This window comes from Chionomys nivalis, chromosome 14 (assembly GCF_950005125.1).
Source record: "Chionomys nivalis chromosome 14, mChiNiv1.1, whole genome shotgun sequence".
Taxonomy (NCBI): domain Eukaryota; kingdom Metazoa; phylum Chordata; class Mammalia; order Rodentia; family Cricetidae; genus Chionomys; species Chionomys nivalis.
The window spans coordinates 49,847,772-49,919,510 of record NC_080099.1 but is presented as its reverse complement, the minus strand read 5'-3'; the positions used below and the strand labels follow the sequence as shown (position 1 = coordinate 49,919,510).

Genomic DNA, 71,739 nt, shown 5'->3' with positions numbered 1-71,739 from the left:
CTTCTTGCTGGAAGTGAATCCAGACAAACTTAAATGTTTGGTTTTGAAACAGGTTCTCACTAAGTTGCCCAGAATCTGCCTTGAACTCACTCTGTAGCCCCGGCTAGCTTTGAACTTGCAACACTCCTGTCTTAGCATCCCACAAACTGACTGGGGTTACAGGCCTGTACCACCAGGTCCAGCCTGAGACATCCTATTTCAGAGACTTTGAGAAGAAACTGTGATAGTCAACATTGATTATCAACTTGACTGGATCTAGAGTTACTTAGGAGACAAACGTCTGGACCTGTGAAGGAGTTCTAAAGTAGGTTAGCTGAGGTGGGCATCACAGCCTTGCTGCACAGAACCATTCTGTGGGGTGCGACCTCTGAGGTGGGCATCACAGCCTCACTGTGGGCAGAACTATTCTACGGGGTGGAACCTCTACATCCTCACTGTGGGCAGAACCGTTCTGTGGGGTGGGACCTCTACACCCTCACTGTGGGCAGAACCATTCTGTGGGGTGGGGCCTCTGAGGTGGGCATCACAGCCTCACTGTGGGCAGAACCATTCTGTGGGGTGGGGCCTCTACACCCTCACTGTGGGCAGAACCATTCTGTGGGGTGGGGCTTCAGACTTCCTAAAAGGGAAAGGCAAACTGGGCACCAGCTTCCTGGCCCAGGATGCAGAGCATGAGGGCTCTCTCAGGCTCTGAAGCTATTGACTTCCAACTGTGAGGGCGACTCCATACTCCTTCTGGGATTTAAAAATAAACTTACCCCTGAGTTCAAGGCCAGTCTTGTCTCCAGAGTGAAAAGCAAGCAATAAAATCCCTCCTAGACATGAACCGTCTCAAGACGGTCTAAGTGATCCGACATGGCCAGTCAAGTTGACAGTAGTAACCATCCCGCTCTTCTCTGAAAGCCTCTAAAACATGTCAAGTGTTCTATCCAGTGTTTCATCTCGGCAATAAGGAAAGTAACGAGTACACTGACTAAGGTGCCTTACCTAGTGGTGACAAGTCACAATGTCTCCAGTCATGATTGCCAAGTGTCTCTGGAGGGACAGAGGCACACCTAGTTGGGAACCATGGATGGGTCATAGGAGCCATAAAGGCTAGGATAAGAAAGAGGCCAGCAGGGTCAGGCAAACGTCTTCTTGGAATGTGAACCCTGCCCATGGCTGCCTTAGGAGGCAGGAAGGTTCATCGAGGAGGGAAGACTCAGGAAATGGTCAGTAGAGGACTTTGAAGTCCTTATGCACAGTGCTTATCTTTCCAGACCAGCAGCCCTGATCCAGCTCTTCTAGAACAGATGGGCATAAGAACCAAAGTCCTGGTGAATCAGATAGCCTCCTCGCTCTCAGCCTAGGGTGAAAGGGCCCCCGGCTAATGATGGTTTATGATCACAAAGCCTCTGAGGTGCTCTCAGAGGGTCATCCAAGGCAACAGGGTGTGGGGGAGAGGTACTCAGTGTAAACTTTCTTCTCTATACAGAGCCCCAAGACCCCTCTATCTCCACCTTCCCAGCACTGGGACCCAATGCTCATGCATGGCTCTTATACGGTGGTGCTGGGGATCTGAACTTGGGCTCTCATACGTATGCAGAGAGCACTTATCAAAGCCACGCCCCCAGCTTCCGCTCTTACTGCTCTAAAGAGCCTGAAAGGCTTGCGAGGGAAAAACAAAGTTTGGCTGTGTGAAATCTCAGTGCTTGAGGCAAATGCTGTTGCTGTGTTCCTGGCTTGTTGTTAAGAGATATTTGATTACACATATCTAACTAATTTATTTGTCAATATAGTCATCACTGGTGCTGGGGATGGAACTCAAGACTTTGTACATGTTAGGTAAGCACTTTCAATGAGTTGCCACTAAGCCCTGAGATAGATTTCCTACCCCTCCCAGGAGCACTTGCTGTGTACGAAGACCAGCTTCCCTTTTCTCCTGGTCTACTGTTGTAATCCTCTTCCCAGCCTCATGCATGCCGAGGAGCTGACATAGAGCACATGTAGGTATCATACTTCTGTGTGTTCTCTTTTCCATAGCTAAATTCATAAAGGAAAGAATCTGCTCTTGCCTGCCAGTTCCGGAGCCTGCGAACTTCAAGGGCGTGTCGACGGCATTTGGCAGGAGCGTCATAGAATGGTGAAAATGGAAAGGAAAAGCAAGCACGGGGAGAGATGAGTCACAATTCATGAGGGTCACATTGTGTGTGTGTGTGTGTGGGGGTGTGTGTGCACGTGTGTGCTTATGTGTGGTGTTGGCCCATGCTCGTGGGGAGACAGATGCAGAGGCCGGAAGAGAACATCAGGGGTCCTGCTCTATCACGCTCCACCTTATTCCCGAGACCTGGAGCTAGGCTGAGAACCAGCAAGCTCCAACCATCCTTCTGTCTCCCCCAGCTTCCAGCACTGGGGTTTCCCCTCCACACCCAGTTTTTTATGTGGGGCTGTAATCCAAACTGCTCCTCATGCTCACACAGTGTTCTTACCCACAGAGACGTCTATCTAGCACCTGGACATGCCTTTTAAAAAAAAAGATCAAGATCATGAACAATTTACATTTATCTGCTGATAGTGTTAGTCAAGCACAGCAGAAACTAAGAGTCTGTCTGTCGGGTGGAGCCATAGCTTGCCATCCAAGAGGAGTAACTTGAGACTTATCCTCAGACTGAGTCCCCAGTCCCAGGCCGACAGCTAGTAGATGGGACTGTCCCACTGGCCCCTGAGAGGCGAGGAATTGTTTCTTGTTCTCATGTGTCTGCTTTATGTTTCAAAGCCTCCCTTTGTTGGCGTGCTCATCAATGCTATGGTCTGCATTCTGATGGAAGACATGCTGGAAGAAAAGGGCACCCACTTCATTGGTGAGGGCAAAGGTGGAAGTCTTCAGACCAGCAGGGAGCACAGACTGAGGGATGTGTCCTCACTTGGCCTTGCTTTGTTAACAATTCTTTTATAGACCTAATTGTCTCTAAAGGCCCCACCTCTCAACTCTGCCACAGTGGCAATCAAAATTCAACATTACTTGCAGAGGAGACAAACCAGACTGAAGTCACAGAAACTTCATTTGAAACCTGTGCCAACCTGCAGCCTCCCTTCCTTGCTCTGTTAGCATACAGAAGTAGAACCAAATTCCTCATCGTGAACAGCAAAGCCATTGGAAAGAAATGGAATCCCCTGACTGATTATAGCAGTGGTTTTCAACATGTGGGTCACAACCCCTTTGGGAGCAGAACAACACTTTCGCAGGGTCCCATAGCGGATGTTCTGCATATCAGATATTTACATTACTATTCATGACAGTAGCAAATTAAAGTTATGAAGTAGCAAGAAAATAACTTTATAACACTGTCTTCACCGTAACATGAAGAACTATATTAAAGGGTCACAGCATTAGGAGGGTGGAGAAGAACTGGATTATAGAAAGTCCAATGCCACTTCCGCCCTGTTAGTGAAGCCAAAGTTATTGACAAGAACAAGAACTAAACTTTCGATGCCGAGTCACTGAAACTCGCGGTTTTGGTGTACACAGCAATGTGACTAGAACAGGCAGCTCACCTGCCATGCACAGTCGGCAGAGGGCTTGCCTGGCATGCATGAAGCCCTGGGTTCAGGACCCAGCACTGGATAAACAAGAAGGTGCATACTTTTAATTCTAGCACCTGGAAGGTTATCAAAAGTTCAAGGTCATCTTTAGCTCCATAACAAATTAAAGCTCTCCTAGGATACAAACAAACAATTTCCTTATTAAAACATTTGGTCTCTAGCATTTCAGTATAGCAAAGAAAAACAGACTAATACAGGAATCATGGATTAGGTTCTTTTGTATCTTCATTGAACCTAATTAAATAATGTTGACAATATATGTTATGTACTAGGAATCACTATTAATATGATCTTAATCATCATAGCAGCTGTTAGATAAATATTATTGCTATTCCTAACTTATGGTTGAAGAAGTTAATGCACAGAGAACTAAACTTAATACTTTTATTTTTTAATTGAATTTATATATTTGTTGAGAAAGGCGTGTAACAGAATGTGGAGGTCAGAGGATAACTTGCAGGAGTAACTTCTCTTTTTCTACTGTATGAGTCCCTGGGATTAAATTCAGGTTGTCAGCCGTGGAGGCAAGGACCTTTACCATCTCACTTGCCCTTCCATCTTAGGTTTCTAACAGTCTCTTTTACTGAACTTATAGCTCAATGTTTCAACTACAGTTTCTGGCCAGTGATTTCTGTACTTCTGTACAGTGAAATCTGTACGATTTTCATGTTCATGTGTTAAGCTTTCTTTGAATGCCTGGAATAAAGCCAACTTGGTTATGGTGTGTGTTTTTTTTTAAATGTGATTTTTTAATTTGGTTTGCAAACATTTTGTTGAGAATTTTTGCATCAGTATTCATCAAGGGAATCGTTCCACATTTGCTTTCCTTCTTTCCTTGTGTGTTCATCCAGTTCTGGAATAAGGGTTATGCTGTCTTTGTGAAATTAATTTGCAATGGCCCTTTCCTTTCAGTTGGAGGAAAACTGGTATTGATTTTTATGGTTTTTTGGAGACAGGGTTTCTCTGTGTAGTCCTGGCTGTCCCTGAACTTGCTCTGTAGACCAAGTTGGCCTCAAACTCAGAAATCCACCTGCTAATGCCTCCCAAGTGCTGGATTAAAGGTATGGACCACCACACTAGGCTGTTCATCTTTAAATATTGGTAAAATTAAGCTGTAGATCCATCCTGTCCTGGGCTTTATTGTATTAAGTGTAGGACTCCTTATTACTGCCTTAATTTCACTGTTTGTTATAGATCTGTTTATGTTATTTATATTCTCTTGACTTAATTTTGGTAGGTCATATGTATCTAGAAATTTGTTAATTTTGTAGATTTTAAATATATCAGAATATGCACTGTTTAAAGTATTTCTTAGTGACCCTCTGGATTTCAGCTGCCTCTATTATAATGCCCTCTTCCATCTCAAATTTTGGGTCTTCTCTTTCTTTTGGTTAGTTTGGCTAAGAGTTCGCTAATTTTGCTATAATATAGGATTTGCCAGGAAAATTGGATCATGTGATTACAGAAGCTGATGAGGGGTCAGAGCAATGGTTCATCAGTTAAGGATGCTGGTTGCTCTTGCAGAGGACCCAGATTCGATTCCCAGCAGCCACGTGACAGCTAACAACCACCTGTAACTTCGGTTCTAAGGGATCTGATGCCATCTTCTGACTTCCACAGGCACCAGGCAAGCAGACATGCATTCAGGCAAAACACTTATACATAAAATTAAAAATAAGTCGTGATTTTTTTAAAGAAGCTTATGGAAGTTGAGCTACATCTCAACCCATCTGCCAACTAGAGACCCTGGGATGCTTCTAAGTTGGTTCAGCCAACAGCCAGAGGCCTCAAACTCCTGGGAAACTTGAGGATTCATGATGCAAATCTCAGAGTCCAAGGTGAGACAGCTTGGGGGTCTGGTGTTCAAAGCAGCAGAAAATTTCTGTCCCAGATTTCACAAAACAGATCAGTTCACCTTCATTTATTCTTTCTGGATCTCTAACCAGTTGGATGGAGCTGACCTACATGGATGACAGATACTTTCCTCCTAGACCACTCCAGCTCACACAATAATGTTCTCCAGAAGGAAACTCAAATATGCCCTATCAGGGTACTAGGGGCTCCTAAATCAAGTGTAAAATTTTCTGAAATTGAGTGTGCATGGGTTGGGGCAGAGGTTCGCGTTAGGTCTATAGTGTCCTAAACCTGTTTCTACACTGACATTCTCCCGTGGAAACGGCTGCAAAAGCTCCTCCTCACTGGCATTGGTAGCTTCAGTGTGTAGTGGCACCTGAGAAAGAGCGCGCAGACCAAGTGTTAGGAAGGAGGGGTTTTGTCTGTTTCTGCTCATATAGGGCCACCTAGTGGTTCAGTACAAGAGTCGGGGTCAGAATTAAAGATCGAAATTCCCCGGATTTAGAATAATTCAACTAAGAGGACTTGAACTTTCTACTTGAACACATACCCCTTATTTGTCATGTGGGGAAACTGAGGCTGACAGAACGCTGATGGCTTGTTCCAGCTCACCAAGCAATACACTCCCAGAGTGAGGCACAAAACTGGGCTCTATGTCCGCAGTTGGTAGCTCTGCCCAGCTAATCCTTAAATTTTGGAGACTGTGGCTCTCTGACATATTTAGCAGGTCACAATGTCCCTTGAGACTGTTGAAAAAAAATCTTATATTCATTCAAGAGATCCACTCTCTCCGTGTTATCAGCTAAGGGAGATGGAGTTCTGGACCGCTACGAACAGCCAGCCAATGGACTCCATTCTTAGTGCTCTTGGAAGTTTTATATAGTGTAGGTCCTTTTCCTGCTCCATCAGCCCAATTATGATGTTTGCTTCTTCAGTTCTTGCTTTAGAATGTTCTGGGATTTTAATGATGACTACTTGTTTAGACAAATGTATAGATAGCATCTAGCAGTTCTAAGATCTGCTAACTATTTTGCATAGGTTGGCTGGAGGAGGTTAGACATTCTTTTTGTTTCTATGTTGCTCTTATTACATAATGACTATCAGTGTAAATATGAGCTGCTTTGTTTTCTGCTGATGGCATTCCCTGCTTAAAGCTCAGCCTTTTGAGCAGATTTAACTCTTGATTATATCAAGGATTGGGTGTGACTGTGTACCCTTCCTGAAACTGTCCTTGTTCATTTCATAAGAACCAGCAGCAGCCAGCCTGATGGCTCACACCTTTAATCCCTGCTCTTGGGAGATAAAGGCAGATGGATCTCTAAGAATTTGAGACTAGCCTGGTCTACATAGTGAATTCCAGGCCAACAAGGGCTACATATTGAGACTTCCTTAATACAAATAAGCAAAAGAACTATCAATAAACAGTTATTTTTGCATTTTCTTTAGTTTTTTTTAAAAAATTAATTTTGTGTATGGATGTATTATATGTACATGTCTGTGGGGTGTGTGCACATGCATGTACAGGTATGCACATTTAGAAGCCAGACAACTTCACCAGGCTCCATCTCAGCAATTCTCAACCTGTGGGTCGCTGTGCCATTAGGGTGTAACAAACCCTTTCACAAAGACCATTGGAAAACACAGAAAACACATCATGATTCATAACAGCAAAATTACAGTTACAAAGTAGCAGTGAAATAATTATATGGTTGGGGTCCACCACAACATAAGGAACTGTTTTAAAGGGTCGCAGCATCAGGAAGGCTGAGAGCCACTACTCCACCTCCTTTCCTTGAGACAGGGCCTCTCACTGAACTTAGAACTAGGTTGACAACCAACAAGGCCCAGTGATCCCTCAGTCTTCATCCCCCCCAAATGCTGGGGTTACAGTCATGCACGCAACCAAATCCAGCTGTTTTATATGGGCACTAGGGATCAGAACTCAGGTCTGATACTGGTATAGCAAGTACTCTTACCTGCTGAGTCATATCTCCAGGCCCCAATTCTGTGTTTTCAATGGATGTTTCCCACTGGCCACTTTTAGGAGAAGAGAGTGTGTCTACTGAGCCCATCTATGGAGGCTCTTGTGAGCCCACAAAGAGATTCCATTTTAAAATCCTTTCCAGGCACCAATGAAGGAACTTCCTTTCCTCTACATATGTGACAATCGAGTTCTTTTAAACAGGCATGCTGGACAAATGTTCTGATATTGCCATGCCTGACACCCCGAGTTCAGCTGTGAGAAGACAGATCAGTCACTGTCCCAACCCCACAATGCCAGTTAGGATTTCCTCTTCAGAAGGGATGATAAGGACAGGAAGTAGAAATTGACTAGGCAGGTTACGGTAAAAAGACAGGAGAGAAGTATAGCCAGTTTCCTTTTTGACTAAAAGCCAGAAATATCCTTGGAACTCTTAACGGTTTCATCCTTACCGAAGGCCAGGGATGTCAGAGGTCTTCTGGCAGCCCTGATATCTGATTTGGTTCTGAAGTGATTCTAGGGTAGAGGCTTTCAACCTGTGGGTCGTGACCCCAAAAGATCATTGGAAAACACAAATATTTATTTACATGACAGTTTATAACAGGAGCAAAATTACAGTTGTGAAGTAGCAATAAAAATAATTTTATGCTTGGGGGCGGGTATAACCACAACATGAGGAACTGTATTAAAGGGTTGCAGCATTAGGAAGGTTGAGAACCCCTGTTCTAGGGTCTTTGGGAGGTGGACAGTTAAAGTAGCAATGAAAGCTTGTTTAGACAAAATAAGTAGAGCCGTGTAACTATGACAGTCTAAGGAGAGACACTGTGCCCTTCCTCTCAGCTGTCAGTCTTTTAAACAGAACACTAAAGCAATGAGCCCCAAGTGTTTTGTTCTGGGAAGGGGGAAACTAGGAAGCTCTGGTGACAGCCCTAGACGAGAAGAGGGTATGTGAGCATGTGTGTTTTTATTACTCATGTGCAGGTGCGTGCAGAGGCCAGAAGAGGGCACTGTATCCCCAGATCTGGAGTTTCAGGCAGATGTATGCGGCTCACAGGAGTAGTGGGGACCAAACTCTGATCCTCTGAAAGAGCAAACAAGAGCTCTTAGTGACTGAATCATCTATCCAGTCCCTCCCTCCCTTTTATTTTAAGAAAGTCTCTCACGTAGCCCAAGCTTGCTTCAAACAGGCTACATAGCCAAGGAAGACACTGAGCTTCTGATCCTCCTGCTTCTGTTTGCTGAGTAATGGTACGTACAGGCGTGTGCCACTGCAGCCTGTGTGGTTAATATTGTCAACTTGACAGTCTTTAGAACCATCTAAGATTCTAAGATTCTATGAGAATGTCTATAAGGTAGTATCTGGATTAGATTAGTGTCTAGGCATGTCTATAAAGGAGTGTCTGGATTGGGTTAGCATGTGGGCATATCTATAAGGAAGTGTCTAGGTTGGGTTGGCCTCTGGGCATGTTTATAAAGGAGTATCTGGATTGGGTAGCATCTGAGCATGTCTGTAAGGGAATATCTGGATTTGGTTGGTGTCTAGGCATGTCTATAAGGGAGTATCTGGATTGGGTTAGCATCTGGGCATGTTTATAAGGGAGTATCTGGATTGGGTTAGTGTCTGGGCATGTCTATAAGGAAGTGTCTGGATTGGGTTGACCTCTGGGCATGTTTATAAGGAAGTGTCTGGATTGGGTTGACCTCTGGGCATGTTTATAAGGAAGTATCTGGATTGGGTTAGCGCCTGAGCATCTCTGTGAAGGATTATCCAGATTAGGTTAACTGTAGTGGGAAGACCCACCCTACTTGCCTGACCAAATAAAAAAGAGAAAGGGGCAAGTCTAGCATTCATCACTCTGCTTCTTGCTTCAAACCCTTACCACATTAGAGGACCCCAAGATATGAGCTAAAATAAGCTGATTTTTCTTAAATCACTTTATTAGGTTTGTTTATTTGAAATTAAAATATAATTACATCATTTTCTCCCTTCCTTTTCTTCCCTCCATCCTCTTCTATCCCCTACTCTCTTGCTCTCAAAATCATGGCCTCTTATTCTTTGTGGTTGTTACACATATAAACACATAAATATATAAATACAAACTGCTCAGTTCATTTAGTGTTCCTCATGCATATGATTGAAAGGCTGACCATATGCTATAGGATAACATACTAGAGAAGACTTATTGAAGATGAATGCTATAAAGTAATCCCACCCTATCTCAGAATTGAGTATAATAAAGGGTTCTTTATTCAGGTGTAGATTTGCAGATCACAGTCCTCTGCACGAACAGGCAACAGGAACTGAATCCAGTAGTGGAAAGAGATCACACGCATGCACAACCCCTCATACACAAGCTTTATGGCTGCGTTTATAGTATAAGAGACCAGAGCCGGGCGGTGGTGGCGCACGCCTTTAATCCCAGCACTCGGGAGGCAGAGGCAGGCAGATCTCTGTGAGTTCGAGGCCAGCCTGGTCTACAAGAGCTAGTTCCAGGACAGGAACCAAAAAACTACAGAGAAACTCTGTCTCAAAAAATTCAAAAAAAAAAAAAAAAAAAAAAAGAAACCATACCCAAGTGGTCTGGTAACTTAAAGGCTATTTGCTGAAGGAGTTCCCACAGCACCTCTCCCTTTTGTCTAAGAGAGTTCTAAGCCTAATACAAAACTATATTAGAAATGTCTTGGCCAAGTCACGAAAGGAAAGTAACTATGACTATCTAGTCTTCAACCCTATCAAAGACCTGAGAAGAAAAATAATATTACATGAGTAAACAGGAAGTGCAATAAAGCAGCTTCCAACATGTGCAATAAATGACAGAGACAACTGGTTACCTAGGCAATCACCCAAAGTCTCATTTGCAATGTTGGAGCAACCAACTTTGGATAAGGCCTAAAGTAACTAACAGACCATTTTCAGGGGCAGAAACGGTTTCACAACTGTCTAACCCTGTTTTGGCAAGATTTGACAGGCTTTATTCTTGTATCCTGCTTGTCCTGTCCAGACACTGTGCATTTTGTCAGTGGTTGAGGCATAGGCAGTTCCTTGCCAGTTTTGCCAAGCAGAAAACAAGCTCCAAGTGGAGTGTTTTTGGTGCTCAACATTCTCTCAGGAATAAACTGGTGCTGCCAGAAGCAATTGTGTCTCATGTCAACAGAGCCCTGAGTTATTTAAATACCATATTCTACAGTTCTTTGAAGTGGTTGAAGATTACCTATCTATGTGGAATGCAATCTCTATGTATCTAAAAATCCTGATTAGTCTAACTATGACAAACATGGATAACTATTGACCTATTGTAGTAAGAGCTGCGGGATGCGTTCCTGACACCCGGCTCCCAGCCACCAGCTAGCTTTACCCAAAATAATTACATGGAAACTGTATTCTTTTAAACACCGCCTGGCCCATTATATCTAGCCTCTTCTTGGCTAACTCTCACATCTCGACTAACCCATTTCTAATAATCTATGTAGCACCATGAGGCAGTAGCTTACCAGGAAGGATTCTAGCCTACGTCCATCTTTTTTTTTTTTTTTCGAGACAGGGTTTCTCTGTAGCTTTGGAGCCTGTCTCAGAACTAACTATTGTAGACCAGGCTGGCCTCGAACTCCCAGAGATCCGCCTGCCTCTGCCTCCTGAGTGCTGGGATTAAAAGCATGCGCCACCACTGCCCGGCTGCCTACGTCCATCTTGAGCCAAAGTTTCATCACGTCTGACCCAGAGAGAAGCGGCATGGTGATTGCCTCACTTCCTCCCAGCATTCTGTTCTGTCTACTCCACCCACCTAAGGGCTGGCCTGTCAAATGGGCCAAGGCAGTTTCTTTATTAACCAATGAAAGTAGCTCCTCCATCAGACCTATAATTCTTAGTATCTATATAGCTTAAAGACTAAGACTTCATATTAGAATCTTTAAACAACTGTGCAGCAAATGAGGACAATGACCTCAAAATATAAACAATGTATAAGTATCTTGATCAGTGCTAGAAATTTATAGTGCAGTATGATAAATATATCCTAAAATTGTATCAATATACAAAATGTCTTAAGCAGAGGTAAAAGCATGCATGCATACAATATGACAAAATACTTTGCCTAGGTGTACAAATATTGTAAACAGAAGTAGGAGCATATTCAATATAATTTGAATTTGTATCACTATATAAGAATCTATACCAACGTAAATTGCTTATAAATGATAGCTCATAAGTATTCGCTCTATTACACAGTATTATTAGTGTGAATAAGCTCACACTAATCTACCTATTATCCCATCCAGTTTTCTTTTTTTATCAAAGTCCCTGAGCTACATAATTTCCATCCCAAACTCCAACCCTATAACAGTTATAATCAACCCCTAATTGATGTCCCTAACCCTGAGGACAAACTTTGCTGGCAGAGGGGACGTTGTCTTCTAGAATTACTTCCAGCTGTCGTGGGGGCAAGGTTCTTTCTATGGGATCCTGTAAAAGTAAAATGATGGTTAAGCTTTAAGATTACTGTCTGGTATAATTGCAAAAAGTCTCTGAGTAGACAATAGGTAAAAAATATAGACATCTCTGTCCCCATTCATACTTGGATCTACAAGGAGTCTTGATCCCTTTCTCTAATGATAAAATTCCTACTCAGAAAACTCAAGCCAGTCAAATACTAACCTACCCCCTTGAATATCAATGCTCCTCTCCTTCAAATGCTTGTCCTCGTAAATAGTAGCCATTAAATGCTCTCTAAAATTCAGCCTGACCTAGGAAAATACTGTTGGATCTGCCTGAGAGCAAGACAAGTTACATACTTGGGACCAGACTTAGTTAAAATCCCTTTAACCAAGGATTCCACATTCAAGCCCTGCCTCCATGTCTGGTCTGTACAAATTGTGGCTACGGCTATTTTGTGGGCCATCATAACTCCACCAGGCTAATTTCCAACTCAAAAGTCCCTAATGGCACCTATTTTGAATGTCCCAATGACCTCTTCTCTTGCTAGCTATCGATTACCCCAGGTGCCAAACTGTATATTTAATCTCAGTTCTTATAACCATCTCTTGGGCTAACAAAAACCAACAGCCCACCCCTATCTGAATCAAATGGGCTGACATATTCCACTCCTAGGGTCATTGGACTCCAACAAGTACGGCATAGCCAATTTCCTCAACGAATCAAGGTTGATCTGACACTGGCACAGGACAGTACAGAAAAATGCCAGACTCAGTTGGACTCCCTGGCAGTCATGGTATTACAAAATAGATGGGGATTAAATCTCATTACCACAGAGAAGAGAGGGATCTGTGCTATGTTAGGGGTGGAATGTTGCTTATTCACGGATTTATCAGGTGGCTAAGAAAGCCTGGCAGCTCAAAAAAAAAAAAAAAAAAAAAGGATCACGAACTAGAGACTTCCTATCAGACTTGTGGAACATCAACAACTCTTTTTATTGGACCCCTTCTCATGATAGATCTAACCTCCAATCTATCTCCTGTGTTTTGAAATTCCTCTCTAATTTGTTGCAGCAAAGAATACACGTCATTATTTCCTCAACTACCACTCAACTCTTCCTGACTGAGGACTCCTAAAAGATCACTCAGAGTCCTCAGAGTCCTGGAACCAAATGAGTTTGAGTAGTTACTTGCTTTTTTTTTTTTGGTTTTTCGAGACAGGGATTCTCTGTGGCTTTGGAGCCTGTCCTGGAACTAGCTCTGTAGACCAGGCTGGTCTCGAACTCACAGAGATTCGCCTGCCTCTGCCTCCCGAGTGCTGGGATTAAAGGCGTGCGCCACCATCGCCCGGCTAGCTACTTGCTTCTTTAACAAGGTTTTAATTCCCCCTCCCTTCCCTCCCCTCCCTCTCCCTCCCTCCCCTCCCTCTCCCTCCCTCCCTCCCTCCCTCCCTCCGTGTGTGTGTGTGTGTGTGTGTGTGTGTGTGTGTGTGTGTGTGTGTGTAGGGGCTCGAGACAGGGTTTCTCTGAGTAACCCTGGCTGTCATGGAACTCACTGTCTACACCAGGTTGGCCCGAACTCAGAGATCCTGCCTGCCTCTGCCATGCTGGGATTAAAGATGTGTGCCCACCGCCCGGCTATCAAGGAGCTCTTGAGACAAAGATCTATACTTGATGACCAAATAGTTTTTCAGTTGCACTCTAGTTATTTTGTAAAGAAAGGAAATAAGATGTTTCATAAGTACCAATCACTTTATTTCATGACTTTCTTTTATCCATTTTTTAACTTTCTCGGCAAAGGGAATTCAACCTGAGATTCCGCACAGGAAAGACGCTTTGGAGAACGCCATACAACAGTTCATCAGCGCTCTCTAACCTTAGAACTACAAGTCCCAGAGAACAACGCGCTACTTTCTCTCAGAATTTAGGGCGGGAATTGGAACTGGCCGAATGTTAAAATGCAATTTTAACGGGTTCTCATTTTTCGCAGAAACTCAAATGTTCCTCAAAGCAAGCTCGAACACAGAGGTAAGCGAGTAACATCACTCCTACTGTTGACAGACCAAATCCGGCCCGAGGTCGATATTTATCTGAAGCCGAACTTCCCGCTCCCACTCAATTCTCCCAGCAGTCTCCTTCCCGACGCTGCCATGGCGTCAGAGAACCATAGCACCTTCTGATTGGCCGACGGAAGGGTGACGGCGCCTGCGCACTGCGTTTCTCTGGGGGTCGTGGGCAGGCGCCATTTTGGCCCCAGAGGTGCTTCTGGGAAGTTGCGCGCGGGCCTCCACTTTGCCGGCCTGTGAGGTACGGCCCTTTCGGGTAGCTGGCGTGTCGGGGTCGGGGCGTCTGCGCCGGCCGCGGCCGACTTCTCCGGACCCTCGGACGAGGCCGAGGCGCGGCGCCGCCGAGGGAGGTCACTCGGCCAGGAAGGACGTGACGGGGGCGGCGCGTGTCGCGGACACTCCCCGCCGAGAGCCCGCCCGCCATGGACTCGGAGTACTACAGCGGGGACCAGTCAGGTGGGTCGGGACGGGTGGACCGGGCTGCGGCTCGGCCTCGGGCCCCAGCACGGAGGGGAGAGGCCCCGGGCTAGACGGTACCCGGTAGACTGTACCCCGGGGGTACCGGCGGGGCGGGAGCTGCGACCTCGGAGAGGTCTGCCCGGCTCCCCAAGGGGTTTTCCTCAGGTTGTCACCCCTGCCTGCGAGGGAAGAGGGCTGCCCTTTTAAGGGAATTGCCAGTTGAACTGTTCCAGGATCCTTAAAAAAAACTGGTCGTTGGTGGCGACAGGGAACCTTCTAGACTCTTCACCAGTTAGGGCTAGTTTAACTTCTCCTGTAATGCGGGCTTCCCGGGAAGAACGCGCAGGAGCTTTAAGTTTACAGACGTATTTTAAAACAAGGGACGAGTCCCGGGTACTTAGAGTGAATTCGTGCCTTCTGCACGAAGTCGGCTCCACTATGCTAGGCACATTAGATGTAAAGATGAACGAGGCGAGGGCCTGGATGGGCAAATCAGCTGTGTGCTGATTTCTTTTGGACTTTCTGTATCAAAAGTACTGCAATAGATAGTTAAGCATTAAGTACTGTAGTAGGTGGTTAAGCTTAATGCTGTCTTCTGTTCTGACTTCAGTTGCTAATGACTGAACTTGGGAGGCAGAGGCAGGCGGATCTCTGTGAGTTCGAGGCCAACCTCGTCTATCCCAGGACAGGCTCTGGGATTAAAGACGTGTACCATGCTCAGCTATAAACTTTGCTCTTCAGGTGAATAGAATATCTCATTAGTATCAGAGTCACCTATTTTTGTATTGCTACTTTGACTTTCTTGTAGGTGACTGTTTCATTTAATTTTTATTTACTTTTTTTTTGTTGTTTTGTTTTTCGAGACAGGAGTTCTCTGTGTAGCTTTGGTGCCTGTCCTGGAACTTGCTCTGCAGACCACCAGGCTGGCCTCGAATTCAGAGTTTGGTCTGTCTCTGCCTCCCCGGTGCTGGGATTAAAAGTGTACGCTACCACCACCTGACTACTTATTTATTTCTTAAATTGCTAATCGAGTCATGTCTTTCAATGTACCTAAATACCTCTCAAGCATAATTTTATTTTGTATTTTTAAGGTATTGATAGGTTAGGGGACGGTTCATGGTAAGTGCCATGGAAAGATAGACAATAAAAAAATTGAAACTATTTAGATGACTTTGACTTGGCATTTAGTGTTTTTTCTAGGCTTCATCTTTATGAAATATTTTTATTGCTATATGTGCCACACTACATGGTAATAGTTGTTGGTATTTATATGTTTTCTATTTTTTTTTTTTTCAGAACATTTGCTTCATTAGCTATGCTTCTTCAATGGTAGTAACTTTTGGCTCTTATATTCGGTTTGTTCATCTTAACTGTAGGTGGTCATTTTTAACTGTACTTGTAAACATTATTACAGATATCACCCATCTTACACCCTAAGTGGGGTTTTGTTTTGTTTTAAGCAGATGATGGTGGTGCTACCCCAGTGCAGGACGAGCGGGATTCGGGGTCAGATGGTGAGGAGGATGTGAATGGGCAGCACTCCGGATCCGACACTGGAAGTGGAGAACAGCATTCAGAGGTACAGTGTCTGTGGGGAGGCTTCCTGACATTTCTGTGGCACTTACTTTATTTAGGATTTTTAGAGATTGCCATAGGCTTTCATCCCTGAAAGTTAAAGGGTGTAAATTAGTGGATTGTTTTAAGGTGAGCAGAGATGGTCTGGTCACTGATGCTCACAGGGAAAAGTTCTGTTGGGTCAGATTTCAAATCTAGGCAGTTTTCAGCTGTGCCTGTTTATTTAGAGTATGATCTATTAGGCAGTAAGCATTTGCAGTCAAAAACAATTAGGGGAGATATAATTTCTTAAAGTTTATGTCAAGAATTAGACTTGTCATTCTGTTGTAGTTATTATTTATTTTAACTCTTTACTCTTTAGGGGCCTGCTACCCAGCTCCCAAATAAATACACAGAGATTTATTTTACTTATAAATAAATACCCAGGCTTAGTTTGGCTTAATTCTACCCAGCTTTTGTTAACTTAAATTATTCCACCTACCTTTTGCCTCTGGGCTTTTCTCTTTTTCTATTTGTATATCTTTTCTTCTTACTCCGTGACTGGCCCCTAGCATCCTCTCTCTTTCTTTTTCTCCCATTCTCTTTGCCTGGCAGCCTAGCCTATCCTTCTCTTCACTATTGGCCATTCAGCTCTTTATTAGATGGTTTAGGCAGACAAAGTAACACAGCTTCACAGAGTTAAACAAATGCAACATAAAAGAATGTAGCACATCTTTGCAATCATTAAACAAATATTCCACACCATAAACAAATGTAACACATCTTCAGCTAATATTTCACAACAATCTGTGGCAAGGCCTAGTATTATAACTCAAATATAATGTTTTGCTGTCTTTGTTTTGTTATTGTGTTGCTTGGGATTAAAGCCAGAGCTTTGGATCTGCTAGGAAAGTAAACACTCTACCATTGAGCTACCTTTTATTTTTTATTATGTTTATTTAGGAGTGTGGGCTGGGCATGCCACGATGTGGTGGACTGAAGACATCTTGCAGGAATTAGTTCTCTCCCGCCAAGTGGCATCTGAGGATTGAATTTAGGTTGTCAGCTTTAGTGACAAATGAATGCCTTTATCATGGAGCCCTCTTTTTATTTTTAAGGCAGAATATTCCTAAATTGCTGAGGCTAGTCTTGAACTTTTGATTCTTCTGCTTTAGCAGCTTCCCAGGTACCTGGGATTACAGGCACGAACAACTGTACTTACAACAAATGTAGTTTTAAAAGATGCTTTAGTAACCAAATAGTAGTGAATTTTGTATACATTTTAACATTGTCCTAAATATTTTTGAAGCTGCTTAGTAAACCACCTGGTCATATAGCATCTCTTAGTATTAACAACATAAAATTGTAACTTTCCAATAAATCAGCCTTTCTTTGGTAGATATACATAGAAACAAATAGAAATGGTAAAGGTAGATGAATTTTCTAAGAATTTTATGACTGGCATTTTTATTACATAAACATAAAGTTTTGTCTATTTTTAAGTTGTAGATGTGTCTTCGAAATTGTATTGACTCTCATTACAGTCATGCCATTTTTCAGTTTACATGTTCACATCATGAATACTCAGCACTGAGCATGCTGTGTATCATGCTTTTTTAAAAAGTGCTTTGGACATGCACATGACTAAAAGTCAAAATCCCATTATTGGGTTTATTTTCCAGTAGAAAGAGACTTTAAACTATGAGTGTAATTTTAATGATTTCATAATATGGATATAACAGTACAGTCATCCCTTTGTCCATGGAAATTGATTACAGGACTCTTTCCCTTATCCTTGCCATCTGAAACCCCAAGGATGCTCACATTATATATTATAAATGACACAAGGGATGGGGTGTAGCTCAGTGATGATGTTTGTTCTTGGCATGCATGAAACCTTGGGTTGGAGTTTCAACACTAAAAGATAACATATTTAAAATGGCAAGCCAGGCATGGTGGCTCATGCCTGCAGTTCTAGCACTTTGGAAACAAGTAGGAGGATTGCTGCAAGTTTGAAGGCTAGTCAGTTCCCTGTCTCAAAAAAAAAAAAAAAAAAAAAAACTTTTTTTAAGGTGTAGTTTTTGTGTAATAGGCACTTTGTTCTCTATACTTTCAGTCATTCCATACCTAGTTCAGTTAGAATGCTATGTTCAGGAAATAATGACAAATAAAGGCCCACTCTGGACCTAGCTACATAGTGCACATCCACAAGGTACTGTTAGTTTCTTCACATGTTTTCAGTGTGCACTCTGGTTTGTTGAGTGTATATTTGGTGATTTCCTAACTTTTGATATTTAGACTGTCAAAGCTTCTTTTTTATTTCACCACACCAGGCTACTGAACTTCTTTGCTACCCCTTGATTATACTGTTTTGAATAATGCATTGTGACATATATTGCTTTATAAAATAATCCCACAAAATTCTGGCTCTTTGGAAAAGAATAGTTTCCTTAAAACAGAGTGGTCCCAGACTACTCCTAGCTGACTCTTTTTGTTATTGTGTATGTTTGCTGTGTGTTTTGCTTACATGTGTGCCTGTGTACCAGCTGCATTTATGGTACCTGCAGAGCCAGAAGAGTGTATCAGATCCCTTGGTATTGGAGTTGAGTGAGTCAAACCCAGATCCTCTGGTAGAGCAGCCAGTCCCCTTATCTGCTGTGCCATCTCTCTAGCTCCTCTTCCTAGCCATGGTCCCTGGTGCTGTCTAGCAAACTAACTGACCTATATTGTAGCCTGTGCCTGAAATCTTCTGCCACAATTTTCTCAAATCTGATTGTATATGAAGTCTATTTCTTTGGGAAGTGATCAGGAATGATTTAGTTTAATTCCATGTTTTCTCCAGTACTCTGGAACTAGTGATGGGAAAATGGTGAGCTTTTCCCTGGCTGACATCACAGCTATAGAAGCTGAGCTCTCAGCAAGAGCCAGTAGCAACTCATTGTCATATTCTTACAAGCCGGGGGGGGGGAGGTGTGTGTGTGACAAGAGCCCCTGTACTTTCTAAATGTTGTGCCCAAGGTATGGCCTTTGATTGAGGATGGAATGGCACCTTTCCATTTAAAACTGATCTCTGCAAACATTTGACAGGAAATAAAGTGCCTCTCCCCATTCAGTGTTGGGCCTAAAACTTTCTTTTCAAGTTTGATAGCTAAGGAGTGCATATTAGTAGCAGCAGTTATCAGTTATCAGCAGTCAGAGGGATTTACTTAGTGGTAACCACATTGTTTTGACCACACCATGTGGTCACACAGGTTTCTGTGAAAATAACCTGTTTCCATCTCCACCCTAAAATTTACTTTTTGCCTGGTTGAGAGAAGCCTGGAAATTTCTGGTCGTTGAGCCTCCACTCCCATTTTGAGGTGTGAATGAGGATGCAGGGTAGTTACTGCTGTTTGAAACTCTTGCATCTTGTAGATCCAGTCTTAAATGTTTCTCTGAAAAAACTAGGATACTTTCAAATTGTGTGCTCACTAGGAAATTTTAGTGAACTTTGTTTTTGAAACAGTCTCACTATATTGCTAGCCTGGGACTTGCTCTGTAGACCCGGCTGTTTTCAAACCATTGAGATCCATCTGCCTCTTCCCAGATGCTAGGATTAAAGGTTTGTGCCATCACCCAGCTTAAAGATTTATTTTTTTAATTTTATGTGTATAACTTCTATGTCTTTGTATCATAGGTATGCAGTGCCCTTGGAGGCCAGAAGAGTCTCCTGGAATTGGAATTACAGACAGTTGTATGCCACCATGTGGGTGCTAGAAATTGAGCCCACGTCCTCTGGAAGAGCAGTAAGTGCTCTTAACCACTGACTCCTCTTGTGTGGAATTTTATGCAAGTACAAAATGTAAAAATGGGTATCTAGAGAGATGGCTCAGTGATTTAGAGCACTTGTTCTTATAGAGGACACAGTTTCTATTCCCAGGACCCACATAGTGACTCACAGCTGCCTATAACTCCAATTCCAGGGGATCTGATGCCCTCTTCTGGCTCTGCAGGTACCAGGCACACATGTATGGTACATACATACATGCACACACATAGAGGTATAACACTCATGCATATAAATGAAATAAACTTAAAATTTTTTATTGGAGAATAGGTAGAGTCTCATTTTTGGTAATGTAGAAATAGAAGATGCTGCTGGGCGGTGGTGGCACACGCCTTTAATCCCAGCACTTGGGAGGCAGAGGCAGGTGGATCTCTGTGAGTTTGAGACCAGCCTGGTCTACAAGAGCTAGTTCCAGGACAGGCTCCAAAACCACAGAGAAACCCTGTCTTGAAAAACCAAAAAAAAAAAAAAAAAAAAAAAAAGAAAGAAAGAAATAGAAGATGCTGTGTGTGGGGGGGTAATATGAAAGAGGAATGACTAATTCTGTCAGAAGGTTGTGTTTGTGCTGTGTCCTGAAAGATTTTATAATTAATTACAACTAGCAAGGTTCTGTTATTAGCAGCTTTTCATGCATTTAATGTTCAGAGCAGCTCTTTAAAGTATAATTACTGTTTCTAACTAACACTTTGTAGACAGAGGCTTTGAGCACTAAGAATGTCTCCTCAGGTCACACAATGTACAGTGGCAGGCTGTGGCTTCTCAGGCTATTGTGTGACTCTAAAGTTTGTGTTTTTAACTTTCACATTGCAGTGCACAAACTCTGTTCTTTCCAGAGAGAAAGATGGAAAAGGCTTCATGAGAGGAGTAATTTTGCCAAGTGGTGAAGTTTTATGGCTGCCAAGTTTTTTATTTGTTTTGCTTTGTTTTTCCAGACAGGATTTTTCTGTGTAGCCTTGGCTGTCCTAGAACTCTCTCTGTAGACCAAGCTGGCCCTGAACTCAGAGATCTGCCTGTCTCTGCCTCCCAAGGGCTGAGATTAAAGGTGTGCGCCACCACTGCTGGCTGGTTAAAAACTGAATTTTTAAAACATTACAATTGTCTCTGGGAGTTTATATTAGAATTGATAGAATTGTGATATTTAATACTCTCCTTTCCCTCCCCTTCCCTCATACTACAAATCATTGCATTACAACTGTTTTTTTTTCACTTAAAGAATGTCAGTTAAGGTTGAGAGATGGCTCAGCAATGAAAGGCTAAGGCTCATAACCGAAACGTCATTTATTATGTGCTGTAACCTTAGTCTGTAAGAGCATGGTTGATACTTGAATGTTGAAATGAACAATGTGTTTATGATAGATAACCAATAGTTCTTTATAACTGCAGTGTGAATGATTGCAGAGAAAGCTTGAGATCAGACATTTCTAAAGCTTCCCAAGATCCTCAGAGTGCTCAGTTTTCTTGAAAGCTCTAAGTGGGAACTTTTTGCTTGTTAAAAAGATGACATTTGGTCTGGGGGTGTAGTTCAGTTGATAGAGTGCTTGCCTGCAATGTTATAAGCTCCTGAGTACAAATCCCTAGTGTTGTATAAACTAGCCTTGAATGTGTGGCTATCCTTTGCCCCTTAGTTCTGGGATTTCAAGTATGTTCCACTGTGGCTGGTTTTGACTTTTATTTTGAAAGAGTTTTTTTGGAAGAAAGGAAGGTTGGTAGGTATTTCAAGTTACGTTGTATTAGTTTAATTAGGTTGGTCTTACTCTCCCAGAATCTAGCCTGTGTTCCCTAGTTGATACATGCTTACCTGTGACTATCTAACCATCTATTTTCTTTCTCTTTTTTTTTTGTTTTGATAGCTCAAGAATTTCCTATAATGTATTTTGATCATATTCATGTTCCTTCCACAATTCCTTCCAGATTCTCCCTACCTCCTTACCCAGTTTCATGTTTTCTGTCTCAAATCCATTGAGTCCAGTTTTTGTATTGGCCAATTACTCCTGGAGTGTGGTCGACATACCAGATGTCCAATAATGGAAAGATGTTCTGTCTTCGAAGAGCTATCAAATGTCATTAGCTCCTCAGTGGAACTTATACCTACTTCCCCTCCTCCATGTCTGGATCAAGCTTCTGTAGGTCTTGGACATGCCCTCCCAATGGTTGTGAGTTCATATGTGCTTCTGTCCTGTTGTGTTTGGAAAAGTTTCCTTGAAGTCGTCCACCATCTCTGGCTCTTTTATCCCCTCTTCTACTTAGATCCCTAAGCCTTGAGGGGAGAGGTGTGATACAGATGTCCCATTTAGGGCTGAGCACTCCAGAATCTTTTATTCTCTATCCATTGACCTCTGTGTTAATTTTCATTTATTTTTTAAAAATTTTTTAAAAAATATTTATTTATTATGTATGCAATATTCTGTCTGTGTGTATGACTGCAGGCCAGAAGAGGGCACCAGACCTCATTACAGATGGTTGTGAGCCACCATGTGGTTGCTGGGAATTGAACTCAGGACTTTGGAAGAGCAGGCAATGCTCTTAACCACTGAGCCATCTCTCCAGCCCCCTAATTTTCATCTATTATTAGAAGGGTTGAGTAATGTGGTCTGATGTTTGGGTTTAGCAGTAGATCATTAGGAATCATTTTATTGTTGTGTTCATTTATCAGAATAATAGTAGGTTTTCCTAACCTTGGTCTGTAATAGGTCTACTTAGCCACAGGCTCTTGCTCTTATTGACCGTGTCAGTATGTATTCTATCTCATGGAGCAGGCCTTAAATTTAGAAAAGTAGTTAGTTACTCCCATGGCATTTGTGCCACTACTGCACTGGTGGGCATATCTTGCCAGGCAGGTCATTATTGTAACAGGCTTCACAGCTGAGTGAGACGGATGCTTGCCTTTGTACTCTAGTGTTGCTGTGAAAGCTAGCCAGTAGGGATGAAGCAACCAGTTGAGTATCATGCAGATTTTTCCATGTTCTATGGTTCAGATATGTAGCTCTTTAGCAATAGGGTCAAGCATTGACAATAACTTACAGTGTTTGGGGGGGGGCGTGTCTCTAGGATTCTATTAGTCAACAGCTCAAAACAAAAATCCTGTTGGTACTGGGTTTTTTATTTGGTAGAGTGCGGTATCTAGTTAGGGTATCGTCGCACTGTTATATACTAGTTCCATTTAAACTCTTTTATGTGTGTGTATCTTTTAGGAAGTGCCACAGTAGTAGGTTTCCATATGACTTTTCAGAATGCCTTTAGTATTAGTTATCCCTCCCTGTATTCCTTTACTATTCCTTCTCATCCCCTGCCCCTTTAATCTTTTCCTCTCCTTTTTCTTTTTTTCTTTTTTCTTTTTTTTTTGACACAGGGTCTCCTACTTTATAGTTCAAGCTGGCCTCAGGCTCTCTTCCTCGTGCCTCAGCCTCCTGAGTACTGACATAGGTGTACATCACATCCTCTGTTTAAGTGGAAGCCTGTTTTCTTGGCCTGAAAAGTACTTGTTAAGAAGAGAAAGTGAACCAGCTGGAAACATAATGCTGGCCTTTTTGTTTGTTTGTTTGTTTCGAGACAGGGTTTCTCTGTAGCTTTGGAGCCTGTCCTGGAACTAGCTCTTGTAGACCAGGCTGGCCTCCAGCTCACAAAGATCCACCTGCCTCTGCCTCCTGAGTGCTGGGATTAGAGGCATGTGCCACCACTGCCTGACTATAATGCTGACTTTTAATAGGTGCTTTGAGAATAGGAACTACTTTTGTGTTGGTTGAGATTTTCATGGGTGAATATATGCTGTTTGACATTTGAATAATTAAAGTTTTTATAGTGAAGTTTTTTTTCCCTTAAATAATGCCAATTTTATAGAACTCAGGATTATACCTTTGTGAAAAACTTGGTTATATGTTTTTATTATTTCTTTGGGTAACTAGAATTGTATGAGGAATTAAGGGTCTGTTTTTAAACATAGCTCTGCATGTAGGAATATGCTTTACAGGTTTGATTATACTTGTCTTTGGGGGCCAGACTGTGACATTCCATTTCACAGACTGTCCTTAGTTTAAAGTGATGTTTCTTTATTGGTATAGGATGAAAAATCTTCTTATAAGTATACACATATTCCTACATTTAAAAAAATTATTGGAATTTTTTAAACCTTACATTACCTTTTTTGACATTGCTAATTTTTTCTTATGTTTTCAGAATGAAACTAGCGATCGAGAAGATGGCTTGAACAAGACACTTAATGGAACAGACTCTGAGAACGATGAGCCCTCCAATCTTAATGCCAGTGATTCTGAAAGTGAGGAACTTCACAGGGCAAAGGACAGTGACTCTGAATATGAGGGGCATGCAGAGTCTCCTGCCAGTGATTCTGAAAATGAAGACGTCAACCAGCATGGGAGCGACTCTGAAAATGAAGAGCTTCTTAATGGACATGCAAGTGACTCAGAAAAGGAAGAGGTTAGAAAGCATGCTGCCAGTGACTCTGAAGCTGAGGACACTCTACAGCCTCAGGTCAGTGAGTCGGACAGCGAAGATCCCCCAAGGCCCCAGGCCAGTGACTCAGAAAATGAGGAGCCTCCCAAACCTCGTATAAGTGACTCGGAAAGCGAGGAGCTCCCCAAACCTCGGATCAGTGACTCGGAAAGTGAGGAGCCCCCAAGGCCACAGGCCAGTGACTCGGAAAGTGAGGAGCTCCCCAAACCCCGAGTCAGCGACTCGGAAAGTGAGGAGCCTCCAAGGCCACAGGCCAGTGACTCAGAAAGTGAAGAGCTCCCCAAACCCCGAGTCAGCGACTCAGAAAGTGAGGAGCCTCAGAAAGGACCTGCTAGTGATTCGGAAGCCGAGGATGCCTCCAGACCCAAACACAAGCCAGAGTCAGACGACAGTGATGCAGAGAATAAGAGGGAAGATTCGGAAATGCAGAATGAGTCAGAGGGCCATGCAGACAGAAAAAGACTCCACAGCTCTGACAGTGAGGAGGAGGAAGAACCGAAAAGGCAGAAACTGGATAGTGATGAAGATGAAGAAAAGGAGGGGGATGAGGAGAAAGTAGCAAAGCGGAAGGCTACTGTGCTTTCTGATAGTGACGATGAAGAAAAAGCATGTAAGGAAGTTTATTAGACTGTAGCTTTTCTTACTATCTGTATTTATAACTGAAATAGTGGATCCTTTTCTGCTATATTTTAGTGTACATTGTGATGTTAATTTCATTATAGCCTTTTCACATAGAAATACATAGTATTTTTAATCATACTTAACCTCATTATCCTGTCATATCCCACTCACACTACTCCCCTCATATCTTCTTATTTTTTATGGATATTTTTTGTTTTTGCCTTGTTTTTGTAACCAAATGAGTTTAATTAGAAGCCATGTACCTTACTTTGGCTCTACCACTGAAGAAAAAAATTCCTCCTTGGCTGGGGTCTTCTGTGACTGCTAGTTCACATTTCACTGGGACAGGAACTGAGCCTTAGAAGTCCTTCTTTGTTAGCTGTTACACAGTGTTGAATGCCTACATCCAGCAGGGTTTGGAGGGATTCTGTTTAGAGACTAACTCTGCGAGGTGTTAGTCTTTGCTGCCTCAGACTCCATTTTCACAGCTAATACTTTTTACTTAATATCTTTTTGTGCAACTTGTCTTTTTAGACAAAGCAATACATTCCTTTGTAGTAACATTTGTTGCAGGAGAAAATACTGTACATACGGTCATAATTTGATTCATTGAGTTTTTGTTTCCAACACCTCCACAACCTAAAATCTCAATGTTCTTGCTTTTTCTTCTGTATTGCTTTTTCCATTCAGATTTCTCGTCTGTTTTGTAGACTTTTACCCATGTGTGTTGCTGACTCTGTTCTCTGAGAGTGGATTAAATTTATTATGCTTTGTATCCTTTCAGATTATTGATCATTTTTATGAAAAAGGTTTTGGAATTTTTATTTGTCATTTTAACTGCTTCAGTACCTTTTGATTTTGTTAGTTGAGTCATGTGGCCTTGCTTTTTCACATTTCTTGTATTTTGTGTGGTGATTTACGTACTTACTGGTTTGGATATCTTCTCTTCATTGGGGCGGGAATCATTTTACTGAGCAGTCTGATCTCCAAGGCTCAGTCCCGTCTTAGTAAGTGAGGAGACAGACTGCTGTAGCAGTGACATCATCAAACCACACAAGATCTAGAAAGAGGCTTAAATTTAGCCCTTGCACCTAATACAGCAGTGGGCAGAAGACAGGAAATGACATAACTACTGTGGAGTGATCTGTGAAGTTAGAAATTACCCAGGGCAAGTGTGGAAATGATCAGTGGGGAAAGGAAGGCAAGGAAGGAGAGGAAAAGAGAAATAAGGCATAACAGAGGAAAGCTGATGACGTTTTATAGAGGAAGACAAAAGAACAAGAAATTAGAGAAAAATTTAAAAGAAAACTAACACTTTAGTAATAAAAACCTTTAAAAACAAAATTAGATAAATGTAAGAATGGGAATTTTAAAGATTTCTTTTTAAGCCAATAAGGTAAAACCAAAATACTGCTAATGATGGGATGGGTTAAAAGAAAACTAACACTTTAGTAATAAAAACCTTTAAAAACAAAATTAGATAAAATGTAAGAATGGGAATTTTAAAGATTTTTTTTTTTAAGTCAATAAGGTAAAACCAAAATACTGCTAATGATGGGATGGGGAAAGACAGACAAAGGTCAAACAGAAAAATATGAAACTAAGGAAAAGAAAAAATTTTGTTCAAGAATGGTAATAAAAATACATAAGCAAATTAAATGAAGATGTAAAGGGGGACAACCAGAATTAAAAATTCAGTACAGTAAAAAAAAAAAATCCTGCATAACTATGCAGGAGAAAAAAATTACATGAAAAAAGTTTCTGTATGGATGTAGTTTCTTTATGGTTCCTTAAAAATTAAAGATTGCCACTTCTGTGCACAAGAGAGGGTCAGTTGAATTTAGTTTATGCTGTGTGTGTTCTGAGATTGTCTATGTGTCTTGTGTCTACCAGAGTTGTCTTCAGTTTTTCATTTTGGTGTATCAGAGTCTCTAACTGGCCTGATCTTTGCATACCATATATGTTTTGTGGACTGGGTAGATTCTTGTAATCTTACCAGACTCATCAGACTGACTGTTTTAGCTTGGAGTGGGGAAGGTAGTGTGGAAAGCAACTGCAACACTGAATTTTTTTTCCTTGTTTCTTTTTTTGTGTGTGTTTTTGAGACAGGATTTCTCTGTGTAGCCTTGGCTGTCCTAGAATTCTGTATATCAGGTTAGCCTTGAACACAGAACTCAGATCCACCTGCCTCTGCCTCCCTAGTTCTGGGATTAAAGGCACACTCCACCACTGCCAGGCCAACTTCTTATTTTTAAGGCCTCCTGAGTACTGGTCACACTGCTGGACAGATGCAGCTGTTTCTATCAAGTACACCCTGAAATTTTAGAGTTCTTGGACTCTAGCACAGGGAACAACAGATAGATGATTCCAGACTTTGATCTATTCACTGTCCTCTGGCTCAGAGCTATCATACTCTGGGGTACTTCTCAGTGATGAGATCTGTTCCCTTTCCCTGTCTTTCTTTGTGCACTTCCTAGCCTGATGCAGCTTTCTGCTGTCTGCACATTGGTCCACTATGATCTAGTTCTTCTTCCTCTTCACCACTGCCTCTCTGGGCCTTCCCTCATGCAAGGGTGGTGGCAAGCCAAACAGCAAGTCCCAGACCTATGGATGTTCCTGATTTCAAGCCCTTGGGGGTAGCTCAGTAACAGTAGATTCTCTCTCAAGATTATGCCTGGCTATTGCCCTGTGATTATTCATGGGTTTCCCTTCCTTTGGAAGAATCATTGTCTTAAACCCCAAAAGATTTGGGGGCTCATGAGAGCTGTAGACTGTCCTGAGGGTATGACTACCTGACTTCCATCTAGCTTACTTCATCTAACACGGGTTTGACTGGCTGCTTTGTATTCTTTGTCTTTGTTCTTGTTCCTTCCAGACTCGTGTCGTGTCTTAGGAAAAAGATTTCCCAAGCTTTTCCTTTTCTCTTGTTGAGGTACAGTCAGCTTTTTCTTATTTTTTTACAGAAGCAGCCTCAGGTCCACCATCTTACCCAGAAGTCTGATGCTACAATAAGGAACATGGGGGATACACAGTTTAGGTTAAAGGCTGCATAGCCCAGAAAGGATGCCCATTCTGCCAAGCAGACTATTAATTTTCTGTGGCCCTGCAAACGGAAAGGTGGCCACTGATACTTGCTTACATTGGTGATATCTTTATCATGTAGCCATTCCTTCCTAGGTAAAGCAGCAGAAAGTGTGTAAAATGACTATCAGTGTACCTATTTGTATGTTTCTGATGCTGAGAATAGAACCTCGGGACCTTGTGCTTGCTTAGGCAAGTACTCTACTACTGAGTTACACCAGTTGTTTGGGAACTTTCTTCTTTTTCTAATTCATGCGTTAGCTATTTGATTTTTTCCCAGTGCTCACATTTTCACAGCCCGTTACACTTAGTAATATATAACAAAATAACACAAGTGATCGTATTTTCTAACAGCAGCAAAGAAGAGTCGAGTTGTCTCTGATCCTGACGATTCTGATAGTGATGTTGTATCAGACAAGTCAAGTAAAAGAGAGAAGACAGCAGCATCTGACAGTGAAGAAGAAGGAGGGAAAGAAGAATCATCTGGAAAGAAAAATGAAGAGAAGGACCTATTTGGGAGTGACAGTGAATCAGGCAATGAAGAAGAGTAAGTGAAAACAAGGGGGTTTTCAGGGTTCTTCAGTAGCGAAGAGGGACTTGATGAGGTGCAAGACCTCAGCTGCCTAGCTGCTTGGCTTTGGCTTTAGGACATCTGTGCTGAAGTACTGTACACACAACACAAGTGGGTCTCGGTTAGGGTCGGTGCTGAAGTACTGTACACACAACAACACAAGTGGGTCTCAGGGTTAGGGTCTGTGCTGAAGTACTGTACACACAACAACACAAGTGGGTCTCAGGGTTAGGGTCGGTGCTGAAGTATTGTACACACTACAACACGAGTGGGTCTCAGGGTTAGGATCGGTGCTGAAGTATTGTACACACTACAACACGAGTGGATCTCAGGGTTAGGGTCGGTGCTGAAGTATTGTACACACTACAGCACGAGTGGGTCTCGGTTAGGGTCGGTGCTGAAGTACTGTACACACTACAACACGAGTGGGTCTCAGGGTTAGGGTCGGTGCTGAAGTACTGTACACACTACAACACGAGTGGGTCTCAATATGTTGACTGAGGAGATTGAAATGAATGTGTTGTGGCTCCATTTATGTGGTGTTTAAGAGCTTATAAAATTCATGGTGCTGGGGTCAGTGATCATGTTACCTCTGGGTCTTGGTGGTGGACGGTTTATTTAAAAGGGCTGTAAGGGGTTGAGGATGTGGCACAGTCAGTGGAGTGTTGGAAATGAAACAAAATGCCCTCACCTGTGGGTTGAGTGCTGCATGAGAAAAGGCTATGAGGAAGCGTCTAGAGAAATAGGCTTCTGCTTAGGGCACTGGTTATATGAGTGCTTATGTTTGTTAAAGCCCATTAACCTTTGTGCCTAAGGTCTGCACATTTTACTGTCCATAAATACCTTGTTTGTAAAATGATACATGTGCAAATGTAAGAAAGCTGATGGGTGGTTTTATATTTGGTTTTCTAGAAATCTTATTGCAGATATATTTGGAGAATCTGGTGATGAAGAGGAAGAGGAATTTACAGTAAGTTTAAGATAGGACTATTGTTTTAATTGCATTGTTTCATTTCTGTGGTAGCAGTTCTCTAATACAACGAAATAGTACAAAGCCTTACAAAGAATAAAAGGATTTCAGGTTGGAGAATTTGGGAACTTCAGGTCATTGTCTCCTACCCTCTGAATAGTACGCTGACATATGTGTGATAAGAGACTAAAGCATGGAAGTGCTTCCTGGGACAAAGCAGACTCCCACACCAGTGGCCAAGGGGGATCTTTTGCTGTACCATTCTTGATACCTGTTCAATATGCTTTGTCCTTTGTGGCTATATTATTTAATGGGCGAAGTCAGGTATTTTTAGAAGTAGGAAATCTGTAAGGTGGTTATGATAGCTGGGCCTAACCCACTGTACCTTTAGGGTTTTAACCAAGAGGATTTGGAGGAAGAGAAGAATGAAACACAGCTGAAAGAAGCTGAAGACTCGGACTCTGATGATAACATCAAAAGAGGAAAGCAGTGAGTGTTTTTGTGTTGGTTTTAAGAAAGTTCAGCCAAACTGAGGTGAAGGTAGAGACTGTTGAGCTTTCCTGGTTCTCATCTAGGTTCCCAGACTTGAAGAGTATGTTTCGTATTTCTCCTTCACCTCCTCAATATACTGTTAGTGAGATGTTCGCTGTTACTTGCTCTGTGCTCAGATGTCGTAAATTATAGATTATACGATACTTTTAATTTATAACAACATAAAATAACTTAATATAAAAGTTTTTGAGAGAAAAAAGTTCATTTCGGGTGGCAGGGGAAGCAAATATAAAGTAAATACAAAAATGTTTCTTAATTATACTCTACTTCTGTTAAAATAATTGCGAACCATGTCCAGAAAAAGATGATGCCATGAACGAACGGAGTGATAACCACTGTTCACAGTTGTGAAGATTATGCTTTCAGTGATGTGCAAGAATTAAGAAGCAGAATTTAGGTGCTTCTTTGAGAAATTTAAATTTATTAGTATGTGGCAGAGTGAGATAGCACCCTCTTAAGTGTAATGATGATAGCTATAAAGGCCAGGCACTTAGCATGTGTGTACTCACTTTGTTTTAAGTTGTGCTCTTCATTACTAAAATGTGGCAGTTGATTCTTTTTTTCATAGTCATGGTTCATAAGACAAAGCATTCAAATAATTGAACATTTTCTATTTCTAAAAAAGCAGTTCACCTCAACTGAAAGTGCTCCTAACCAAAGATTTGAAATGTTTGTTCTCAACCTCATGGATGACAGGTGTAAATGTGGCATATGAAAAGCTTAGGCCTGTTTGTGTTACTATTTATCAGTAGTGCAGAACAGGAATTGGATATGAAGTGTAAGGTTCACTCTTGTGGTAGTAAGTTATGTGTATTTGAGCTTTTTAAAAAAGTAGTGTCGGGGTATATCGTGTAGCTCAGGTTGATTGAAGAAAGAAGGCATTCCAAGATGAATTTTTTTTTAATTTTTTTAAAAAAGAAAACAGACTATCTTTTTCATTTTACATACCAGTCCCAGTTTCCACTCCCTCTTCCCAATTCCTCCACATACCTCCCACCCTACCCCCACCCACTCCTCAGAGAGGGTAAGGCACATTGCTTTGGGAAAGGTCCAAGGTCCTCCCTACTATATCTAAACTGAGCAAGGTATCCCTCCAAAGAGAATGGGTTCCCAAAAATCCTGGTGCCAGTGGCCCCGCAGTCTGCCCCAGCCATACAGCTGTCACCCACATTCAGAGGATCTAGTTTGGTCCTATGCCCAAGATGAATTTTAAGGCATATGTGGTAGCAAGAAAGTCCAGCCTCTCTCATGGACTGAACTCCTCTCCAACAAAGGTGTATTTATTGATTGTTACACACAAGTATTTCCTCATACCAAGGTCTCTAATCTAATTTATGTGTCTTACTAAAGGAAAGCATCACATTGCCTGCCCCCTCCCCAGCCCATTATTATGTATCATTTGCAATACACAATAATATAAGATCAAAGTCCTGGGGTGGCTGCAATACCCCTTCAGCAAAACAATTGCTGTTTTCCAGGAGGATTCTTCAAGGTCAAAGTACTTTTAAAGAACAGCTGTTTATTCTAATATCTATCCTGGATACAGTAACTGCTAAATTCATATAGCAAAGTAGCCACTTTGCCAAGCATGGTAGCGCACGCTTTTAATCCTAGCACTCGGGAGGCAGAGGCAGGTGGATCTCTGTGAGTTCGAGGACAGCCAGGGCTATGTATAGAGACCCTGTTTCAAAATAAAACAAAAGTAGCACTTCTTTGACTCAAGATTAGACAATTTGATGTTCTTAATTGTAATTAAAGAAGGTGTATGATCAAAGAGCTTGATTTTTGTGTTACTGCCTAGTATGGACTTTCTGTCGGATTTTGAGATGATGTTACAACGAAAAAAGAACATGTGTGGCAAACGTAGGCGAAATCGAGATGGGAGCACTTTTATTAGTGATGCAGATGACGTTGTGAGTGCCATGATTGTAAAGATGAATGAAGCTGCTGAGGTAGGATGTCACTTCTAAGTTACCGCCTTCTTTCCCCACAAGATTGATAGTGCGGTATCTTTTTTCCTTAAATGTTTAACTTTAGACTGCTGTAAAAGACTTGTTGTTTTCTGTGATAAAGTATCTACTTGCTAAATTTTAATCCTATAAATCTTAATTTTCAAAATTTAGCTTATTTTGGTTAGAAAAAAAAGTTAAGTAAAAATGAATCTTTAAGTGAATGGGAGGTTTGTTGTCATAGCTACCTTGGTCCACTACCAAGGTTGATGTCTATTTAAATACAAAATATGCTAAAAAGTCATTTGTTGTTTTACCCCTGATCAGTAGATTGTAGCCGACTCATTATACTGGAATATATATTCCTTTAATTTGGAAATAGATATCTATTGAATTATTGAAAATTGGCAAATGTGTTTAAAAACTAATTCTGATCCTTGAGAACTTGCAGAGATGCTTTTGTTTTTTGTTTTGAGATGCTGGGAACTGAACCCAGGCACTTGGCAGCCAAAGGCAAATGCTCTATCACTCAGCTTCACCACCAGCCCCTTGCTGAGATAGTCCATGGGGTTTGATGATCTGTCTTGACTTTATTTGAGACAGTTCGAGTGTGTCAAGAAAAATAAGTAGGTGTATAATTAAATGAAAAACCCTGTGTTTGTTGAAATGTACGTTGGATATGCTATTGTATATTTGTAGAATTTAGTATTTTTTTTATAATTAAAAAAAGTAGAAATTACCCAAGTAATATTTTTGGTAATAGGCCATACTTTCCTTGCTCATGGAAAGATAATTCTTGAAGATAAACCAGACTTTCGCAGCTATATACTGTTCCTTGAATGAATTCCGAAAGCTTAGAAAACTTTTTAGTACTATAAATGAAGTTGTCTCTCAGTTCTAATCGTTAAAAAGGAATGTAAAATATCTGTGGGTTTGATTGACGGGACAGATTAGGAGTTTGGCTTTGTGTAAAACAGCTCCTCCTTTCAGAAAACTTATACTTTCTTTGAGTAATTATTTTAAGGTTCAGAATTGTAGTAGTTATTATAATTGTGTATTAAAAGTTAATATTGCTTTATTTTAAACCCTTTTTTGGGGGGGTATTCTGTTTTTTGAATAGGAAGACAGGCAATTGAATAATCAAAAGAAGCCAGCACTGAAAAAACTAACCTTATTGCCTACTGTGGTTATGCACCTTAAAAAGTGAGTATTTTGTATTCCTGGAAAAAAATTCCTTCTAATAAAATGATATTCAAGGTGGGTAGTGGTGATGTAATCCTTTAATCCCAGCACTTTAGAGGCAGAGGCAGGCAGATATCTGATTTCAAGGCCAGCCTGGTCAATAGAAGGAGTTCCTGGGCAGCTAGAGCTAGTAACAGGAGGAGCAGGCTGCTTGTTGTCCCATCCTGCCTGGCCGGCTAGCTTCCACCCGAAATAATCACACAGAAACTGTATTCATTTAAACACTGCCTGGCCCATTAGCTCTAACCTCTTATTGGCTAACTCTTACATCTTGATTTAGCCTATTTCTGCTAATCTGTATATCACCATGAGGTTGTGGCTTACTGGGAAAGATTTAGCATGTCTGATTCTGGCAGCTCCATGGCGGTTCTCTCTCCTTCCCAGCATTCTGTTCTGTCTACTCCGCCTACCTAAGTTTTGCCCTATCAGGAGGCCAAGGCAGTTTCTTTATTCAACCAATGAAAGCAACACATAAACAGAAGGATCTCCTACACCATTTCCCCTTTTTTGTTTAAACAAAGAAAGGCTTCAACTTCAACATAGTAAAATTACATACAACAAAAGTTATCAAGCAAGAATTACAGTTACAATATTTATATCTATCTTTTATCATAACTAAGGAAAACTATAACTATCTATTCTTCAACTCCATCAAAGACTTTAGAAGAATATAATATTACCTAAGTAAACAGGAAGTGCATTGTAAGTACTATGTAGCCCTGGCTGTCCTGGAAACTTCCAGGCTGGCTTCAGACTCACAAGAGAGCCACCTGCTTCTGCCTTCTGAGGGCTGGTAGGCGTGCACCACCACTACCCGGCTCATAAATTTTTCTTAAACCTTAGTGCTTTTTACAAACAGAAAACTGGTAATATTAAAGAAAACCTGGAAATTTGCTAATTTTATTCTTTGTAGACAATTGAGACCTTGTAAATTTTCATCTATTTTTCCCAAGGTAGTAGGAAACAGCAAATCTTGGGAGATGTTGCTTGGAGCTCATGTTGTACAGATTTATTTGATTTGGACATCAGTGTCATTGCTCTGCTTTAATGATGCTTTTCCTAAATCCTTGTTGAGAAATTCTTTGATTAGTTTACTCACAGTTAGAAGCAGCTTTGTTTTCTCATTGAATAAAGTTACAGCCTAGTTTTGGAGTTGAAGAAATGCCTTAGCATACCAGGGAGCCAGCTTGAAAACTATTTTCTCCATTTTGACAGGCAAAGTTATTTTGCAGATTTCACATAGATATGTTGGATTTTTTAATTTATTCCATTGCATAAAGCAGAGTTTAAATATTGGTATTCTATTGAGATATGTTCTCCCTTCAGTAAAACTATATTTTCTTTGTTTTCTGAGAGAATAGCACAGTTGTTTTCCCCAATAGGTTGGGTTTGTTGTTGTTGTTTTAGTTGTAATAATTGGGCTTCATTTTTTTGACTATCATTGATACCAGTTTTAATATATTCATTAAGCCTGCATATCTTAATGAATTACCTTTGAGTGTAAGCTTTTATGCTGCTTTTAAAACTAGGAGTTGAGTAAATATTGAGTATATAAATAATTCTTTAAAAGCAGTTTTAAAATTATTTATTTATTTATTATGTATTTAATATTCTGTCTACATGTGTGTCTGCAGGCCAGAAAGAGGGCATCAGACCTCATTAGAGATGGTTGTGAGTCACTATGTGGTTGCTGGGAATTGAACTCAGGACCTTTGGAAGAGCAGGCAATGCTCTTAACTGCTGAGCCATCTTTCCAGCCCCATAAAAGCAGTTTTTTTAAACATCACTATGTAAGTAAAATCAGAGGATATAGGCTTGGCATTATTATCGTGTTCATTGCTGTTATCATTACTGTTGCAGGCAGGACCTTAAAGAAACATTTATTGACAGTGGTGTGATGTCTGCCATCAAAGAATGGCTTTCACCTTTACCAGATAGGAGTTTGCCTGCACTGAAGATTCGGGAAGAATTGTTGAAGATTCTGCAAGAGGTTAGCATAGATAATGTGTAATTCAATAAATATCTAATGTGGTTTCTATAATCAAGACCTGTATTTTTGTACCATTTACTTATTAATTTGTTCTGCTACAGCCTGCCAAAAAAGGGATTTTGGGAAAAGAGACCATACCTAATAAAATGAGCATAAAAAAAACTTTACAAAATTTGGTTGCTGGCAGTTTTCAAGAAAAGAGTTCTTAGTACAGCTATGGGTTTCTTTTAAGAGCAGTCTGGCAGTGAGCATGTAAGAGGCACTTGAAGTAGAAAGTGTGTTACATTTAGAGATTATAAACTTGAATTGTAATCTCTAGTTGGGGTCCCTTTTTGTATGATTAGGACACCTTAGACAAGCTGTTTAACATCTGAAGAACCTCTGCCTCACACTGCTAGGTGCTCTGTGTCTGTATTGGCTTATCTGCCTTTCACAATAAACTTGTAAGATAGGAGTAATGCCTCCATTTTATAGATGAAGACACTAAGACAAGTTAAATGATTTATCAGAGGTCATGCAGCTAGCTGGTGGGTGTGCATAGATTCAGGCTTAGGTTCAAGGCCTGAGCTGAACTGCTATCTTCATAAGTATGTGTAATTGGTATTTCCTCACATTGTTATATATCTTTACTTCACTAATACTGAAACCTTGACTTTTGATGTCAGCCCAAAGGATGTTCTATGTCTTCCTAGATCCTAAAAATAGAATTTTATATTAGTTCTCACATGAACAAATGAGGCCTTGGAGATCTGTAAATTAGCACGCCTCCTAGCTCCCGAGTAATTCATATGTCTTTTTGTTCCCCAGCTACCTAGTGTAAGCCAGGAGACCCTGAAGCATAGTGGGATTGGACGAGCAGTGATGTATCTGTATAAACACCCCAAGGAATCAAGGTCCAACAAGGATATGGCAGGGAAATTAATCAGTATGTAAAGTTTGCTTTTTATTTGTTTAATGTCTATAGAGGGAAAGATGTGCATATATAAAAGCTATATTTTTACCAATATTTGTTTACAATGATTCAGTAAAGTGGAATAGAAGAATTTTAGTGCCTATGCACAATTACTTTTTTCTCATATTCTTAAAATGCTCTTATTCATTTAAATATGCTTTTCAGTATTTACTATAGCAATTAAAAGCATACGTCTTCTAGCTGTGGACCAAGAATGTGGAGAGAGGGTAGAATGGAGGCCCTATAACTAGCCATGCCTAGTTCATAGTGTTGGCTCCACCACCTTCCTGCAAATACTCAGCTAGTGACCTAAGCTTCAAGCTTGGTCTCTACCTCTGTAATAAAGTGATTTTAATAGTTTTCTTTGGGTTATTATAAAGATTAAATGAGAGACTATGTAGAGAGCATTACTATCAAGGAAGTTAGCCACTGTTGCTGTTGTTAGCCCTCTGAGACCTTTTCTTTTCTTATGCTTACCTGTTTATGCCAGAGAAATCTAGATCCTAACAGAAGAACATACTGTTACGAACTCTAGGTTTGTTTTCATTCTTCCTGTGTTCCACATTTTAAAAAGGGATACTCTATATAATACTCTATAAATAATATTATCCAATATTAGGGTGTGATTATTTAAAAACCCAGGAGAAATACTATTTTATGGACTAAATTATTAATTTACTATAGATGAGTGGTCTCGGCCTATATTTGGACTTACCTCCAACTATAAAGGAATGACAAGAGAAGAAAGGGAGCAGAGAGATCTAGAACAAATGCCTCAGCGGCGAAGAATGAGCAGGTATGAGGGAACAGGTATGATGCACAAGTGTAATTTAATGCAGCCGTGTATGGGGCAGACCTTTCTGGGACAGCTGAATGCAGTGTGCTCCCTCACAGTGCTGGAGTGCTAGAGATTGTAGTAGTTTAGCCATTTGCAAAAAACAAGTTTCTCAGTCCCAGTTTCAAAACCCTAGGAGAAAAAAATATTGGTTCAAACTATCAGTATTCTGGATACATCCTGGGAGGGCAGGGTTATCGGTAACAAGTATAGCTTGTGTAGAACACTGGGAATGAAACATACTGCATGAATGAATATTAAGGTGAACAAACTTTAAAAGAATTACAAGTTCTCAGGCCAGCAAGAAGACTCAGAAGATAAAAGCACTTGCTGTGAGAGTCTGGCGACCTGACAGATCCCAAGAACCCAAGTTAAGTAAGAAAGAAAAGTTATCCTCTGACTGCCACTGTACAGCCTCATGCGCGCACACAGACACACATACACAATGTTTTTTAAAAGTGCTTCCTATGATTCAATATAAAGGCACTTAGTATGGTATAAATTTGATATTTTGATGTGCTTTTCCTAGTTGTAAGAATTAAGATCCAGATGTCTGTTTATTCTTTTCCCAGCACTGGTGGTCAGACACCGCGAAGAGACTTGGAGAAGGTGCTGACAGGAGAGGAAAAGTAAGAGTTTTGTCTTGATTTTTCTTAGCATGTATAGAGGATTTCTGTTTTATTATAAGGATAGTATTAAGTTATGTGTTCCCATTGGCAAAGGGTAATTTTTCAATTTATTTATTGAGTAACTACAAAACAATGTATTGGGTGCTCTGAAAAATTAAGAAAATAGTTCATTTAATAAGTATTTTGTTGGTCCTTGCTAAGTGCTAGATTCCTTTTTAAGTTTAAAGCTTAAAGCATACAAAAGAAACTTAAAAATTTCCCTGTTGTTAAGTATAGTTTCATTCAGGGAGGTAGACCAAGATGTGTGCGTATGCGTGCAGTCCTGTTTTCAGGGAGAAGGTGGCTTACAATGGAAGATTCCAGTCAGCATGTAGACAGCGATACTACCATCCACTAACTAAGGATGAGTAAGTAGACTTGAAGAAAGTGGTAATAAGTTACTTTTCAAGCTATTCACGATGAGCTATTTAATGAGATACTCTTAGAAACACCATGGGGTCGAGTCAGACTAGACACAGATTTGATGGTTATCTCCATAGTTGGGGAAAATGTTCAATTTACAATCTAAAATAAGAAATGAACTAACCAGTTTGGCAGCGGAATGTAGCTGAGGAGCCAATAGAGATGTGTTCCTACACACTGGAACAGAGCCTGGAGGTGATAGTGTAGATGTTTGTTCCCTACTCCCAGAAGGTGTAAGTCTGCTTTCCCCATATCCTTTGGGGAGTTCCTAAAGATTGAGTGGCTTGGGTCTGGAGAGATGGCTCAGTGGTTGGAGTACTGGCTGCTCTTCCAGAGGATCTGGGTTCAAGTCCCAGCACTCACATGGCAGCTCACAACTGTCTGTAACTCTTGTTCCAAGATCTCACACCCTCACACAGATATGCAGGTAGAACAGCAATGTACTTAAACCATAAATGAAAATTATTTTGAAAAAAAAAATTAGTTTAAATGCCCAGACAGTAACAGAAGAACTGTGACCTTAGTGTAGCTTGATTATTTTCAATGTTGTCTAGAACTAAATGTAAGCACAAGTGAGACAAGTAAACTGAGAAATGTAAAGGCGATAAGGTAAATAGATTGTATCAGTCAGTACCCTCACTCTGATAACTACAGTTTGGAAAGTTGTTACTAATGAGAGAGATACTGGGATCTCTATTACTGCTAGGGAATTTGTAGTTACCTCACAAGTTTTCTCCAAGAATGGAGGATTACTTTGACAACCTAATTTTCCCTCATCTCCTAGTGACTCTTTGGACTAGTTAGAGAACTTAGGATTCAGAGTATTCTTTGAGTTGGAGAGACTGGCTCAAGAGCACTTACTGTTATTGCAGAAAACTTACATTCATTTGCCAGCTCTCACATTGTGGCTCACATTGTACCTCCAGTTCCAAGGGGCCTGACTTCCTTTTCTAGTAGTACATGTGTATATATGAAGGCAAATGCTTCAAACACATAAATTTTAAAGCAAAGTTTTCTTGAAACTAGCCTTGGAAAGTACAGGGCATGGGTACATCTGAAGCCGAGAAGCAAGAATTCATATAAAGAGGGAATTGGCATTGAAGATAGTGCACACATTATAGCAGTATGTCTGATGATGCAATGATGGGAGGTAGGGCATTATTGGTTAAGATTTGAAACACTGCAGCTGAATGGAATGGGTCTAGGAATACAGGGGTGAAATCTCACTTAGGCTCTGCTGTGGCCAGCTAAACAAGCAGTTTTTCTTTCCTTCTTCAGGGCTCTTAGACCTGGAGATCCTGGCTTCTGCGCCCGTGCTAGAGTCCCAATGCCATCAAACAAGGACTATGTCGTCAGACCCAAGTGGAATGTAGAAATGGAGTCATCCAGGGTGAGTGAGCAGAGGAGAAGAGCAAGACCACTGGAATTGTTTCTCCTTTCTTTGTGTTTAATGATGTTTATAGCAGTTTAGGCTTATTTGATTCACAAGTTCTGTTTTGGGATCGCTCAGGTATTTGTTCATTCATGTAAAGAGTCACGAGAAATAGAATTTACCTGCTTTTTCAGAGCCCCCTCTCCCTTTCTCTCCATTTGTTGTGAAATTGTCAGGATAGACACTTTCCCTCTCATCAATGAAGACATTACCCAAATGCTGTTTCTTGGTAATCTTTTTCTCCCATCAAACCATTCTTTCTAGCCTGGTATTCTTAAAAAGGGCCTAAGTCGGTTGGAAAAGCATAAGAGGCGGTTTGCAGAACAGAAGAGGCTCAGCAAAATGCACCGTGCTGTCAAGTTCAGCATTGAAGGCAACAGAATGCCCCTGTAGTCCTGGCCCCGCCAGAGTGTGTATACAAGAGGTATTCCCAAGGAAGCATGAGCTGTGCATGGTCTTGAGTTGCCAGCAGAGTGGAAACAAGTGTGTGCTTTTTTTAGTCAGCCAAGGTGATCCTGGCCAGCATCCTGAGACATAAGGCCTCTGAATCCTTAGGAGTTGGTACTGAGGTCCCTTTCTATGTCAGTATCCTAGAGACTAATAGATCATTACTTTCCAAATAAATATTTTGTTTTTCTTGATTTGTTACCCTTTTTTTTTTTTAAAAAAAAAAAAAAAAAAAAAAACCTTTTAAGAATTTTTTGGTCTTTTTGAGTCAGGGATTCTCTATGTAGTCTTGGCTGTCCTGGAACTCATTCTGTAAGCCAGGTTGGCCTTGAGCTTAGAGATGCTTGCATACCTAGCTGGAAAAAAAAGACTTTTTTATTTGAACCCAAAAATCATAGTCTGCACTACAGTCATACAAACTGCTTAGTGGTTTGCTTGTGAACGGAAAGTGACTTTTTTCATATAGTCAATGACATGGTAGCATTTATCAAGAATATATTACATAAAACCTTTTACTAGGTATGTAGGTCTATTCAACAGGTCTTCATCACCTGGTCATAAGCCACTGACACTGAGATCAGGAAAACGCTTTGCTGATGGCTACATCTGTTGCTCCTTTTGTGCTTCTTCCTCAGCTTCCCTCAGTACACTCCCGTTCCTGCTACTCGACACTGCTGTGATCATGCAGTTAACTACTGAAAATAAATAAAAGGAGTTCATTTTATGCAGAGGACATCTTTCTGCACTTCCTTTTTTCTAATTTGTTCCATATCTAAATCAATGTTCACTTCTCCTTAATATTCCTTTATTACCTGTTTCTTTTTATATTTTCTTATTATATCATCCCTCGTTTTAGCCACCTTATCATATTCATATTTCCTTTCCTGGTACTTTTGTTTTTGAAAATTGGAAATGACAATGCAGCCATGAAAGTGTAATAAAAGTTTGTTGTCCGGTCTGCTCCGGAAGCATAGTCCATGTTTCTAGGGGCTGTGTGCCCATCTGCTGTTGTTGCTGGCTAGGATCCCATATATACCCTCAGGGGTAGGAGATAGCTATCATTTTTCCCAGTGGAAGGGAGAGCTCCCTTCCTGACTTTCTAGTTGTAATTTGTTGATATTTATAGAGATTGCCAAAATGTAGCTCTGTCAGCCAGAGGGGCATGTCATTTTCTTCGTTTCTCCTCATTAATCCACATTGGAGATTTATCGTTTTTAAGTGTAATAGTCTTAGTGATTTATGTGAATATATACTAATTTGTTTATTTCTGAATTTTAAAACTATTTTGAGAGACAAAATTTCAGCTGACCCAAAATTTGCTCTGCAGAGCACACTGGCCTCAAACTCACAGATTCATCTGCCTCTGAGTGCTGGGACTTTAAAAAATAAAAAAAGTAAAGTGGAGGCAATGCCTCTTTTTTGTATAAAGTTTTAAATACAGGCATTACAGGTAAAAGTAATATAACTTGTACTCTGCTGTAAGTTGACAGTAACATTTTGGAGTATAGCTTTTTACTCCTTTTTATGCATGCATGAACATTAACTTTTTAAAATATTTTCAGTCTGCAGTGTGATCATGCTCTTATAACTTGAGTTTGAAGGTTTGATTTTAACTTAACATTGCAAAATTTCATTTGACTCCCATTCTTTGTAGTTTAATATGTTCTCATTTGTACCTCACCCCTTGTTTTGTTTTGTTAGCATATGCTCTTTGCTAGTCTTCTACAGTTTTTTTTTTCTCTCTCTCTTGATAAAACATATGGCTTTCCTAATGTCCAAAGGAATGTTACAGAATTGATGAATTGGGAAATGAAGATCAATGGATTTGACATGTTTAGGTACTGGATGCCTGTGATGAACTTAGCTCATTGAGCACCTTGCAGGCCACATATATGCAATGCTCAGGAGTAGTCTGGCACTAGGCTGGCTGTGTCCCTGGTGCTGGTGCCAAACAGATTCTGTAGGGTGCAGACTGTTAGAGAAGAGAAGATCCTGGGAATGAGCAAAGAGAAGTCCAGCTTGGTATGAAAAGCTTCAGGGAGTCAGGTGGTTGTCAGGGATTTGAGCAGTAAGACCTCCACCAACTCCTTTTACAAAAATGAAAGGAAGGCTAGGAGATGTGTTGCTGGTAATACAGCTTGTTCTCATTTGACAGTAAATTTTTGTGCTGAGAGTACCAGTGCCAAGTATTGAATAATGTTTAGAATTGGGATCTTCCTAGAAAACTTCAAGATTGCCCTTGAAAACTTGTTCCTTGGCTAGTGATGAAATAGCTTCATATTAGGGTGAGGCTGAGTCCATGAATGGACTAAGAAGGCTCACGGTGCACAACTTCAGGACAGTCTCCAGCTTACCTTCTTTAGTGTTTTTGAGACAATAGCTTTGAAAGTGATTTAATAGTAAATATTTGGGGAGAAGTAAAAGAAAAACACCTGTCTCTCTAATCATTTACTGTTTTTTTAATATCTTATTAATTTTTTGCCAGTTTCATTCATGTATACAGTGTATTTTCCTATCACCCACCCTCCAACATCCCCTCCCTTATCCTTTTGGATAGCCCTATACCTTCCGACCTTCATCTCTTCTCCTTATGTAGTTTTTTGGTTTTAATTTTTTAATTTACTTGTGTTTGTCCATGTGTTTGTGTGTGTGTGTGTGTGTGTCACAGTATGCCTATGAATGTCAGAGTACTCTACTACATAGGTTCTGGGAATCAAACTCAGGTCATCAGGCTTGGCAGAAAGTGCCTTTACCCACTGAGCCATCTCACTATCCCTTATTTTTATGTAGTTTTTGTAATTCATTGAGTCCAGTTTATACTGTCTGCTGGAATGCTGACCAATCCTGTTGGCTTAACCTTGGGCAGGTACCCATAGCTGCAATAGCTCATATGTACAGCAACCATCTCATGTTCAAAAGGTAGTATTTCACAGCATTCCTCCCCATCCTTTGGCTCTTACATTCTTTCCATCCCCTCTTCTTCTGTGTTCCTGAGCCTGGGGGTGTTGATACAGCTCTCCCATTTATGGCTGACATCTGAACAGTCATTTATTCTCAGCATTTTGATGATAATTATGAATCACTACATTAGCTGCTGCCCCACTGTAGAAAGAAGCTTCTGACCAAGACAGAGTGCACGACTGATGTCATGAATATAACCACAGATGTTTGAAGGCACTTTGACAACATGACAGTGTTGCAACACAGCAGTAGTAGATTCCTGTCCTAGGGCTCATGGCCTCCCAAGCAGTGGATTTTGGTCAGGTTTACAGTACCAGTCATGAATTCTATCCTGTAGACAAAACTCAAATAGACTGAGAAAGTGATTTCTTACCTCTGTAATAGTCATGCCAATATTATGCCAATGCACACATCTTGTCAAGTCAGTATTATAGCATTCAGTGTTTACTGCTGGATAATACCATTGACGACTATTTCTCCCCATTCCCCACTGCCCTGAACCCCACTGCAACCTACATAGCAATGTAGCCAGCAGGGAGGGTCACTCACTGTCTTGGTCGCTGTTCTGTTGCTGTAAAAAGATACCATGGCCCAGCTAACTCTTGTAAAAGAAGGCAATTAATTAGGGGCTTGATTACAGTTTCAGAAGGGTAGTCCATTATCAACATCACAGAGACATGGTAGCATTCATGGCACTGGAGCATAGCTGAGAGTTATATCCTGATCCATGGGCAAAGGAAAAGAAACTTGGCCTCACATGGGCTTTTGAAACCTCAAAACCCACCTAAAGTAACACACTTCCTCCAATAAGGCCACATCTCCTAATCTGTATAATCCTATGAAACAGTTTCACTTCCTGGTAACCAGGCATTCAAATACTACAAATGCCGTCAGTTCTTTGGGAACCACATCTTTGTAAGATATGCATTATTCAAAATATTTTAAAAATATTTATTTTAAACAAAGCAAAACAACAACAGAAAACCCAATTAAGCCTTTAACTGTAAAAGCAAGTGAGAGATGTTCTGGTAGTAGTAGTGACCACCAGGTATAGTGTGCATAGAATTCTGGATCCTGCTGAAGCAGAGTAGAGACTCACCCCAAGACTGAATCTAGAACTTCAGCACCTCAGGATTTGCCTGCGTTGGTTATGTTTAGTTTTTCTCTAACAGCTTTTCTTTGTTTTGTGTTTTTTAGTACCAACACTGTTTGAAATCGTATGTCAAGTAGTTAGTCCCATATAGTCAGATGTCAGTGATGAAATTGGGAAGACTATAGTTTCTATATTTCCCCCTCTGTCGTCTAGGAAGTTTCTATGGGCTGTAGCAAAATTAAAATTAAAGCACAGACAATAACCATTTGTTGTCACTGAGAGGTTGGTAGTGTTTTTTTCTAACACTTGCTCTGTCCTTGACGTCATCAAAGTATATTCTGGTTATTAAGCTTCGAACTCTTCTGCTAGATTTACATATTTCAATAATTTGTTCTTCAATTTTCCCTAATCTTAGTTTCAGGCATCCTCCAAGAAAGGTATCAGTCGACTGGATAAACAGATGAGAAAGTTCACAGATATCAGGAAAAAAAGCAGATCTGCTCATGCAGTGAAAATCAGCATCGAGGGCAATAAAATGCCATTGTGACCTTGCCTGGGACGTGTCCCCATCTCTAAAAAATGCACAATGGACTATCGAGAAAGAAGATACTTTTAAATGTTTTAATGTGTCTCTAATGGTTCGACTTGTATCACCTGTTGCAGGACTAACATTTCTCTCCGTTGTATTTAAGACCAGTTGTCTGCTTTGTACAGAAGAGTACCTACTCTTGCTTCTATAAACTGTATGTAATAAAATTTTGTTCTGGTTTTGGGGGGTTGTCTCATCATTGTCTTAGAGATTATTCTCTGTGAAGACAAAAACAGTTCTTTTTACTACTTCATGTCATATAATGAGGAATTTGGACCTTTTCCCTGGCTCCCAACAAGGAATATCTCAAACCCTTAGGATTCTTGAAGTATCTTTATTATACTCTTGATTTGGCTCATCGCAGGCTCTAGGGTGAGAGGCTGGTCACCAGAAATACGTTTGGGCTAATCACATTGCCTGTTTAATTAATAAATCACATGTTGGTAGTGAGGCCCTGGTAAAGAACTCGGGACAAGACAGGTGCCATGTATGGCAAGACTCTTAAATGCTCTGGACACTGCAAACCATGTTGATGTGCCAGGAGAACAAGGGCACAGAAGCTCTGCATTACTACCCTAGACCACTTCTGAAGTTTCATTGGCCTGTTTGGCCCCATTTGTATCTTTTCTAATATGACTATTCATAACTATAATGTTTTACTGAAAGACAGTATTTTTCTCAGTTCTGTGAGTCATTCAGCAAACTTTTAAACCAAGAAGTTCTTGAGAACTCTCCACTTTACAGCCAACCTGGAATGTTGATGGTCTGAAGATTGAGCACTTGCAGTCCATGTCTGAAGTCAGGACAGTCTTATGGAGGAAGCTTGATTCCTTAGAACTGCTGATTCTTACACTCACTCTGAGCATTTGGAATCAGAATTGAATTATATACTACTGTGTATGCCTATAATCTCAGCCCTCAGCAAGTGAAGATAGGAGTATTGGGAGTTCTCCAACTCTCTGATACTTAGCAAGACCCTATTCAAATAAATATTATGGTATCCCAGTTGGGGTTGAAATGCAACAAACTTTTTGTTTCTCTTGTTAGGGATTTTTTTTTTTTTAAATCTGGGGAATTAATCTGTAGAAAGAAAAGATTCAGAAACTCTTAAGAGAAATACAGATTACTTGAAAGTCACTTGCTTACATATAACAGTTGGACAAATAGAAAAGAGAAACACAGTTTATAGTTTCTTGTTCAATTTTGAGAATTCTTGAAAATCCTCAGAGTTTCTGTAGATTAAGAAAGTTTTATCAGTTAATCATTAATTACAAAAATCCTTTTCTACTACAAACTGAGACCTTGATTTTTAAAAATAGAGTATTTGCCACAGTGGACTTTGGACAGTTAAAGGAACATGGACCTTATGGACTAAAACACTCTGTAAGAAACTCTAAAGCCGGGTGTGGTGGCGCACACCTTTAATCCCAGCACTGGGAGGCAGAGGCAGGCGGATCTCTGTGAGTTCAAGGCCAGCCTGGTCTACAAAGAGAGTTCCAGGACAGCCAGGACTATACAGAGAAACCCTGTCTTGAAACCCCACCACCAATAAAAAGAGGGGCTGGAAGAAAGGACTCAGTGGTAAAGAGCACTTGCCATTCTTGAAGAGAACCCATTCTCAACACCCTTGTTGGGCAGCTCACAATTGCCTGTAATTCCAGTACTAGGGGATCTAACACCCTCTCCTGGCTTCTGCACCTTCACACACATGACTCAGCCTTTAAAGACTAGACTCACAACCAAAAAAAAAGTAAAAATAAATCTTAAAACCAGGCACGTGGATCTCTAAGTTCAAGGCCAGTGTGGTTTACAGAGAGAGTGCCAGGGCTGCACAGAGAGACCTTGTCTTGAAAAATTAAAATGTGAAAAAAGCCTGTGAAAGCCCTGCACACAGAGCAGGTGGATTGTGAAGCAGGAAGACCTCACAGCAGCTCAGCACTAGGTGGAAGCAGACCACCCCTTCCATTGTTTGATTCCACCAACTAAAGGCGATAAAGAGCTTATAATCAACCACAAAACAGTTATGAACATGAAAAGCAAGTTTTTAAGAATTGTTCGGATTTTGGTGTCTTGGGGTGAGCTCCACTTAGCACTGTGTTATGCAAGGTAAATATAGCAAGCACGTGATAAAACTATATCCTGGAGTTCAAGGGGATGGGAGGGTCTACACTATTTAAAGAGAAAATAGTAAGTTTCTTTATAAATTATCTTTGTTGTGTATCTTTATAGGGGCATCCCAAGCCTGACCCATCGCCTTTTTAATTCCTAGTTACTGACTCTTGGAATACTGAAATTAGCTCCCATATACTCTTCAACATTTTCAATCATGCTACTTTTGAATATATATATATATATATATATATATATATATATATATATATATATATGATTTGTATTGCAGCCCATGTGTGTAGCTTTATGGGTAAGCTGTTCTCTTAAATCCACATATCTAAGCATATTTCTCTTAAGATAGTTTTAGTGGATGAATAATGTAGCTGTGTTAGTAGAGTGCAGGCTTGGCGTGCATTAAGCTTGGGTTCCATCCCTAGCACCACAGACACCTGGCCTTTATCATTTATCAGCCTGACCTGGCTACATAGTATAAAGCCAGCTTGGGCCACTTGAGACAGTTTGTTTCAGGGTTGGCCATGTTAACTTTGACCTCTTGTATGGAATGTTGCATAGTCACTCAGGTTTTTTTGTAAAATATTTCCATTTTGGCAAAAAAAAAATTGTATCTTCACTTTTAACTGTACAGTTTAGGTGCATTGACTGAGTTCACAATGTTGTGAAAACCTTTTCTAGACATCATCTTATAAAGAAAATTTAGCCGTAGGCTGGACATGGTAGTGCACACCTTTAATCCCAGTGTTACGGAGGCAAAGGCAGAAGGATCTCTTGAGTTCAAAGCCATTTTAGTGAGCTTCAGGACAGTTAAGACTGCATAGACCCTGCCTAAGAACAAACAAAACCCTTAACTCCTTCCACCAGCTCTTGATAACTTCATTCTGCTTTAGACTATTCCAGGAACCCACTTTTAAATTTATTGTGGGTGGGGGCACATATACCATGGTACGCATATAGAAAATCATAATTTTATGGAGTTCTTGCCTTCTACTTTTATATGGATTCTAGGGATGAAACAGGTTTTAAGACTTGTGGCAACCACTTTGACCACTGTACATATCATCAGCCTGTTTATATGTATGGGTATAAATGCCTTATCAGATGCATGATTTATGAATAGCCTCACATTCTTTTAACTCTATTGATCGTATTCTTTGGTACAAAAGTAATTTTAATTTTGATGTAGCTTATTTCCTGTGCTGTTGGTATTACCAAATGAGTTACATAGCTTTATGTAAGGGCTATGTGAAAAAAAAAAAACCTATAATCCATTTTTGAGATAATTGTGTTATAAAAAGGTCTGCTTTTATTATGGATATCCTTACATCATTTGTTGAAGACTATCCCTCATTGATGGTCTTGGATCCCTTCTCAGAATTGATTTGACTGTGTATGAGGATTTATTTCCATATTTTGCTTCATTCCTTGGTTTTATCCTTTCTAAATCCTTGATGCTGTTTTGACTACTGGAGCTTTATATTTATAGTAAATTCTGAAGTAATATGATCTATACAGTTCTCAGTATTGTTTTGGTTGTCTGAGGTTCCTTGAAATTAAGGGGAAAATTGTATATGAATATGTGTAGTTGCATGTGGAAGTCACAGGACAACTTTTGGGAGTTGTTCTTCCGCCTGCGTTCTGTAGTCATCAGATTTGCACTGCACTTTTACCCAAAGAACCGTCTTTCTAGTCCCCTCCACTTTTCTATTCAATTTTATTCTGGCTTTCTGGGGTTCCTTAAGGTTTTATGTGAATTCTGGGATAATTTTTCTGTTTGTAGCCATCAATGGATTTTTGACTGATTGTGTTAAATCTGCCATTTGAGGTAGGACTGAGTTTTAACAGTTATAAGTATTCTGGTCCTTAAGCAGAAAATGCCTTTCCATTTAGAGTCCTTGGTTGAATTATTCCTAAATGTTTTTAATTCTTTGTGATGTTATTATAAATTGAATTATTTTCTTAATTTCCATTTAAAGATCATTGTTCATTAGCATGAACTCCTTTCTTTTTAGATACCTCTCACTTCCTCTTCTTGCCTTATTGTTAGAATTCTAGTAGTCTGTTGAATACTAGTGATGAAAATGGGCATTTGTCTTTTTGGGTTTAAATATTTATTATTTCATGTACATATGAGTGTACCACATGTGTGCCTGGTGCCCGTAGAGACCATTAGAGGGCATTGGATCCCTTGGTACTAGAGTTAATAAGATGGTTGTCAACTTCCATGTAGGTGCTGGGACCTAAACCTGGGATTCTCTGCAAGAGCAGCCAGTGTGCTTAACCACTGAGCCATCTCTCCAACCCCACAAAATCCTTTAATGTTTTGTTGAATTCTGTTTGCTAGTACTTTTTTAATTTTACATTTTTTTCTGTGTATGATTGTGTATCAGAGGATAACTTAAGTCAGTTTTCATTCTAGCATCTGGGTTCTGAAGATCAAACTCAGGTTGCCAGGCTTGGCAGCTGAGTTCTCTCATTGGCCCATGTTGGGCTTTTTGTTGCTTGTTATGGTTTGGTTTGGTTTTGAAGAATTTTTGTAACACTGTGACCTGTAGTTTTATTATCCTGCCTGTTTGGTCTTGATTTCAGGGTAATGCTGGCTTCATATTTTGTTTTTTTGTTTGTTTGTTTGTTTGTTTGTTTTTGTTTTTCGAGACAGGGTTTCTCTGTGGCTTTGGAGCCTGTCCTGGAACTAGCTCTGTAGACCAGGTTGGTCTCGAACTCACAGAGATCCGCCTGCCTCTGCCTCCCGAGTGCTGGGCAGCTTCATATTTTGGAAGTGCGTCCTCCTTTATAAGTTTCCAGAGTAATTTGTCAAAATTAATTTTAATTTGGCCAGGCGTGGTGCATGCCTTTAATCTCAACACTTGGGAGGCAGAGGCAGGAGGATCTCTGAGTTCAAGGTCAACCTGGTCACCTAAAGCTCTACAGTGAGAACCTGTCTCAATTAGAAAAAAGAAAATACTGTTCTTTAGATGGTTGGTAGAATGTACTGTTATAGCCACATGGTCCTGGGGTTTTCTTTGCTGGGAAGGTTTTAATAGTAGACGTAATTAGAGGACTGCCTATTTAGATTTATATTTCGTCTGAATCAAAGTTGGTGGTTTTTCTCTTTTATCTATTATCAAGTGGATATATTGATGAGATACAGTTTATAATGTTTTACACTTTTCATTCTGGAAAACCTGCCATGATATTCCCACTCCTTTTAAAGGTATATCACTGTCTGTATGTGTATTCACATGTGTACAAGTGTGTGCACATATATGTGCAGGGGGCAGGGGGCTGAAGTTAACATGAGGTCTCTTCTTTTATCTCAACTTTATTGAATACAGAGCCCCTAACTGGTAAACCAGTTAGTCACATTGCCCAAAGGATCCCCTCCCCATTCTCTGCTTCTCAAATCCTGGGATTATAGAGAGCTAGTTACATACCTGCCTGGCTTTTTCTGGGCATCTGAACTCACTTCATCTACTAAACAAACCATCTCTCCAGCCCAGTGTCCCCATTTTGGTTTCTAATTTTAGTTAGTTGAGCTTTTTTCCCACTTTCATAGCCAGTCTAGCTAAAAGTTTGTCAGTTTTGAGATTTAAAAGACCAATTCTTGATTGTTTTATTTTTCCACTCCTCTGATCAGTTTTCCTGCTTGCTCTTTTCCTTGTTCCTTGAAGAGTAAAGTTTGGCTTTGAGACCCGTGCTGCATAGCTGTTTCAGCCTTGCTTCTGTTGTATTCCAACACTTCTGGTATTTTGTGGTGGTTTTTGTTTTGTTTTGTTTTTGTTTGTTTCAAGGAGTGTTTTAATTTCCTTTGTGATTTCTTCTTTCAACCATCAGTTGTTTAAAAATACATTATTTAGCTGGGCAGTGGTGGCACACGCCTTTAATTGCAGCACTAGGGAGGCAGAGGCAGGCAGATTTCTGTGTTTGTGGCCAGCCTGATCTACAGAGTGAGTTCCAGGACAGCCAGGGCTACACAGAGAAACTTTGTCTTGGGGGAGGGGTCCTATTTATTTTACACATATTTGTGGGTTTTGTAGTTTTCCTTAATGTGTTAAGACTCTGTGGCACTGATGTATCTGGGAAAGTGTTCCATATGTCTTTGAGAAAAATGTATTTTCTGCTTATTGAGTAATATGTTCTGTATATACGTTTTGAGGTCCAAATATTCTGTGGTGGTTTTCAAGTGATGCTTTTCCTTGTTGATCTGCTGTACTTACTATTCTATCTGTACCCTTTGAACAGTCTTGTTTCTCCCATTCGTCATATACTTAGCAATTTTAGTTGGCATATCTTTGTTGATAATTGCTGTGTCTAATTGGTGATATAAATATCCTTATTTCATTATGTAATTGCCTTTGTCTCTTAAAACAGGTTTGAATGAAGTCCTTTTTTTCTGTTTTCTCTGTGCTACTTTCCTCTTTGGGTTACTGCAGTTGAGCTGGACATGTTTTTCATTCTATCAGTGTAGTGAGTTTACTTCTAAAAAGTGGTTCTCTTGTATAAAATATATAATTGACCTTAGGTTTTAAATTTATTCTTCCAAGCTGTATCTTCTATGTGGTAATTAAATCCATTGGCAAAGTAACTACTATAACTGTTAAAGGAAAGGCTCACTGTTGCCATTTTGTTTTTCTCTGTCTTCCAGTTTTTTGTCCTTCATTTCTTCTTTTACTGTTTTTTTTTTTTTGGTGTAGTTTAAATGTCTTGTTTGATTTACTTTCATTTCTTTTGTATACATTGTATATGTGATTTTTATGAGGTTTACGTGAAACATCCTAAAGTTACAGCAGTCTATTTTAAACTAATAGCTTCAATCACATGCAAAGCTTCTTCTCTTTATAGTTCTAGCCCTCTTTTTTACATTATCAATGTCACAAATAGCATATAATGTGTGTCCAATAACAAGTTTATAACTTTTTATGCTTTTCTATTTTAAATACTGTTGAAGAATAAAAGGAATTGTGAACCAAAATTACAATGATGGCAGTTTTTCTATTTGTGTGTTTATTATTATAGGAAAACTTATATTCTTATATGGCTTTGAGTTTATGCTTAGTATCTTTTCTTTACAACTTGAAGAATTCCCTTCTGCATTTCCTATAAGATAGGTCTGGGTAATGAACTTAACTACCTCTGCTTTCTTCATTTATTTCTCCCTCATTAAAAAATATATTATTTCATATATGTGTGATGTATGTATGCAAGGGCACTGCATAGCACATATATAAGTCAGCGGACACCTTTGGAGAATCCGTTATCTTCTACCTTTCATGGATTCTAGGGATTGAACTCATTCTGTCAGGCTGGTACAGTAAACACATTACCTGCTGAGCCCAGCAGCCCTCTGTTTTACAGTCCTCTCATTCATTTTTCAAGACCAGTTATTGTATGACAATTTTCCTGGGAAGACATAGCATCCATATGTCTAAACACCACAAATAGGGAGCTCATGGCAAACCAAAATATGGATGCCATTGAAGTCCAACTTGGTAAACCAATGAGTTTTATTGGGGTTACTTACAGGACTAGAAATGATTCAAAGACAGATGCATCACCAAAGCCTACCCAGCATAAACGACAGCTCACAAAAGCTGGAAAACTCAACAGGTTAGAGAGTGTCCTTACGAGATACCTCAGTTGGTCTAAGGCCCTTCCAAGCAGCTCAGTCTCTGCTTCCTCCATATAGTTGGTCTGGTCTGTCTTCTTTGCAGCTTGGCTCATCTGAGAGTGACACTCAACCAACTTTATTTATGCCTGGGATGGAAGGGACTGGTAAGTCTGCTTAGTGTCAGGACTTCCTGAAGCTATTTTGAGTTATTTACTTTCTGTTTTAAGGAGCTTTCCTGGGAAATGTAATGTGTCAATCTCACCCAAAAGTCTGGGGCATTTAAATACTTGATCTGCAGTTGGGTGGTTGTTTGTGGAAGTTTAAGAAGTGTGACCTTGCTGGAAGTATAGTATTGGAGGTGGGCTTTGAGGTTTCAAAAGACTCATGCCATTGTGAGTTATCACCTTCTGTTTCCTGCTCTGGTTCAAGATGTGCAGCTTTCAGCTGCTGCTCATGTCTGCCACCTGCTGTCTTCACTCTGTCATCATGGACTCCAACCCTCTGAAACCGTAAGCCCAAAGTAAACCTCCTATAAGTTGCCTTGATCATGGTGTTTTATCACAGCAATAGAAAAGTAACGAATATAGAAGTTGGTACCAAGAGTAGGATATTACTATGATAGACTTGACCATGTGGTTTGGGGAGCAATGTAGAAGGCTTTGGAACTGGGACGAGAAAAATCATTGAATGCTGTAAGCAGAGCTTAATGGTCCATTCTAGTAGAAGCTTGCAAGAAAGTGCTGAAAGCAGCGTGGACTGTAGTGGCCTACCTCAAAAGAGTTTTCAGAGGGGAATAATAGAAGTCCAATGCACTATCCATTGCGCCACAGAGCCAGGTCAGAGGGGAATAATATAAGCAGCTGAGCTGGAAACCTTTCTTACAATATTTGACAAAGACTATGGTCGCTTTCTGCCCTTTTCCTAAGAACTTACCTGAGGTTAATAGTCTAATGTCATTGACAGAGGAGATTTCAAGACAGCCTAATACTAACTCTGTTTTATGGTTATTAGGAATTATCATTTTTGCAGGTCTCCAGTGAAGAGCAAATAGGGCAGAAAGAAATACAAAGTGTAGAGTTTGGAGAGGAAGAGGATACTGGCAAGGCTAATCTAATGTTACAGCCAAGGCTTGTGCTGGAAGATAGACCAAAACTGTAAAAGGTGGCCAAATCTGCATTTGAATGGACAGAAGGCTGCCATCAGGGTGAGACCCCACTCAGCAGAACTTCAGCTTGTGAAAGGAAGACCTAAGGAATTAACAAAATCTCTTTACAAATATGACTCAAGGGGACCAGGATTCATGCCAAGTGATAACCGAACCTTGACAGTATCAGCCATCCAGTTCTGGCTGTCTTCAGAGTCATGAAGGATACACAAGAAAATGGGTTATGGAATCTTCCTCCACAGTTAAGGAGAGCCACTGGGCGCATGTAAAAGTAAAGAAAGTCTTGGTTTGCACTGATGACCACAAGACGTTAGAGGTGCCAGAGCCATGGGATATCTGCCAAGGAGAACATCATACAAAAATTGGAACCTACCCTGAGCAGAGAGATCCATCTTATAGGCAGCAAAGCCATATAAGTCCTTTGACATCAGACATGGAACTCCAGGATTTGGAGGTTTGTCTTGCTGTGTTTTGACCTTGCTTTGGTGCAGTGCTTCCTCACTATGCTCTGATTCCTCATTTTTGGAATGGTAATATATATTCTGTGCCATTGTATGTTGGAAGTATATAATTTGCTTTTGATTTTACAGGGGGTTCCAGTAAAAAGATTGCTTTAAGTCTCAGAAACTTTGGACTTTTAAAGTGTATTGAGACTGGAAGACTATGGAGACTTTTGAGGTTTGACTAAATGCATTTTGCATTATGATATGGCCATAAGCCTGTGTGTTCCAGGGAGTGGAATGTGGTGGTTTCAATGAGATGTCCCTCATAAGTTGGTCCATAGTTGGTGGCTATCTCTGGAGGGTTTTGAGGTGTGACCTTCCTTGAAGAGGTATAGCACTGGGAATGAACTTTTAAGTTTCAAAAGATTGATACCATTTTGAATTAGCTCTCTCTTGTTTCCTGTTTGCAGATCAAGATGTGAGCTCAGCTGCTGCTCCTGCCTGCCGCGTGCTACCTTCACTCTGCCATTGTGGATTTTAATCCTCTGAAGCTGTAAACCCCAAATAAACTCTTGTCTTGGTCATGATGTTTTATCACATCAATTAATTGATAGAGACACCACTTGGCAGTTAACACATGATGTTTTCTCATGATACAGAATCCAGTACTCATGGTTTGAGCATCAGAGAGGATAATCACCTGCCCTTTGAGTTTGCAGAAGGCATGATATCTAATTCTCTTTGGTGCACATTTCATGCACAGTAAGAAAGGTTTGGACTAGAAATAAGAGGGGAATAGAGTGAGTTTCCCCAGAGAAGTTCTGCATTAAGACCATCAGAGGCTAGTAGGTCAGTAAGCACTAGTCTAATGGGAGTCCGCCATTATAGCCATACACGACTGTTTGAAGCTTCTTTTGAAAGTCAAGTCAGGGAAGAAGCAAGACCAGACCAGAAGAATGATCTGGCTGCTGTGGAACTCACTATGTAGACCAGGCTGACCCCAAACTAACAGAACCGCGTGCTTCTGCCTCCTGAGTGCTGGGATTAAAGGTGTAGTCCACTACATCTGGCTCCATTTAATTTTCTTAATTCAGTTTGTTGAGCTGAGCTACTATGTAACATTTCACATTTGACATTGTGGTGGTTAGATTTCATTATCAATTTGGCAGTCTAGAATTGTCATGGAGGATTTGTCTGGATTTGGGTTGGGCTGCAGCATGTCCCTGGGAATTTGTCTTGATCACATTCATTGAGGTGACAAAGTCTGTCCACTGTGGATGGCATCATTCCCTGGGGTTAGGTCCTAGACTGCATATGTGTAGGGAAAGCCAACAGAGCACAAGAGTCATGTGTACATTCATTCTCTTTGTTCCTGGTTACAAATGCTACTAGCTATTTCAGGTTCTGCCATGACCTCACAATAATGGACTGTATGTAACCTCGAGAGTGAGCTAAGATCAACTCTTTTTCCCCCTAAGTTACTTTTTATCAGGGTAATTTACTATGAAACAAAACTAGGATAGAAATCTATCCTAATTCTATAAGATATTATTCCTGTATTATGGATGAGGAAAATGGCATGAAGACACCACTGTTCCATCCATTTGGTTAGTTGGAGAGCAAGCATTGAGACCAAGGTCTGATTCCAGAGCCTTTCTGATTCCTGCACCCTTGGCCACCCTGGTAACTGGATCATCTCTACATGGTATAGAAAGTGTAACGTGGATTTAAAATTTTTTTTTTAATTTTATGTGCATGGGTGTTTGGCCTGCCTGTAAATGGTGGGGGGGTTGGATTCTGAAGTTACATGCAGTATCCCTCCAGCCCCATTTTTAAAAAATGTATGTGTGCCAGTAACATCTGACTCATTTTACTTTTTTTGTTTTGTTTTCTGAGGGTTTCTCTGTGTAGCCCTGGCTGGCCTGGAACTTGCTCTGTAGACCAGGCTGGCCTGGAACTCAGAGATCCACCTGCTTCTGGCTCCCAAGTGCTGGGATTAAAGGAATGCGCCACCAGGGCCCAGATTGTAGCATGGAACTTAACATGGAGTTGAAAGTGAAATCACTTTCATTCAAACTGTACGTTCCTTGGCTTTGACCTCAAGATCGTTCTTAATCATTGCTGTTTTGTTTTTATTGACTTATTGATAGAAAAGAGAAAACCCCGTGTCTTAGTTAAATACCTGATAAGACCATCTTAAGGGAAGAAGGTTTATTCTGACTCACAGTCTGAGATTGCACCAGGTAGGGAAGACAGGATGGTGGTATCATATCACATTCACAGGGAGCAGAGAAGTGGATACTAGTGCTCAGCCTGCTCTCTCCTTTTGACTTAGTTCAGGACTCCAGCCCGGGGAATGGCTCCATTCAAACACATTCAGATAAGTCTTCTCATATCAATTAACCTGAACCAGATAATTCTTTACAAATGTGCCCCAAAAGAGCCGGGTGGTGGTGGCACACACCTTTAATCCCAGCACTCGGGAGGCAGAGGCAGGCGGATCTCTGTGAGTGTGAGGCCAGCCTGGTCTACAAGAGCTAGTTCCAGGACAGGCACCAAAGCTACAGAGAAACGTGTCTTGAAAACAAACAAAAAATACTCCACAAATATGCCCAAAGGGGGTGATTCTGATCCCATGGGGATTCTAAATTTAATCAAGTTGACAATCAAGATTAACTGTGAATAAAATTTCTCAAGAATTTCTTGAGAATGATGGTGATGTTTAAGATAAAATAAGCTGAGTGTAGTTGTTTATGCCTGTATACCTGCGCTTGAGAGTGAGACAAAAGGATCACACAGACCAGCCTGGGCTACAGCGTTGAATTTCAAGATACTGTCGGAGCTGCATGGTGAGACCCTGTCTTTAATGAGACAAAATAATCTGCATAATTATGTTAACCTTAAATTCAGAATGAAATTTATCTTTTATCAACAAACTTTTTTTTTTTTTTTTTTTGGTTTTTCGAGACAGGGTTTCTCTGTGGTTTTGGAGCCTGTCCTGGAACTAGCTCTTGTAGACCAGGCTGGTCTCGAACTCACAGAGATCCGCCTGCCTCTGCCTCCCAAGTGCTGGGATTAAAGGCGTGCGCCACCACCGCCCGGCTCAACAAACTTTTTTGTTGTTGTTTTGGCTTTGTTAGTTTTTTTTTTTCTTTCAAGACAAGGTTTCTCTGTGTAACAGTCCTAACTATCCTGGAACTAGCTCTTGTAGACCAGGCTGGTCTTGAATTCACAGAGATCCTCCTGCCTCTGCCTCCCAAGTACTGGGATTAAAAGTGTGCACCACCACTACCCAACAACAAACTCTGTTTTTTAAAAACCCTTTTAGGGCCAAATATTTCAATGCCAACACTGGGAAAGACAAAAACAAATGGATCCCTGTGAGTTTCAGGCCAGCCAGGACTACACCATGTCTTAAGAACTTTGTCTTGTGCCTGCTATATACATACTACATAGGTCCCATGTGGTGGCATTGACTGCAGTTTCATAAGAAGTAATTGCCATTACATTTTTAAAAGTGAGAAAGATAAGGCCAAAGTTAGTTACTTCTGTCAAAAGTCCCTCAATAAGTAGCAGACATTCCATAGATCAAAAGTCAGTTCTTTGAGTTTATTTAGTATTTGTTGTATATAGTGGCAAAGAGCATGTGAGCCACAGTACACGTACGGAGGTTGGAGAACAAGTCTGTGGAATCAGTTCTCTCATTTGTTCCTGGAACATGGGTTCCAGGAATTAAAATCAGGTTACCAGGCTTGTCTGCCAAATGCCTTTATGTACTGATCCATCTTATTGGCCCTAACACTAATTCATTGTCTCCAAAGTTCTTGGTTATGTTGTATGTTTTGTATAAAACACTAGTATTTAAAATGCATTCTTAGAGTTGTTCTTAAATGGTGTAAACTTTTACCATTTAAAGTAATTATCTATTTGTAGTCTTTCCCAGTTTTTGTTTTCATTTTTTTTCTGTTACTGCTCAATATATTCACCCTTTATATGATAAATAGAAGACTTCACAACATCAGTAAAGCAAATAATCCTAACGAAACTCTTCAGTGGTGCACAGTGGTCAAGAGATAAGATTCAGTCATTCTCATACATTGTTAGGTAGTTGTCTTCAAACATCAAATTCAGTGATTTTTGTTAGGATCTGAGCAAAGTCTTACAGTCTTTCCACTGTTGGGTTAAATTATCCACAGGTTGAATCAGTTACAGTAGCCCTGGCAGAAGCCACTTGTAAAGACTGGGAATTCCAGAGTAAACACTGCATTGAGAGAAGGGTCAACCCAACAGCAAGCCCAAATGCCCAAGGAGAAGTGTAGGTGGACTACAGTTGCAGGTTTGTTCTCACCCAGGCAACTCAGGTACACTCTGGGAAGAGAAGGGATGTAGATGTGAGATATAAAGATAATTGATGAGGTTCAGGGTGTGCTGAGCCCCGAAAGAGCTTTCTTATCTGATGATGGATCCGTACCTAGTGATGCTCTGGAACATTCCAGGAATGTAGATTCTCTGGCCAACCTGGGAGGTGGGAACTTAAGAGGAACTGCCCATGTTCCACCTGAGGAACTATCAGATCCTGAAACTATAGTTTGACCTACCCAGCACTGGAGATCAGGCACACACCCACAGAATTCTCATCAGTATCTAGAGAAGACTTTTCTTTGATTTGCAGTATTCTACTTGCATAGGTGAGAATTATGCACTTACATGTAGTAATTTGAGACTGAAACAACTTCTCTTTCTACTGCATCTTATTCATTTGTTTGTTTAAATCAGGATCTCCCTGTTCTGGCCTGGAACTCATGATTCCCGCCACAACCTCCTGAATTCTGGAATAGCAGGTGTATGCGACCAGAGCTGGGTTTTTTTTTTTCTTCTGCATTTTAAAATAGACAAATGGAGGTTTTTTTTTTTTTTCAAAGAAAAATAATTTGTATCTTTTTGTTGTTTTGCTTTTCAAGACAGGGTTTCTCTGTGTAGACCTGTCTGTTCTACAACTTGTTTTGTAGACCAGTTTGACCTTGAACTCACAGAGATCCACCTGCCTCTGCCTCCCAAGTGTTGGGATTCAAGGTGTGCACTGCCATGGCTGGCTAATAGTTTACATCTTTATTAAAGGGTAATTTAGAGGCCAGAAAGATGATTCAGTGAGTAAAAACACTTTCAGACAAGCTTTTCAGTTTGAGTTTGATCCCTGGGACCTATGTCACAGAGGGAGAACTAGCTCCCAGAGTTGTTCTCTGCCATCCAAACATGCATTGTAGATGGGAGTTTCTGTCCCATCCGGTCCCATAGCTATTCAGTCCCAAAGAAACACACAGTGGTTTATATTAATTATAAACTGTTTGGCCTGTTAGCTCAGGTTTATTATTAACTAGATTTTACAACTGGTTTTAGAGCAGCTCTGTTGCAGTTTCCTATGAGTTCTACATCCAGAACAGCTTCAAGACTGCTGACTGAGATGATCCAGCCTCACAGAATACTCCAGTCAGGACTTGACCATAATCCTAAACTTTCTTTGGGTCTCCATAAGATTATCAGTTGCCCTAGTCAGTAGGAAGTAGCCTAGAAAACCATGCCCACATTACCCAAAAATGGATTATGGATGTTTTTCTTTGTTTGGAGTATTGGTTACAAGTTGTTATGGACAATGGTCAGTAAAAAAAGCTAAACAAGGAAGAGTTGATTCAGAGTTCTTGTTTTGAAAAGAAAAAAGGGGAAATACTGTGGGATAATGCTCTTGTACACTGTAAAGATTTGTCACTCATACTAATTTAATAAAACGCCAGTTGGCCAGTAGCCAGGCAGGAAGTATAGGCTGGGCAATCTGATTAGGAAAATTCTGGGAAAAGGAAAGGTAGAGAGTCAGTCACCAGCGAGTTGCAGAGAAAGCAAGATGAAAATGCCCTACCGAGAAAAGGTACCAAGCCATGTGGCTAAACATAGGTAAGAATTATGGGTTAATTTATGTTGTAAGAGCTAGTTTATAATAAGCCTGAGCTAATAGACCAAACTGCTTATAATTAATGTAAGCTTCTGTATGTTTCTTTGGGACTGAGCAGCTGTGGAACCAGGTGGGACAGAAACTTCCATCTATAGGACTGGGTAGAGAGAGATGAAGGTGGTTCCATAGTGGAGTGAAGCAAGTAATGGGGGAGTGAAAGTGGGTACTACAGTCAGACAGACGGCCTGTTACTGGAGAGGAGGAAGCGGCTGGGGGTTGAAGATGAGAAGTTGTATGTTGAGATCAGTAGAGTGGAGGCTTGTTAGCGGGTCCCGAATAGTGGAAGTTTCCTCTAGTTCAGACTTCTTAGAAGGAGCTGAGTTGGGGGACAGGAAGAACAAATGGAAGATTCTTGCCTTTGGAACTAAGGCAAGAAAATGCTTGGATATAAGACACCTTCAACCTGCCCAATTGCTGGCAAAAGTTGGCAAAGGTCCTGTATAAGATTGGGATCCAGGCTATCGGTAGGCAGATATTTTGATTGATTATCTACTGAGTATCTAGTCCATACTTGACTGAAAAGGTATACAATTTAGGAAGCCCTTAAGTTGGGTGCTGAGTGTAGAAGTCTGAGGTTTTCTGAGAGGCGTCCCAGTGGGGAGCTTGGAGATCCTGACAATGACACAGTTCCCATGAGTGAGGCAGAGACGGAAGATCCAATGGCCTGGAATCCCTAGAATCCGGGGATTCAGGGAGGATCAAATTAAATGGGCACAGGCTGTCTGGCGTGTTGTCACACAAAGAGCAGGGCCGGAGGGCTCCAAACCTGAAAGAGAGAGACATGGTTACCTGGTACCAGGACTTGGTGGTGCCAACATGTGAGAAAGCATGCCCAAGAGAGTGGCCAGAGGTGAGTGTGGCCGATGAGGGTCAGCTGTATCCTTGAAGACTGTGGTTGGAGGTTCTCCACCTCCAAGAACACCAGAGGGGTGCCAGACGCTCAGCAGTCACTCCCATGGATCCAAGGAAGGGGTTACACTGACCAGGAGAAGGGAAACTTACCGACTGTGCCGGTGTTGGTTGGAGGGCCCAGCGATAGGTCAGGTGAAAGGTGAGCCTGTAGTGGGTAGACTGGGAGCTGGATCCCCCTGTGTCTCAAACTGCCTGTAGGTGGGAGGGGGGCCACCAGGAGAGCCTGCTACTGTTGTTCTGTGGTGTGGTGCAGTGGCAAGAACAAAACTTATACCATACAACAGAGCACATGTGGGAAGTTTACTTGGGGAAAGGAAGGAAGAGGGCAACAGAAAAGACAGGAGTGGTGGAAGAGAGGGGGACATGATAGGGGCCTCTGCACAGAGAGAGATCTAGGTAATGGCGGTGGCTTGTGACATATTCTGTCAGGACTCTTAGAGCCGGTCAGTGTAGGTGCCTGAGTACTAACCAGCACCTGTGCATATGGAGTGCTCTTGTGGCTGCAGTTGAGAATCCTAAGGGCGGGCCAGCATAATGCTTGAATGCTAACAACTCCCCTACCCTTCTAGTTTCTAATGTTGTGATTAATACCATTCCCAAAGCGTTTTGGTGGAAGAAAGGGTTCTGAGTTGCAGTCTGATCCCAGGAAAACTAGGTTAGGAACTGAAGCAGAAACCGTGAAGGAATCTGCTGAGTGGGTGGCTCACTGGCTTCTGCTCAGCTAGCTTTCTTTTCTTTCTTTCTTTCTTTTTTTTTTTTTTTTTTTTTTTTTTTTTTTTTTGAGACAGGGTTTCTCTGTAGCTTTGGAGCCTGTCCTGGAACTAGCTCTTGTAGACCAGGCTGGCCTCGAACTCCCAGAGATCCGCCTGCCTCTGCCTCCCGAGTGCTGGGATTAAAGGCGTGCGCCACCACCGCCCGGCTCAGCTAGCTTTCTTAATCAACCTAGTGTCGTCATCTTCATCGTCGTCGTCATGCCCCCCCCCAGGTACATGCATAGTAGGCTTGGCCCTCCCACATCCAATCATCAATCAAAACAAAACCACAGGCCAATCTCATCAAAAATTCTTCAATTGATGACTCCTCTTCCCAGGTGTCTCTATGTGTCAAGTTGACAATAAAAACTAAAGAAGACAGCTACCCTTTCCTTCTGACCCATCTATCTTCCCAATTAGTTCCTCTTCTACTTCCCTGTCTTTTTTGGGTGGGGATGACCTAATGAGTTTTGTTAGGGTTTTTTATTGTCTGAGCTTGGGTAAGGGGTTATACAGGAGCATTGACACCTTAACAGTGGCTACGCCACTAAAGAAAATATCTTTCCTCCACAGCAACAGTTAAAACTACCTTCAATAGAGGTTAACAGACTGGTTAACAGATTCTTCATTAGTGGTGGAGCCTTGTGAGCCCATCCCTCCTACACGATCAGATTTTGGTGTGTGGTAGCACATGCCTTTAATCTCAGCACTCGGGAAGCAGAGGCAGGCAGATCTCTGAGTTCAAGCCAGCCTGGTCTACAAAGCAAGTTCCAGGGCTACACAGAGAAACCCTGTCTCAAAAAGCCAAAATTAAAAAATAAAAAGGCAGCATCCATGTCATTCCTGGAAGACAGCGTTCTAAAACATTCCACGGCATCCTCTGGTGCTTACATTATTTCTGCCCCTTCTGATGTTCCCTGAGCCTTGGAGGGGGTGATACGGCCGTCTCATATACGGCTGAGTAGGCAATCACTTACTATTTTGACCAATCTAAGCTTGAACTTCTGAATTTTTATCTCCTTTTCCTCAAGTATCATTGACACTGCTGAGAAGACCAATATTGTGCAGCAGCAGGAAAGTCTGGTCAGCCACAAGTGTGTGCTGTTTCAGTTAATATTTGCCCTAACTGCTTTTGAAACACTCCTCTGATCTATTGAAGATGAAAGTACAATCTCTGTGTTTATCTGGCAGTTTTGCTCAGGGACTGATGAATGCACTCATCATTACCAGCAGTATATTGCTTCATACTTAAACATCAGCACACGCTGTTCCATAAACGGCCCCCGTGTCATCATGTGAAATGATACTGTTGCCGGAATCGTTCTGGAATAAGCATTCCAGCATCAATGAGAATGGAAGAGCTCTCACTGGTGGTCCAGAACCAGACTAGCTACTGGAAGACTTCCGTCCTGGGTCAGTTTGCCTTCTCATTTTGTACTCAAACCATAAGGTGAGCTGGGCTAGCAAGTGAGAGTTTATAGAAGTAGATATGGCAGTCACCAGGATGTGAAGGGCAATGACCTTTCAGCTGTTTCTCCAGGACATTCTGTTCCAGGAAGCAAGTGAAGTCACGCTTGGTGAACAGGCACTGCAAGCAGCGCTTCAAGTGCATCGCTGAGTGAATCAATAAACCAGTATCTAATCATTGGTCTTTTCTACTTTATTCCACTGCAGTATAAGGAAACATTTTAAAATGGTGTTTTACTGCTCCGTATGTGTGTGTTTATATATGATTACATGTATAAGTGGACATTTGTACGCCACGGTTTGTATGTGGAGACCAGGGGACAACTTGCAGGAGTTAGCTCCATTTCAGTTTGTTTTGAGGTAGGGTCACTCTTGTTCCTGCCATGCTAGCTACAGGCTAGCTAGCTGCTCCACAAGCTTACAGACACTTCTTTCTTGGAATGGGAGTGTTGCAACTATAGACATACTACCACATCCGGCTCTTTCACAGGGGCGGCAGGCGTGGGGTTTGGGTTTCCAGGCTTGTGCAGCAAGCGTTCTTACCCGCTGAGCCATTTTGTCGCCCTGCAAACATGTTTGAATGGAAAATTCTGTTAAAACAAATTTCCCACTTGGGGCTAGAGAAAATGTTCAGCCATTGAGAGCACTTGTTGCTCTTGCAGAAGACCAGGGTTCAGTTCCCAGAGCACATGTGGTAGTTCACAGCCATCCATAACTCCAGTTCCAGGTGATCCTATGCCCTCTTCTGACGGCTACAGGTACTAGGCATGTCCCTGGTGTGCATAGAACATGCAGGGGGAATAAAAACATGCAGGGAAAACACTCCGCACAAAATGAAATAAATCTCTAAAAAGTAAAAACGAAGCAACAATGATAAATGTGTCACCACTTAAGAAGCAAAACCGTGGCAGTTTGTCTCCATATAGTTAGTGAAATAAACCCTGGACAAACTTTACCAGACCCTGACTGAAGCCCTGTGTTGAAACTCCAGTCCCTTACCCGTCACTGCCATTGCCAAACGCAGTCGTTGGCTATGACTCACATCGTGACAGCTGGGCAAAGCAGTTTCTACTGCAGGCCTGGATGTAGCCCCAGGAGGATCCCCTTCCCCTTGGCAGAGACTCCGTTACCACTGTGCCTGCCCACTGATGTCTGAAACAGCCAGTCCAGTTGCTGAGTCAGTGTCTCTAGTCTGTTTTCTGTTTCGTCCGACCTAACACAACAGTGACGGTTTCAGTGGTGGCCTGTTGTTGGATCCATATGCAGTTGTTTTGTGATGAGGCCTCATGATGTAGCCCTGACTAGCCTAGAACTTGCTCTGTATGCCAAGCTGGCCTCAAATTCACGGAGATCCTGCTGCCTCTGCCTTGCAGTTAAAGATGTGCGCCACATGCCGGCTAACAACAGAGAGTCTCTTAACGTAGTGTGGCCTCTGAAAAGCACTCCTGTTTCTACCGCATGGAAAAAATACTCTCTCCACAACGAGCCAAATGTCTGAAAACCATTTCATTCCTTCCAGAGATGGATAAACATCAGAAAAAGGATTTTTTAAAAAAAAATTCCAACCAAAAATGCGTATTAATGATTCCGCTGGTGTTTTTTCACCTTTTCTGTTTCATGTAACTCCAATTTCTAGCCTCCTTTGGAGTGGTAGTCAGGGATTGTTATACAGAATATTAACAAATGAAAAAAAATCTGAGTTCTAGAAACCAACATATTCCTGTAGCGTAGTACAAGTCCAACATTTTCAGAATCTATTCCGGACACTTCCAGCTGTATAAATCATACTACAAACTGACATCTCCCATAACAAAGTTGAGCTTTCGCAAGGTCTTATTTTCCACCAAACCTAATGCATTAGCTACTTAGCGTGGTGAGCCGCTCATTCATGAAGTGCAGCTGGGAGGTCTCTGAAACAAGGGAGAGAAAGAGGCAGCAGGAGGTTCCTTTGGTACATGGCTGTGTAAAGGACCCAGCTCCACTGGGAAGCTGTGGCCTGGGGAGAAGGAGCAGGCTGCTTCCTGTTGTGGAATATTATTTGAAGATGTGTGACATTCATTTATGCTGTGGAATATCTCTGCTAAATGATGCACAGATGTGTTGCATTCTTTTATGTGGTATTTGTTTAACTCTGTGAAGCTGTGTTTAGCCTGCCTAAAACACCTGAATGGTCTGATAAAGAGCTCAACGGCCAATAGCTAGGCAGGAGAGAAAAATAGGTGGGACTGCCAGGCAGAGAAAATAGGAGGAGGAATCAAGGCTCGGGAGAAGAAGGGGGCATGGACAAAGGAGAAGAAGAGGATGTTGAGGCCAGCCACTCAGCCAGTCACAGAGTAAGAAGGAAAGAGAGAGAATAGAGAAAGGAAAAGCCCAGGGGCAAAAGGTAGATGGGATAATTTCAGTTAGAAAAGCTGGCTAGAAACAAGCCAAGCTAAGGCCAGGCATTCATAAGTGAGAATAAGTCTCCAGGTATTTATCTGGGATCTGGATTGTGGGCTCCCAAAGTGTAAAAAAAAGCAAACAAACTATATTTTGGCATTCCAACATGGGCCTACATTCCCATGTAGAGCCCAAGAAAGCTGACAAAAAGGGGTAGGATACAGCTGCGTTAGGAAATTCTGCTCTGGCAAATTGACAGCACGAGAAAACACCATCCTGAGTGAGAGAACCCGGACCCAGAAAGACAAATATACTATCTAATCACTCATAAGTAGATAAAGACATAAAGCAAAGAACAACCAGCCTACAGGCCACAACCCCAGAAAACCTAGGTAGCAAAGAGGACCCTAAGAGAGACAAACATGGATACTCCTAGGAAGTGGAAAGAAGACAAGATCTCCTGAGTAAATTGGGAGCATGGAGGGCAGAGAGAGGGTGGAAGGGGAGGGGAGAAATGCATAGCACATTTCTATCCAAACAATTAAAATGAGATGGATTTAATAAAAAAGAAAAGAAACTCTGCTCTCCAGCAGGGCACTTAAACAGACCTTTTTACACTAAGCAGAAACAAACAAACAAACAAACAAGAAACAAGCCAAAAATGCCTGCCAAAGAGCAGGCCACTGGCATTCCAGAGCTGGAGGATCGAGTGCAGTTCCTGGGTAAACACACCTCTGACAGGGCAGCAAGCTATAGGAAATCCAGTTTTCTCAGTGCATATGTTGAAGAGATTATCTGTCAGTATGTGCTTTGTACGCATTTTCATGCACAAAGAAAAAAAGGATGGAGGGGATCCCAGGTGTCCACGGGGATATCCCCAGCTAGGTCCTTGGACAGCAGAGGAGAGGGTGCCCGAACTGTCCTTGCCCCACTATCACACTGATGATTATCTCGAATATCACCATAGAATCTTCATCAGGCGACTGATGAAGATAGAGACAGAGACCCTCATCAGAGCAATGAACTGGACTCCCAAGGTCCAGTTGAAGAGCAGAAGGAGGGAGAAGATGAGCAAGGAAGTCTAGACTGTGAGGGGTTGGTCCACCCACTGAGACAGTGTGTCTGATCTAATGGGAGCTCACCAAATCCAGCTGGACCAGGACTGAATGAGCATGTGATCAAACCAGACTCTCTGACTGTGGCTGACAATGGGGGCTGACTGAGAAGCCGTTGATAAAGGCACTGGTACTTGTTTTTACGGCATGTTCTGGCTTTTTGGGACCCTAGTCTATATGGATGCACAGTTCCCTAGGCCTGGATGTAGGGGGGAGGGCCTTGGACTTCCCACAGGGCAGGGATCCCTGCCCTCTCTCAAGTAGGGAGGGGGAGTGGGGGAATGGGAGGAGGGAAGGAAGTGTAAATATTTGAATGGAAAAATAAAAAAAATTAAAAAATTAGAAAGAAAGGATGGAAAGAAGGAAGAGAGGGAGGGAAGGAAGGGAGGAAGGGTTGGAAGGAAGAAAGGAGGGAAGGAAAGAGCACATTCGCCAATGGACTAGATTATAAAGGACCCAGAAATAAATCCGCACAGCTAAAGCCACATGATTGTGGGCAAAGGCCACCTCTTCAACATAGGAACTGGGAAAACTGGGTTTCCACATGTAAAATCCTGAAACTAGGGCTGAGCTCATGAGGCCTAAACCTCCCTGAGGATCCACAGGCAGTTAAGGGTTGCTGGTGAAGACAGACGTTTTCTTCAGTGCTGTAGCCACTGGGGAGGATAAAACTCACCGGGCCATGGATGCAGAAGACATGGAAGTAGAAGAATTCCACAGGAGGAGGAAGGGAAGGCGGCTCCAGCCTCCCAGCATGGATAGGACTGCCGAGGCCTCTGCTCTTGTGCACTGAACAGATTCTCAGCCTCTCCAGTGTGCTGGGACCATTGGTGGATTACACAGTCTCTGCCGTGTAAACACTCTCACAAATCCCCTTTGATAACAGATTCATTCTCTAAACTTGTTACCCTAGAGAACCCCAACACAATGTCCTAACAGCAGGAGAGAGAGACCTTCCCTTCCCTTCCGTCTCCTCTTAGTTTACTAGGGCTAGTTGGATAGAGCCCACAGGTGGCAGATCTTCCCATTCAGTCCACGGACTCGTACACCTGCCGATCTCCTCCAGCAGGCCCACCCAGCCTCTATAGTCTGGACAAGGCATGAACCCTAAGAGTCCACGTGCTGGAAGCTTGCCAGGGCAGGGAGATGATGTGAGGTCTTTAAGAGGTGACTCCTGGGGAAGGTCCTTAGGTCATTACAGTCGCCACCCTTGGAAGGCAGTGATTTTTTTGCCTCAATCTCCTGAGCACCCTGAGTAATCACAAAAGCAAGTGGTTATGAGTCCTTCCCCCAAACTGTGCTATGCCTTCTTGCCAACACTATGACTCCGGCACAAATCTTCCACCACAGTGTCACCATGATCACCATCTGCTTCCAGGCCTTTCCAAGAGGCCAAACCAATGGCACTACCTCTAAAATGCTGAGCTAAAAATCCCTCTTTTCTTTATAAAGTTGGCCTGCCTCAAGCCTTTTATTATAGTAGCCGAAAGTAGAAGAGCATACCAGCTGATTACTCCCTAACCCAGTCAAACTGACAACTAAAATTAGCCATTGCAACCAGAGAAGAAAATTATCTGCCCATTTCAGAACCACAGAGAGCTGTACTAGTTTTAAGATTACTGTCTAATTATCTTAGCTTTTTCATGGAAGTCCTGTCTCCATTGTGCCTTTTTGGGCAGGTAAGAGAATTGGCTTTGGTTCCCCAAACCCACATGTGTTGACAGAGGTTTCTGTTCTATCTGGTCCCGCATCTGTTCAGTTCCAAAGAAAGCACACAGAGGTCTACATTAATTAAAGACTGGTTGACCTATTATCTCAGGTTTCTTATTAACTCTTACATCTTAAATTAGCCCATAATTCTTGTCTGTGTTAGCCATGTGACTTGCTACCTTTTATCAGTGAGGCATTCTCATCTTGCTTCCCCTGAATCTGGGTGACGACTACAGCCTGAGCCTTTCCTCTTCCCAGAATTCTTTTGTTTTTTTGCCCTATATGTCTATATGTCCTGCCTGGTTGACCCACCTATACTTCCTGCCCAGCTACTTGCCAATCAGCATTTTATTAGAATACAAATAACAATCCTTACAGGGTACAAAACCATTGTCCCACAGCATACATTGGAGAGAAGTGGCTCCTAAAAGCCCTCCAACCTCATCCCCAAAACAACTGATAGGTGGTTTTTTTTTTGCTTTTTTTGTTTTTTTTTTTTTTTTTTAAAAAAAAAGCCATACCAGATCTGGGAAAGGTCAAGCCAATCTGCATTCTGGCCTGCAGAGGAAGAGGCTCATGGGCCTCATCCATCCTGAGAAGATACAGCCCGGAGTAAGGAGAAGCTCACAGGCCCCATCCATCCTGAGGAGATACAGCCTGGAGTGGGGAGGAACTCACAGGCCCCATCCATTCTGAGGAGATACAGCGTGGAGTGGGGAGAGGCTCACAGGCCCCATTCATCCTGAGGAACTATTTGAAAGTGATGGCTGCAGGGAAGGGAGAGACGGTTCTGCTCAGGGATGTGGACTCTGGAGTTGCCATGCTCTATGGTGGTCTTACACCAGGACCAGATAGGCTGCAGTTAACCAGACTCTTACCCCTTTCTTCCCCTCCCCTCCCTTCTTTCCTCCTCACACTCCACCTCTTCCTTCTCTTTTGCTCTTTTCAAGGGAAAGGGTTTGCTATGTTGCCCAGGCTCTCCTGACCTCTGGGACTGCAGCAATCCTCCTGCCTCAGTTTCATGAGTAGTCGGAACTACAGGTGTTGCCGCCACACCCAGCTTATAACTTAATTCTCGAACAGCTTCTTCAACAAGACTGTAAAGTCATTCTGAGCATCACCTTCTGGGCATCTGGCTACTTTGCCAGTGGGCTACTGATCTTCTGTTTCCTCTTGTCAAAGCTGGGGGGTTGTGTGTGTGTGGGGGTGTTCTCTGGCCAGCCAGCCTAGCCTACTGTGTAGATTTCAGGCCGGCGAGAGACCCCAGGTCAAAAAAAAAAAAAAAAAAAGTAGACAGTGTTTGCGAAGCAACACATGGAGTTGTCCTCTGGCCTCCAAACACATATGTACATATGTGCATGCAACCTATACACACACACACACACACACACACACACACACACACACACACCATCCCCACCACCCCACATACTTCAGCTGCCCCCAGGAGCAACGGAGAAGAGAAGCAGCTGAACTTGGGGGTGCGTCCTTGGTTTGAATCCCTGCTCCACCACATGGCCCCTCTGAGCCTCACCTGCCTCTACTGGAGGCCGCTGGTGAGCTTTTCTGACCTGCAGCTAGCACTAGCTCCTTCTGAAGGCCCGAGAAAGGTTCTAGTCTCTTAGAGTCACATTAACAAAAAAAATCCTGTCTATGAACCACCACCCCCAAGTTATATCAGCTTCGGATCCCACTGGATCCCCCCAGCCTCACAGAACTGTTTGAGTAGTTAAGCACGTTCTTTTTGTAAAGTACCTGGTGTATAGTAGATGCTCACTTAATGTTACTTTTCTCCAGAATGGCCCGTAAAAAGGATGCAAAGACAGACAGGAACTCAGGTTGGCATGTTTGTTGGATGCCCCTTTAATGTCCTGTGCTGTGGTATTCACTAGCCCAGCCTCACTCTAGGAGTGGGGTCCAGGGATGAGCATGGAGGGGTGCTACAGACCCTGGCCCTTCGGGGAGGCGTCCTTGCTGCCAATGTAGCTGTTGATCCATTCCAGGTAGCGGCTTACTTTGGTGTAGACACCATAGTTGTTGAGTTGCCCGCAGCCCTCGCCCCAGCTCACCAAGCCCACCAGGAACCAGGTGCCCCGAAAGAAGACCACCATAGGGCCTCCGCTGTCACCGTCACAGGCATCTCTGCTGTCACCAAGGATGCCCGCACACAGCATGTTCTCTGAGACCACATGGTTCATGGCCTGGATGCAGTCATTTCGTGGGGCCACAGGGATACGGATGAAGGTGAGGATAGAGGTGCGGTTCCTCCTGCCATCCTTGTCCTTGTCGGTTTGGTAGCCCCAGCCTGTCACCACCGTCTCCTGGCCGGCCTGAGTGAGCTCCCGCTCTGCCAGGCCGTCATTCGGCAGGCAGATGGGCACTATGGTCTTAGACAGAGTGGCTGGCTGGGCCAGGCGGAGCAGAGCGATGTCATTGTCACTGGTGATCCGACTGTAGTTAGGGTGGATGAGGACTTCCTTGATGTCCAGGTCCAGTTCCCAATGGTCCCTGCGGCGCAGATCGTACTCACCTGCAAGGCAAAGACCCTATCAAAGTACGGCAGGCTGGGGGAGCCTGCCTGACCATGGTGCTTCTGCTGCCCAGCTGCGTGGTGCCCTGAACTGGGTCCCTGTACCTCAGATCCTTAGAAAAGGTGAGTTTTCCTGCCAGGAGTATGCATAGTGGGCCCTTGGGCATAAGTTCCTAAGGGGCAGGGGGCTAGTCCGCACTCAGAATTCACAGATGGAACAGTAAAACGAAGATCGAAAGAACAGAAAACCCAGAGGCTCCTGTAGACAAGAAGGGAAGAAAGAACAACCCTGCTGGAGAGACCAGCTCCAGGGCAGCAAGACCCAAAGACGAGCAGCAGCAAGATTCAAGGGGGAGCAGCAGCAAGCCCCAGGCAGGCCCTGCTAGCAAGAATGATCTGGACCACAGAGAAGAGACAGGTCCTCCCTACCAGCTGATGGCTCTGGGAAGTAGGGCCACAGGCCATTGTCCACACTGTAGGTGGTGTACAGCCTATCAATTTTGTCATTCTCAGTGCACCCTTTCTTTTATTATGTGAGTGCTTACATATGTATGTATGTGTGTGTATGTGTGTGTGTGTATGAGTGTGTATGTGTGTGTATGTATGTATGTATGTGTGTATGTATGTATGTGTGCATGTGTGTATGTATGTGTGTGTGTATGTATGTATATATGTGTGTGTATATGTATGTGTGCATGTATGTATGTATGTGCTTGTGTTCATGGAGGGTGCATGTGTGTGAATGCATATGGAGGTCAAAAGTCAATGTTTGGTGCCTTCCTCGATTGCTCTCCACCTTATATTGGAGGCAGAATCTCTCATTGACGCTGAAGCTCACAGATCCAGCTACACTGACTGGCCAGCAGGCCCACAGGCCCTCCTTCTCTGCCTTTCCGGCACTGGGATTAATTATACTCTACCATGTCTGGATT

General features: G+C 41.8%; 2 protein-coding genes across 7 annotated transcripts in view; one reads left to right on the top strand and one right to left on the bottom strand.

Annotated features, from left to right (window-relative positions):
* Positions 1-14,082: 14,082 nt before the first annotated feature.
* Positions 14,083-51,956, top strand: Iws1 (interacts with SUPT6H, CTD assembly factor 1). 2 transcript variants are annotated; one of them, XM_057788304.1, is made up of 14 exons: positions 14,083-14,366; positions 15,833-15,948; positions 23,923-24,829; positions 28,276-28,468; positions 29,405-29,462; positions 29,854-29,951; positions 31,816-31,966; positions 33,084-33,166; positions 35,066-35,195; positions 36,003-36,120; positions 36,832-36,943; positions 37,555-37,611; positions 39,352-39,463; positions 44,422-51,956. In XM_057788304.1, the coding sequence occupies exons 1-14, from the start codon at positions 14,333-14,335 to the stop codon at positions 44,551-44,553; spliced, it is 2,301 nt and encodes a 766-aa protein (XP_057644287.1). In that variant the 5' UTR covers positions 14,083-14,332; the 3' UTR covers positions 44,554-51,956. The 2 variants fall into 2 exon arrangements, with proteins under 2 accessions (XP_057644287.1, XP_057644288.1); XM_057788305.1 differs by lacking the exon at positions 44,422-51,956 and adding an exon at positions 39,770-40,041.
* An 18,219-nt stretch (positions 51,957-70,175) lies between these two features.
* The window catches only part of Proc (protein C, inactivator of coagulation factors Va and VIIIa), an 18,802-nt gene continuing 17,238 nt past the window's right edge, over positions 70,176-71,739 (bottom strand). For all 5 annotated transcript variants that reach the window (XM_057788994.1, XM_057788999.1, XM_057788997.1 and 2 more), the window contains one exon: positions 70,176-70,807. In XM_057788994.1, the coding sequence (XP_057644977.1) occupies positions 70,218-70,807 (590 nt within the window). In that variant the 3' untranslated portion in view covers positions 70,176-70,217. The remainder of the gene's footprint in view (positions 70,808-71,739) is intronic.

Coding starts and splice junctions, on each gene's coding strand:
- Iws1 (XM_057788304.1), top strand. CDS start 14,333: ATGGACTCGGAGTACTACAGCGGGGACCAGTCAG. Junction 28,469..29,404: donor GAATCAGGCAATGAAGAAGA/GTAAGTGAAAAC, acceptor TTGGTTTTCTAG/AAATCTTATTGCAGATATAT. Junction 33,167..35,065: donor GTGGTTATGCACCTTAAAAA/GTGAGTATTTTG, acceptor TTACTGTTGCAG/GCAGGACCTTAAAGAAACAT.